This window comes from Triticum urartu, chromosome 5A, assembly GCF_056163025.1.
Source record: "Triticum urartu cultivar PI428250 chromosome 5A, HENAU_Tu73, whole genome shotgun sequence".
In the NCBI taxonomy this organism is placed as follows: domain Eukaryota; kingdom Viridiplantae; phylum Streptophyta; class Magnoliopsida; order Poales; family Poaceae; genus Triticum; species Triticum urartu.
In genome coordinates this window covers 101,311,032-101,381,600 of record NC_141877.1, presented here as the reverse complement: position 1 = coordinate 101,381,600, position 70,569 = coordinate 101,311,032, and the positions used below count along the sequence as shown (strand labels likewise).

The window sequence follows — 70,569 nt, the reverse complement described above, 5'->3', positions numbered from 1 at the left end:
CGGTCAAACCAATATGGTTCAAAATGTGAACATTAGAGTTTTCGGTGGGACCGATATGATCAACTTGGTGGGACCAATGTGCTAGGGTTAGGGTAAAACCTCAACTCGGTTTGACCGATTACACAAACTCGGTGAGACCGATTTTGGTAATAAGCAAAACAGAGATTTGGTCAAGCAAACTTGGTGGGACCGATTGCATATCTTGATGAGGCCGAAATAGTTGCAACAGGCAACAAAGAGTTTGCAAGCCCATCTTTCCCCTCTTTCCCCTCTTAAAGACATGTGACTTCTCTCCTCTTTAATACCAAGCATCTGGGGTCTCTCTCCCTTTGATGTGATCTCTCTCCCCCTTTGACATCAATTTTCAAGAAGGGTTTTATAGAATGTGAGTCGAAAGGGTTTGGTCCTTGAGTCACATGACAAAGAAACATGTAGAATGTGATGCAGGTGGAGGACAAGAATCATCGAGTGGAGCTGGAACAAAAATGCAGGATGCAAATGGCAAAGTGTTTTCTCAGCATTGAAATCGGTAACACCGAGTTGTTCTCTTCGGTGGCACTGAAATGGTTCGCTTGGACCGAAAGAAACAAACTGGTGAGGCCGAGTTCAATACAGAGAGAAAATAGTTGTCATCTCAGCTCACTAGGCAAATAAGATCTCACAAAGATGTGCAAGGAATTAACTGAAATATTTGCAATGAATTGGATGCAAGGAATGCAGAAACAGAGAAAAGAAATGAAGTCTAGATGGGAAACAAACATGCAAGAGACAAATGCAGAAACTCAAAAAAACACTAGATAACTTCATCTAGAATTGGTCGGTGACAGAGTCACCTATGTTAGAGTATATTGACTGAGGATTCAAGTGAGAAGACTTGATCGTAGGTCATACTCATTGTTTAAGCCCAAAATGGGTTACCATTTTTCGTTTAAGCATTTTGATGTATTCCCATCTTGTTGAGCTACCTTGACCCATGACTTGGGGTAAAGCTTCTCTAAGATTGAATAACATACCTTGGGTGGTGGTGTTAAACTTGATCATGTAGTTGAACTTGTGTACGATGCTCAAAGTTGATGTAGCTCATCAAGAGTTGGGAGCACCGCTTGTAGTTTTGAGTTCGTCTACCTACATGGGTTAGTCTTGCAAGGAAGGGCACTTGTGTATCCAAAATGACAATCATGAAATTTGATATCAAGTGAAATTTGATATCCTTATCTTCAACCACCATATTTTAGAGTCTTGGCGATGTAGAGATTGCTCAAGATGTGAGTGTTTTGCAATCTCATAGATTTAGATTCATCCAAGTACCTACAAGGGTTAGATATCATGCAAGGGTGCAAGTATATCCAAGACATATGATGAAAGGACATGCGGTACCCCCATGTGTGGTTTTGGTAATTGATGACATTCTCTATGGACTAATGGTTGCATTGAGTTATATTTGAAGGATTTTTCCATAGGCATTTCCTGAAGTCCATGTGTTGGTTTCATGGAGTTTATGAGTTGACCAAGGTGCTATTAAGGAATTATCCAAAGATTGGTCATGTGAGTGTTGAGCTTATTGCAAGTATGTCTTGAAGAAGAATATTGTGTGATCATTCATGTTTACCTTCAAGACATCATCCTAATGAAGAGGGTTGGAAAGATTCAAGGTTGATCAAGACTAAGTACAGAGAGTGATTCAAGTTGATCAACACACAAAGCGCACAAGTTATACCGAGAGGGATCAAGTGATCATGTGGTATGGTAAGCATTGTTCATTACGCTTTCTTTATTAACCCATGGTCTATGTGGGGTTAGGTAAGTTTTCATGGGCTTGCGTCAATAGGAAGATATCACTCACCCCATGGAGAGGATGACATCAAGTGGTGATCGTCATCAAGATTGTTGTGTGCAAGTTCAAGTGGAGCATCACGAAGAGATCAAGTGCTTGAAGCATGTCGTCCATTGTGGTGTCAATAGACTTGTGAAGATGTCTTGAAGAGTGGCTCACCCATAGTGGAGTATGGGGGAGCAATCAACTAGTCTTCATCGAGCCAACACAATCAAGAAAGATGGTCCAACTTGAGGAAGTCATGATCCTCATCATCTAGCTCAAGTGCACTATGTGCAAGGCAAAGGTTTTCCCTTGATAGGTTTTCTATTTTACCAGTCTCGTGGTGGTAGTTGGGAGACCGAATTGTAGGATCGATTGCCGTACTATCAAGGGGGGCTCTCCAGTGAGTAGCTTGATCGTATCGTTCATCGAGAGCTCAAACCATTGCATCCTTTCATCATCTTTATTGGTTCTTGTTTGTTTCTTCTCCTTGTGAGATTCAGAGCTGATGGTCATCTTCATGACAAGCTTGAGTTCATCGAAAACCGATTTCATTTGCATCTTCTTTTGTGTTTTTGGTGTTGGAGTTTTTACCAGTCTTATTTGAGAAAGGGTTCTCACCATTTTATTTTGGGTTTTTTCTCAATTGCTATTTCTTGATATTTCTACCAAGATAGTGTTTGCTCTTGTCTTTAGCTTTCCAACAAACTTGATTTCGTCGAATTCGGAGCTCGTATGCAAAAGATGTGGTTGTTTTGATCTTACCTGTTTTACATAGAGAGGTTGTACTGGCCCTTAGAGAGGTTGTACCGGTTGACCGGTACAACCGGTGTTTGGAGCGGTTGTAACGCTCCAGAATTGGTCCGAAGATTGTACCGGCCCTGTACCGCTCTACCACCGGTCTGGGTTCTGTTGTGGAGCGGTTCTTGGGCGGTTGTGGAGCGGTTGTACCGGTTAGTTCAGTTTAACCGGTACTATCTCTTCCCCAGGCTGTTGTACCGCTTAGGGTTTTTTCCTACAGGTTAGTTTTTCCTCTGCTTTGACCAGTTGTACCGGTTCATGCACCGGTTCTACAGCTTTCTGCACATAACGGGCAGATTCGTGGGGACCTATAAAAGGGGGTCTTCTTCCCCTTTGGACCCCATCTCTTGAGCTCGTGTTCTTCCCCCATTGTTGACCTTCTTCGAGCTTGCAATCTCTCAATCCCTCCATGGATTCTTGCTTGTTTTGGGGGGAAAAGAGAGAGGAGATCTAGATCGACATTTCCACCAATCACTTTCTCCTCTATGTGAGGGGAACCCCTTAAATCTAGATCTTGGAGTTCTTGGTGTTCTCCTTCTTGTTCTTCCTCTCATTTTTCTCCCTAGCATTAGTTTCTTTGGTGGGATTTGGGAGAGAAGGACTTGGGCCCTTCGTGTGCCCTTGCCATTGCATTTGGTGCATCGGTTTGAGTTCTCCATGGTGATACGTGGAAGTTACAAGTTGATAAGCTTATTACTCTTGGGTGCTTGATTCCCTTGAGCTTGTTCCTCTTGGGTGCTTGGGCGCCCTAGACGGTTGGTGGTGTTCGGAGCTCAATCATTGTGGTGTAAAGCTCCGGGCAAGAGTCAGGGTCTCCAATTAGGTTGTGGATATCGCCCCGAGCAATTTGACGGGTACCGGTGACCGCCCCCAAGGGTTGCCAAAGTGTACGGGTTCGATGACCACCCCAAGGGTTGTCATTTGTACGGGTTCAGTGACCGCCCTCAAGGGTCCCCTGGTGGAATCACGGCATCTTGCATTATGCGAGGGCGTGAGGAGATTACGGTGGCCCTAGTGGCTTCCTGGGGAGCATTGTGCCTCCACAACGCTCCAAACGGAGATTAGCATCCGCAAGGGTGTGAACTTCGGGATACATCATCGTCTCCGCGTGCCTCGGTTATCTCTTACCCGAGCCCTTTACTTATGCACTTTACTTTGTGATAGCCATATTGTTTCTTATCATATATCTTGCTATCACCTAGTAGTTTATCTTGCTTAGCATAAGTTGTTGGTGCACATAGGTGAGCCTAGTTGTTGTAGGTTTTGTGTTTGACAAATTAACCGCTAGGCTTATTCCGCATTTGTTCAAGCCTAAACCGTAATTATTTTAAAGCGCCTATTCACCCCCCTCTAGGCGACATCCTCGATCTTTCATATGATCATCATCATAAGAGAAATATCAAGGATTAGTCAAAGGCTCATTCCTTGCATGTATCCAAGTGGGGTTTCTACTCCAAGTTTGAAGCATTAATGATGTTCAATACACCTCTCAGATGGCAAAATACTTTCTCATCAAGCGGTTTGGTGAAAATATCCACCAATTGCTTGTCGGTACGAACATGCTTAAGATCAATGTCCCCTTTAGCAACATGATCTCGAATGAAATGATGACGAACTTCAATATGCTTAGTTTGAGAATGTTGCACGGGATTGTGAGCAATCGTAATAGCACTTTCATTGTCGCAAAGCAATGGAACATGTTTACAGATCCCATAATCTTTAAGAGTTTGGGTCATCCAAAGTAATTGAGCACAACATGAACCAACGATAATGTATTCCGCTTTGGCGATTGATACGTCTCCAACGTATCTATAATTTTTGATTGTTCCATGCTATATTATATCCTGTTTTGGACATTATTGGGCTTTATTATACACTTTTATATTATTTTTGGGACTAACCTATTAACCGGAGGCCCAGCCCAGAATTGCTGTTTTTTGCCTATTTCAGAGTTTCACAGAAAAAGAATATCAAATGGAGTCCAAACGGAATGAAACCTTTGGGAACGTGATTTTCGGAACGAACGTGATCCACAGGACTTGGACCCTACATCAAGACATCAACCAGGAAGGCACGAGGTAGGGGGCGCGCCTACCCCCCCCCCCCCAAGCGCACCCTCCACCCTCGTGGGGCCCATGTTGCTCCACCGATGTACTCCTTCCTCCTATATACACCTACGTATCCCCAAACTACTAGATACGGAGCCAAAACCCTAATTCCACCCCCGTAACTTTCTGTATCCATGAGATCCCATCTTGGGGCCTTTTTCGGAGCTCCGCCGGAGGGGGCATCGATCACGGAGGGCTTCTACATCAACACCATAGCCTCTCCGATGAAGTGTGAGTAGTTTACTTCAGACCTTCGGGTCCATAGTTATTAGCTAGATGGCTTCTTCTCTCTTTTTGGATCTCAATACAAAGTTCTCCCCCTCTCTTGTAGAGATCTATTGGATGTAATCTTCTTTTGCGGTGTGTTTGTTGAGACCGATGAATTGTGGGTTTATGATCAAGTTTATCAATGAACAATATTTGAATCTTCTCTAAATTCTTTTATGTATGATTGGTTATCTTTGCAAGTCTCTTTGAATTATCAGTTTGGTTTAGCCTACTAGATTGATCTTTCTTGCAATGGGAGACGTGCTTAGCTTTGGGTTCAATCTTGCGGTGTCCTTTCCCAGTGACAATAGGGGCAGTAAGGCACATATTGTATTGTTGCCATCGAGGATAACAAGCTGGGGTTTACATCATATTGCATGAGTTTATCCCTCTACATCATGTCATCTTGCTTAAAGCGTTTTTTGAGAACTGATGACAGTGAGATTCTCTCACTGCCTTTTATATTAATAAGATAAAATTAGGGGGGTTAGAGTGTCCAGCACTGTACAAGTTACATAGAGAGGGGGGTTAGGTAAGTATCCTAACACAGACAGAAGGTAAAATCAAAGCAAGCTAAGTATGGATAGAATGTAAGGGCCCTGCTCTTGCTTTGATCTATGAACCAGCATGACAAAGTCCTGCTTGAATCTGCTCCTCCAAGAATCAAATGAAGGTTGAATTCCTCTGAAATGTTTATCATTCCTCTCCTTCCAGATCCCCCAAGCTGCCACTGCAAAAACTTCCAAGAACATCGGCCTAGCCCATTTGGCCTTGCCCTCATGCAGCATTCTGACCCAGTCAGTGTCATTTGGCCATTATATCCCCAAAGCATCCCAACATCTCTGACTGAAGGGGCAGGCGAAGAAGAGGTGAACAATATCTTCCTCGGCGGATGGTGGCAGAGTAGGCAGTTGTAGTCATCGTTTTGGACTCTGAAATGCCTTCTCCGGAGCATATTACTTGCTTAAAGCGTTACTCTGTTCTCTTGAACTTAATATTCTAGATGCATGCTGGATCGCGGTCGATGTGTGGAGTAATAGTAGTAGATGCAGGCAGGAGTCGGTCTACTTATCTCGTACGTGATGCCTATATACATGATCATACCTAGATATTCTCATAACTATGCTCAATTCTGTCAATTGCTCAACGGTAATTTGTTTACCCACCGTAATACTTATGCTCTCGAGAGAAGCCACTAGTGAAACCTATGGCCTCGGGTCTATTTTCCATCATATTAATCTTCCGTCAACAAGCTATTTCCCTTTCCGTTTATTTTGCTTTCTTTACTTTGCATCTTTATCATAAAAATACCAAAAAAATTATCTTATCATATCTATCAGATCTCACTCTCGTAAGTGACCCTGAAGGGATTGACAACCCCTTTATTGCGTTGGTTGCGAGGAGTTTATTTGTTTGTGTAGGTGCGAGAGACTCGTGCGTGGCCTCCTACTGGATTGATACCTTGGTTCTAAAAACTGAGGGAAATACTTACGCTACTTTGCTGCATCACCCTTTCCTCTTGAAGGGAAAACCAACGCAGTGATCAAGAGGTAGCAAGAAGGATTTCTGGCGCCGTTGCCGGGGAGGTTCGCGCAAAGTCAAGTCAAGATTTGACTCCCGACAACGAGCCATTTCTGGCGCCGTTGCCGGGGAGTCTACGCAAAAGTCCACATACCAAGTACCCATCACAAACCCTTATCTCCCGCATTACATTATTTGCCATTTGACTCTCATTTTCCTCTCCCCCACTTCATCCTTGCCGCTTTATTCGCCCCCTCTTTCCGTTCGCCTTCCTCCTTCTTTTTGCCCCTTGCACCTTCTGCTGTTATGTCTGAAATTGGGGAAATTATTGTCGATTTGGACAATAATAATATCATAGAAAATTCGGATGCTCCTGCTGAAGAACCCCCTATCTTACATACAAAAAAAATTCCAAATTGGTAGTGGTAATATTATTGGAAAAGGAGTTATCCAAGATTTCTTTACTTGTGCCGGTGCTTTGCCTACTATGGGTAGTTCTATTCTTCACAGCACTACTAATCTTGCGGACGCTATCGCCATGCTTGTAGTTGAACTTGAAAGACAATTTATGCACATGCATCCTTGCATACAAAGGATTTTCCTAGATTTTTCTAATATTGAGCATTCTTCTGTTAAGCGTGCCACTACTATATTTTTGGCTCATGAGTTTAGATTTATAATAAAAGAGGCCAAAGAAATCTTTGCGCATTATAGGATGGACGCTGGCCGTCCTCCCATAGAGGCTATCCTTTTTGATCAAGAAGAAATAATGCGTTTTCAATCTCTAGACATTGTTTCTTTCAATGAAAATCCTAGAAAAAGGGTTCCTACCAATGTTCTAGTTGATAGAATTTCTGAACTTAATAATGATTTGGCTATTCGAAATAATGAGCTAGGATATTCTCTCGAATATAGGCTCACAAAGTTCTGTCAAAAGAATGCTTATAATGATGAATTGGTTGTGCAATACGAAGGGCCAAAGGAGGAACCTATTCCTCCTAAAGTTGATCTTGGGGACTTTGGTCCCATTAAATTTAGCCCTTTTGATTACTTTTGCTTGCCTCAAAGAAAACTTGCTGCCAAACGTAGAGAACATAAAATGAGTTTTAGTGATCTATCCTATTATTATGGCAACACCTAGATCTATCCTTGCTTTTATACCTAGCTAGGGGTGTTAAACGATAGCGCTTGTTGGGAGGCAACCCAATTTTATTTTCATTCCTTGATTTTTGATCCTGTTTAGTAATAAATAATTTATCTAGCCTCTGTTTGGGTTGTGTTTTTTGTGTTTAATTAGTGTTTGTGCCAAGTAGAACCGTTGGGAAGACTTGGGGAAAGTCTTTTTAATCTTGCTGTAAAAAACAGAAACTTTAGCGCTCATGAGAATTGCTGCCATTTTTATTTGGAAAGTGCTATTTAGTTAATTATTTTGCAGATGATTAATAGATAAATTACTCACGTCCAGCAATTTATTTTAGAATTTTTGGGGTTCCAGAACTTGCATTAGCTACAGATTACTACAGACTGTTCTGTTTTTGACAGATTCTGTTTTTCGTGTGTTGTTTGCTTATGTTGATGAATCTATGGCTAGTAAAATAGTTTATAAACCATAGAAAAGTTGGAATAAATTAGGTTTAACACCAATATAAATAAATAATGAGTTCATTACAGTACCTTGAAGTGGTGTTTTGTTTTCTTTCGCTAACGGAGCTCACGAGATTTTCTACTTTAAGTTTTTTGTTGTGAAGTTTTCAAGTTTTGGGCGAAAGATTTGATGGATTATGGAACAAGGAGTGGCAAGAGCCTAAGCTTGGGATGCCCATGGCACCCCAAGATAATCTAAGGACACCTAAAAGCCAAAGCTTGGGGATGCCCCGGAAGGCATCCCCTCTTTCGTCTACTTCCATCGGTAACTTTACTTGGAGCTATATTTTTATTTACCACATGATATGTGTTTTGCTTGGAGCGTCTTGTATTATTTGAGTCTTTATTTGTTAGTTTTCCACAATCATCCTTGCTGTACACACCTTTTGAGAGAGACACACATGATTCGGAAATTGTTAGAATACTCTATGTGCTTCACTTATATCTTTTGAGTTATATAGTTTTGCTCTAGTGCTTCACTTATATCTTTTAGGGCACGGTGGTGGATTTGTTTAATAGAAACTATTGTTCTCTCATGCTTCACTTAGATTATTTTGAGAGTCCTACAAAACAGCATGGTAATTTGCTTTAATTATGTTAGGCATTCAAGATTAATATTTTTTTCTTATGAGTGTGTTTAATACTATGAGAAGTTTGATACTTGATAATTGTTTTGAGATATGGAGATGGTGCTATTTGAGTCATTCTAGTTGAGTAGTTGTGAATTTGAGAAATGCTTGTGTTGAAGTTTGTGATTTCCGTAGCATGCACGTATGGTGAACCGTTATGTGATGAAGGCAGAGCATGATTTATTTATTGATTGTCTTCCTTATGAGTGGCGGTCGGGGACGAGCGATGGTCTTTTCCTACCAATCTATCCCCCTAGGAGCATGCACGTAATACTTTGTTTAGATAACTAATATATTTTTGCAATAAGTATGTGAGTTCTTTATGACTAATGTTGAGTCCATGGATTATACACACTCTCACCCTTCCACCATTGCTAGCCTCTCTAATACCGCACACCTTTCACCGGTATCATACATCCACCATATACCTTCCTCAAAACAGCCACCATACCTACCTAATCATGGCATTTCCATAGCCATTCCGAGATATATTGCCATGCAACTTTCCACCGTTCCGTTTATTATGACACGCCTCATCATTGTCATATTGCTTTGCATGATCATGTAGTTGACATTGTATTTGTGGCAAAGCCACCGTTCATAATTCTTTCATACATGTCACTCATGCATCATTGCATATCCTGGTACACCGCCGGAGGCATTCACATAGAGTCATATTTTGTTCTAAGTATTGAGTTGTAAGTAAATAAAGTGTGATGATCATCATTATTAGAGCATTGTCCCAAGTGAGGAAAGGATGATGGAGACTATGATTTCCCCACAAGTCGGGATGAGACTCCGGACTAAATAAAAAAAAGGCCCAAATAAATAAATAAATGAAAAATATAGAAAAAGAGAGAAGGGACAATGCTATTATCCTTTTACCACACTTGTGCTTCAAAGTAGCACCATGATCTTCATGATAGGGAGTCTCCTATGTTATCACTTTCATATACTAGTGGGAATTTTTCATTATAGAACTTGGCTTGTATATTCGAATGACGGGCTTCCTCAAAATGCCCTAGGTCTTCGTGAGCAAGCGAGTTGGACGCACACCCACTTAGTTCTTTTTGTTGAGCTTTCATATACTTATAGCTCTAGTGCATCTGTTGCATGGCAATCCCTACTCACTCACATTGATATCTATTAATGGGCATCTCCATAGCCCGTTGATACGCCTAGTTGATGTGAGACTATCTTCTCCCTTTTTGTCTCCTCCACAACCACATTTCTATTCCACATATAGTGCTATGTCCATGGCTCACGCTCATGTATTGCATGAAGATTGAAAAAGTTTGGGAACACCAAAAGTATGAAACAATTGCTTGGCTTGTCATCGGGGTTGTGCATGATTTAAATACTTTGTGTGGTGAAGATGGAGCATAGCCAGACTATATGATTTTGTAGGGATAACTTTCTTTGGCCATGTTATTTTGAGAAGACATAATTTCTTAGTTAGTATGCTTGAAGTATTATTATTTCTATGTCAATATTGAACTTTTGTCTTGAATCTTTCGGATCTGAATATTCATACCAAAATTAAGAGAATTACATTGAAATTACGCCAAGTAGCATTCCACATCAAAAATTTTGTTTTTATCATTTACCTACTTGAGGACAAGCAGGAATTAAGCTTGGGGATGCTTGATACGTCTCCAATGTATCTATAATTTTTTATTGTTCCATGCTATATTATATCCTGTTTTGGACATTATTAGGCTTTATTATACACTTTTATATTATTTTTGGGACTAACCTATTAACCGGAGGCCCAGCCCAGAATTGCTATTTTTTTGCCTATTTCAGAGTTTCGCAGAAAAAGAATATCAAACGGAGCCCAAACGGAATGAAACCTTCGGGAACGTGATTTTAGGAACGAACGTGATCCAGAGGACTTGGACCCTACATCAAGACATCAACCAGGAAGGCACGAGGTAGGGGGCGCGCCTACCCCCCAGGCGCGCCCTCCACCCTCGTGGGGCCCACGTTGCTCCACTGACGTACTCCTTCCTCCTATATATACCTACGTACCCCCAAACTACCAGATACAGAGCCAAAACCCTAATTCCACCCCCGTAACTTTCTGTATCCACGAGATCCCATCTTGGGGCCTTTTTCGGAGCTCCGCCGGAGGGGGTATCGATCACGGAGGGCTTCTACATCAACACCATAGCCTCTTCGATGAAGTGTGAGTAGTTTACTTCAGACCTTCGGGTCCATAGTTATTAGCTAGATGGCTTCTTCTCTCTTTTTGGATCTCAATACAAAGTTCTCCCCCTCTCTTGTGGAGATCTATTCGATGTAATCTTCTTTTGCGGTGTGTTTGTTGAGACCGATGAATTGTGGGTTTATGATCAAGTTTATCTTTAAAAAATATTTGAATCTTCTCTGAATTCTTTTATGTATGATTGTTTATCTTTGCAAGTCTCTTCGAATTATCAGTTTGGTTTGGCCTACTAGATTGATCTTTTTTGACAATGGGAGAAGTGCTTAGCTTTGGGTTCAATCTTAAGGTGTCCTTTCCCAGTGACAGTAGGGGCGGCAAGGCACGTATTGTATTGTTGCAATCGAGGATAACAAGATGGGGTTTACATCATATTTCATGAGTTTATCCCTCTACATCATGTCATCTTGCTTAAAGCATTTTTTGAGAACTGATGACAGTGAGATTCTCTCACTGCCTTTTATATTAATAAGACAAAATTAGGGGGGGGTTAGAGTGTCCAGCACTGTACAAGTTACATAGAGAGGGGGAGGGGTTAGGTTAGTATCCTAACACAGACATAAGGTAAAATCAAAGCAAGCTAACTATGGATAGAATGCAAGGGCCCTGCTCTTGCTTTGATCTATGAACCAGCATGGCAAAGTCCTGCTTGAATCTGCTCCTCCAAGAATCAAATGAAGGTTGAATTCCTCTGAAATGTTTATCATTCCTCTCCTTCCAGATCCCCCAGGCTGCCACTGCAAAAACTTCCAAGAACATCGGCCTAGCCCATCTGGCCTTGCCCTCATGCAGCATTCTGACCCAGTCAGTGTCATTTGGCCATTGTATCCCCAAAGCATCCCAACATCTCTGACTGAAGGGGCAGGCGAAGAAGAGGTGAACAATATCTTCCTCAGGCGGATGGTGGCAGAGTAGGCAGTTGTAGTCATCGTTTTGGACTCTGAAATGCCTTCTCCGGAGCATATTCCTTGCTTAAAGCGTTACTCTGTTCTCTTGAACTAAATATTCTAGATGCATGCTGGATCACGGTCGATGTGTGGAGTAATAGTAGTAGATGCAGGCAGGAGTCGGTCTACTTATCTCGTACGTGATGCCTATATACATGATCATACCTAGATATTCTCATAACTATGCTCAATTCTGTCAATTGCTCAATAGTAATTTGTTTCTGTCAATTGCTCAATAGTAATTTGTTTACCCACCATAATACTTATGCTCCCGAGAGAAGCCACTAGTGAAACCTATGGCCCCGGGTCTATTTTCCATCATTTTAATCTTCCATCAACAAGCTATTTCCTTTTTCATTTATTTTGCTTTCTTTAATTTGCATCTTTATCATAAAAATACCAAAAATATTATCTTATCATATCTATCAGATCTCACTCTCGTAAGTGACCATGAAGGGATTGACAACCCCTTTATTGCGTTGGTTGCGTGGAGTTTATTTGTTTGTGTAGGTGCGAGGGACTCGTGCATGGCCTCCTACTGGATTGATACCTTCGTTCTCAAAAACTGAGGGAAATACTTACGCTACTTTGCTGCATCACCATTTCCTCTTCAACGGAAAACCAACACAGTGCTCAAGAGGTAGCAACGGTGGATAAGGATACCGAGTTTTGTTTCTTGGAAGACCAAGACACAAGAGATCTACCAAGAAATTGACAAGTACCCGAAGTGGATTTTCTATCAACCTTTTCACTGGCATAGTCCGAATCGGAGTAGCCAACAAGATCAAAAGAAGACCTCTTAGGATACCAAATGCCAAAATTTAGTGTATGTATTAAGTATCTCACTATCCTTTTCACAGCCTTAAGATGACATTCTTTGAGGGCCACTTGATAACATGCACACATGCACACACTTAGCATAATATTAGGATGGGAGGCACATAGATATAACAATGAACCAATCATAGAGTGATAAAACTTTTGGTCAACTGGTTTACCATCCTTAGTCAGGTCAAGATGTCCACTAGTAGGCATGGGTGTATTCATACATTTTCATTCTTGCATGTTGAACTTCTTGAATAAGTCCTTGGAATACGTTGTTTGGGAAACAAAGGTACCCTCCTTAGTTTGCTTGATTTGCAACCCGAGAAAGAACTTGAGTTCACTCATCATAGACATCTCAAACTTCTCCGACATTAGCTTTCCAAACTTTTCACTAAAATGAGGGTTAGTTGAACCAAATATGATATCATCAACATAAATTTGGCACGCAAATAATTCACCATTAACCCTTTTAGTAAAAAGAGTAGAATCTATCTTTTTAATCTCAAAGCCTTTTTCAATAAGGAACTTGGTCAAGCATTTATACCACACTCTAGCAGCTTGTTTAAGACCATAAAGAGCTTTGTGAAGTTTGTAAACATGGTCGGGTTTCTTAGGATTAACAAAGCCGGGAGGTTGTTTAACATAAACTTCCTCCTCAATTTCACCATTTAGAAGGTAATATCATGGTGATTAGCATAGGCAAGTAAGATGTGGATGGACTCAAGTCTAGCAACGCGGGCATATGTCTCACCATAGTCCATACCTTTGACTTGAGTGTAACCTTGGGCAACGAGACGTGCTTTGTTGCGAATGACTTGTCCATCTTTGTCTTGCTTGTTGCAAAACACCCATTTGGTACCGATGACGTTGTGGTTGTTGTCGGGTTTCTCAACCAATGTCCACACTTGGTTCCTCTCAAAGTTGTGTAGTTCTTCATGCATGGCATTTATCCAATCCGGATCTTCCAATGATTCTTCAACCTTCATAGGTTCAATTCTAGAGATGAATGAATAATGTTCACAAAAATTTGCCAAATGAGTTTTAGAGCGAGTGATTCTCCTGGTTTGGATAACATTGAAGATTTGTTCGATGGGATGGTCTCTTGTGACTCTTACTCTAACTCGTGAGACTTTTGTTTGGGTCAGGGTGGAACATCTTCTTCATCATATTGTTCTTCCTCTTGGCCTTCTTCATTGTTGACGTTGTCATTCTCTTGTCGAGGTGGAGAAGGAGGTTGATGATGTTAATCTTGGTGTACTTCCTCGTTCTCTTCATCTTGGCGTGTCCCACTTGTGGATGCCTCCGTGTCAACTCTTGGTTCACATTGTCGTGAGGTAGAAGCTCCCACTTGGATGGACGAGGTACTCTCCTTCACCTCCACTGGGTGTATCTTGCCAATAGACAAGTCTTGGATTGCTTCCGAAAGATCTTTGTCTCCTACATCAATTGGCAATTGCTCTACTTGCGAGCCGTTATTTTCATCAAACTTCACATCTACCGTCTCTTCAACCTTTCAGGTGAAATTATTGTAGACATGGTAGGTGTGAGAGTTTGAGCCATAACCGAGTAGGAAACCCTCATGAGATTTAGGAGCAAATTTAGAACGACGATGCTTATCAAGAATGTAACACTTTGAGCCGAATACTCGAAAGTATCCAACTTGGGGTTTGTTACCGGTGAGAAGCTCGTATGTTGTCTTGCCGAGTAGCTTGTGAAGATATAAGCGATTTGTTGCATGACAAGCTGTCTCAAACGCTTCTGCCCAAAAGTGTTTTGGCATCTTGTACTCATCAAGCATCATTCTCTCCATCTCAACAAGGGTCCGGTTCTTCCTCTCAACAACTCCATTTTGTTGAGGCGTGTACGTAGCCGAGAACTCATGTGAAATCCCTTCTTCGTCAAGAAAGGTATCCACATTAGTGTTCTTGAACTCCGTTCCGTTGTCGCTACGATTCTTCTTGATCTTCACTTAAAATTGATTTTGGGCCTTCCTAGCAAAGTTCTTGAAGATATTTTGGACCTGTGATTTATCATCAAGAAAGAACACCCACCCACGTAAATCTCGAAAAATCATCAACTATGACTAGACCAAATGAGTTTCCATCGAGACTTTTATAGGCATTGGGACCAAAAAGATCCATATGAAGTAGCTCGAGCGGTCTTCTCATGGTCATGATGTTCTTCACGGGGTGACTTCCTCCAACTTGTTTTCCTGCTTGACAAGCACTGCACAATCTATCCTTGTCAAATATAACATCTTTCACTCCAAGGATATTGTTGGGGATATTACTACTGGGCGTAAACCGGCCTATTTGGGCCGGGTTAACTTCATCAGCAGTTAAGTATGTTAAAGCCCATGAAGGTAGATGAGGGCTCAAGACCCATAATCGGTTGAGAGCCTGTAGCCGTAAACCGGCGGGAATATGTAACTTGTATTGTAAGTTAGGAATAAGTAGAGACCAAACCGGACACATCTATGAGCCGGTGTTGGGACTCTGTAAACCGACGGGCGTCACCCATGTATATAAGGGGACGACCCGGCGACGGTTCAAGGACAACAGACAACAACTCGAGACATAGGCGAAGCTTGTTTGCTCCCTAGTCATCGAAACACCCATCAATTCCATCACAACTAGGAGTAGGCTTTTACCTTCATCGAAGGGGCCGAACTAGTATAAACTCACTTGTGTCCTTGTGTCCGCTTTAACCCCTTCAAGCTAACCCATCGCGATGGCTCCACGACTAAGTCCTTTCTCTAGGACATCTGCCGTGACAAAACCACGACAGTTGGCGCCCACCGTGGGGCTATCACACGATGGTTTCCGGTTCTTGGAGGGCCGCTTTGAAGGACTCGAGGGTTACGCTGTAGGCCGGATGACTAAGAGTCGTTGTGGCAAGCTCTACATCGACGACGCAGGCTGGGGCCCCGAGGCTGGCTCAATTGAGTACGGGTACCGGGTCCCCTTTGGTAGCATTCACGTTTTCATTGGCAAGATCGGAGAACCGGGCCCTGAGCCAGACATCTGCACCGATCTCGTCGAGACGGCTCAGCGTGCGCAATCCGCCCGGGTTAAACCGGCCATGAAGCGTACCTTCATGGGAGTGATCCATGGAGGAAGTCATGAGGACAGATCGGAGCTTCGCGGGGCGACTGTCGTTTGTTCCGGTGACGAATCTTCGGCCGGAGAAACCAAATCTCTTTATCAGCTACAAGATGGCCGGATTGAGAGCTGTTCCGATGGCGACAATATTCCGGACCCCTCCGATCTGCCTAACCGGGTTGGAATATTCATGACCGGAACACAAGCAGCGTTTCATTCTTCGACAGCCGTGGCAACGGTCTCCGGTTCAGCAGCGACGACGGCTGCCGGGGCAGGAGGCCCTGTGCGCCCGCCGGCTCAGGTTCTATCAGAACTATTTGATGTGTTGGCTGTGCTTATGGCAGAAGTTAATCCGCCAGATCAGGACGTTCACAACATGGAGATTTCAAAGGTAAAGGAACAAATCACCCAGGCCAAGACGGATCTGGCAGCTGAGGATACCAGGATGGCCGCAGAGCGGGCCGCTTTAGACGCACAGGCCTACATGCTTATGTTGGACCAGAGCGCGTCGCATGAAGTCATGAGGAGGAAGCACCGATCCCGCTTACCTCCGATTTTCGAGGCTAGAGACCTTTTTAACACTCCAGGGCCAAGAGCCGGCAATCCGCTGGAGGGGAACCGGGCAGAAGCCCCTGGGACCGATGCACCGGTTCAGCCCCGTCAGATGGACCCACCTCGTCAAAACACCGTTATACCTCAGGATGCTTTAACACCTCCGGGTCACTACTCCAACCCAATGGACAATCCTGTTGCCGCTGCTGCATGACTGGAGGCCATTCCAATTGAAGGTGACTCGCCGCAGGCAGTAGAGACGTGACGGGTCAAGGAACTTCTGAGGACAGCTTTGGCCCAACAGGAAGCATACTCGTACAGCCGCGACCGGATCCACTCGACCCCCCGTCCAAGCCGGAGCTATAGCAGACATATGGATGAGCCAGCAGTGTCGAGTAATGAACGACGTGGAGCACCCCGTGGCAACAACCCGACGGGTGGTGCTGATGACGCTCAGGAAGTAGTAAACCGGGCCCGAGCGCGCAGGGAGGCCGAGTTAGCCACACATCATCAGGCTCGGCAGCTCATGCCGGTTCGTCCAACCATCTCGATCGAACCTGGTGTTACTTCTAGTTCTTTGGGGGTGCCTTGCCTTATTTCCGCTTTACGCAATGTGCGCCTGCCCAAGGATTTCAAAGGCCCGCGCAAGGTTCCAAATTACACGGCAGATCAACCTCCACAGACATGGGTGGAGAGCTATGAGATGGCCATGGAGATGTTGGATGTGGATGACACGGCGTGTGCGAAATGCTTCACCATGATGCTTGAAGGAACGGCCCGTACTTGGTTAAAAAGCCTGCCAGCTAATTCTATCAGTTCATGGGCCCAATTGCGAGCCCGATTTATCAACAATTTCAAGGATACCTGTAAATAGCCTATGTCGACAGTGGACTTAGCTGCATGCGTCCAGGAGGAAGGAGAATCAACGACTCATTGGGTGCGCCGGGTTTCACAAGTGTTGCACTCCTCGGACCGCATCAACGCTGACACTGCAGTATTAACCCTAGAAGGCAACTGCCGGTTTGGGCCCCTGAAGTTGAAATTAGGACGGATGAAGCATCATTGCACTGACATGGGGACTCTCATGGCCGCTTTGGTAAAATATGCTGATTCTGATAGTACCAAGGATCCCGAATCTGATGATGACAAGACAGGGAAGGGGAAGAAGAATAGCAGCTCCAAAGGTCAGCAGCATCACTGGGTAGGCAATGGCGGAGGAGGCAAGCGTAAAGCGGATGGTAACATGGATTTTGTGGCTAATACCAACGCACAGGACAATGGCCAGCGGCGCAAGGGTAGGCCAAAAAATCATAGTGGAACACCCAACCCTAACCCAAACCACCTGAACTATCTGCTAAGCCAGCCCTGTCCAAGACATGGGACGAAGGAGGAGCCAGCAAACCACCTTTGGAAGGATTGCTTTATTATGCAGGAGTTCAAGAATTCTAATAATTTCCGGTATGATCACGGATCTGGTGGTGGCTCAGGGTCCGGGCCGGGTTACGGTGGAGGAAGTTCCGGTTCAGGATTTAATGGTAATCCGGGCGGACATAATGGTCAAAATAATCAGAACAACCAGGGTGGTTACAACCAACAGCAGCAACAGTCAGGTTACCAGAGCAACCCAAAGCAGTTGAGTAGTGGGCAGTACCATGTCTTTACCACTAGCTTGGACAAGCGAGACCGGAAGGTTCAGAGACGGGCAGTCAACTCTGTTGAACCGGCCACACCCCGTTATCTACGTTGGTCTGAACAGCCAATCATATGGAGCAGAGAGGATTACCCACCCCAGGTCGATAATCCGGGTCAGTTAGCTCTGGTGGTGGCGCCTCAGGTGGGAGGTTATAAGTTCACCAAGGTGCTCATGGATGGAGGGAGCAGCATTAACATCCTATACTATGAAACCTTCCATCGTATGGGACTAACAGATAAGAATCTCAAACCGTCTAATACAGTATTCCACGGTGTAGTGCCTGGCAGATCAGCATATCCCATTGGTAAGATAGCTCTGGAAGTGGCCTTTGGGGATGATCATGATTCCAGATCAGAGACATTGACGTTTGAAGTGGTGAAAATCCAAAGTCCATATCATGCCCTGTTTGGGCGACCGGCATACGCCAAGTTTATGGCTCGGCCCTGTTATGTGTATTTGCAGCTCAAGATGTCGGGTCACAAGGGGACAATAACGGTTCACGGAAGCCGCAAAATTGCTTTGGAATGCGAGGAAGGAGATGCGGCTTATGCAGAGTCGGTTTGTGCCACCGAGGAGTTGAAGTACTATAAAGATAATGTTGATCCGGCGGACATGACTCCGTTGAAGAAGCCAACTACGGAGCATCATCCGGCCCTGAAGTTCAAATCGGCAGCAGAAACTAAGCTTGTTGACTTTGTACCTGGCGATTCGTCCAAGCAGTTCAGCATCAGTGCCAACTTGGATCCAAAATAGGAAAGCGCGCTCATCGAGTTCATCCGTGAGAATCGGGACATTTTTGCATGGAAGCCCTCTGACGTGCCAAATGTACCGAGGCAACTCGCTGAGCACACCCTTAATGTGGATCCTAAATATAAACCGGTGAAACAGTTCCTCCGCCGGTTTAATGAAGAAAGACGCAAGGTGATTGGAGAAGAGGTAGCCAGGCTCTTAGCAACTGGCTTTATTATTGAAGTTTTCCACCCTGAGTGGCTTGCCAATCCGGTGCTGGTCCTTAAGAAAGACGGCACCTGGCGCATGTGTGTGGATTACACAGATCTTAATAAGGCTTGTCCAGCAGATCCTTTTGCCCTCCCCCGTATTGATCAAATTATTGATGCTACGGCGGGTTGTGAGCGTTTAAGTTTTTTGGATGCATATTCTGGCTACCATCAGATCAAAATGGCAGTTCAGGACCAGGAGAAGACAGCATTTATAACTCCCTTTGGAGCCTTCTGCTATGTGTCTATGCCCTTCGGGCTCAAGAGTGCCCAGGCAACTTACCAACGGTGTGTACAAAATTGTCTTCACAAGCAGATTGGCCGTAATGTACATGCTTACGTGGATGATATCGTGGTTAAATCCAGGGAAAAGGAGACTCTGATTGATAATTTGAGAGAAACCTTTGATAACCTGAGAACATACAAGATGATGCTTAATCCAGACAAATGTGTCTTTGGTGTACCAGCGGGCAAGCTATTGGGTTTTCTAGTGTCCAACAGGGGAATTGAGGCTAATCCGGAGAAGATCACGGCTATCACCTCCCTGCCTAAACCGAAGTGTATCAATGATGTTCAATGCTTGGCAGGCCGGATTGCTGTGCTAAGCCGGTTTATCAGTCGCCTGGGTGAGAAGGCAATCCCTTTGTATCAGATGTTGAAAAAGACGGATCAGTTTGTCTGGAGTTCTGCTGCTGATGAAGCATTTGAAGACTTAAAGCGGCAATTGGCCAATCCGCCTGTGCTCGCCGCTCCCATTGACAAGGAGCTGTTACTGCTGTATGTTGCTGCTAATGTTCGAGCGGTCAGCGTAGCTATTGTGGTGGAGCGAAAAGAGGCAGGTAAGGAGCACCCGGTTCAACGTTCGGTCTATTATATCAGCGAGGTGCTCATTGAGTCCAAACAAAGGTATCCGCATTGGCAGAAGCTGGTGTATGGAGTTTTTATGGCAAGCCGGAAGCTTAAGCAATATTTCCAAGGGCACTCAATTACGGTAGTCAGTTCTGCTCCTTTGGGAGATATCATCCAGAACCGGGAAGCAACTGGCCGGATTGCAAAGTGGGCCATAGAGTTGGGGCCGTACGGTTTGAAGTATGTGCCTCGGACAGCAGTTAAGTCTCAAGCACTTGTTGATTTCATCAATGACTGGACGGAAATGCAAGCACCTGAAGAAAAGCCGGATCATACGTATTGGACCATCCATTTTGACGGATCCAGGCAGTTGGAAGGCTCGGGGGCTGGAGTCGTATTAACTTCCCCACGAGGTGATAAGTTTTGTTATGTTCTCCGTTTAATGTTCCCTTGTACTAACAATGCAGCTGAGTATGAAGCCTTGCTCCATGGTCTCTGGATGGCTAAGGAGATGAATCTAAGTCGAGTTAAGTGCTTCGGTGACTCGGACCTTGTGGCTCAGCAAGTGTCTAGCACTTGGGACTCCAAGGACCCACTCATGGCAGCATATCATCGTGAGGTAGATATTGTTGCAGGTTATTTCAGAGGCTATCAGGTGGACCACGTGGACCGGCGGAAAAATGAAGCGGCGGACGCTTTAAGCCGGCTGGGCTCTCAGCGCAAACCGGTCCCGCCCAATGTTTTTCTGGATGTGCTGCACAACCCATCAGTGAAGATCCCTGGTGAAGAGGATTTGGCTATTCCTGATCCGGAGGCTCAATGGGTAGCAGTTCTTCATGTTATTCCGGATTGGACGCTTCCTTACCTGGCGTACAAGAACCGGGGCGAGTTGCCAGAAGATGAGATTCTGGCCCGGCAGATAATCCGGCGATCCAAGTCCATGGCTATCATCAACGGTGAGTTGCATCATTGCAGTGTATCAGGAGCTTTTCAACGTTGCGTGTCTCCTGAAGAAGGCCGTGAAATTTTGCGTGAGATCCACGAAGGAGATTGTGGTCACCACGTCGGTTCAAAGTCTCTGGTGGCTAAAGCGTTCCGCCATGGTTTCTATTGGTTAACTGCTCATGCTGATGCGGAGGATCTGGTCAGACGATGTGATGGTTGTCAAAGGTTTTCAAGACGTGCTCATGTACCGGCTCAAGAATTGAGAATGATTCCAATTACTTGGCCGTTTGCGACTTGGGGGCTGGATATGGTTGGGCCTTTCAAAAGGTCCAAAGATAAGAAGACCCACCTCCTGGTGGCGGTTGAGAAGTTTACAAAGTGGGTGGAGGCAGAACCTGTTAGCAAGTGTGATGCGGCCACGGCGGTTTAGTTCATCAAAAAGGTGATTTTCCGGTTTGGTTTTCCGCACAATATTATCACAGATAATGGTACCAATTTGTCCAAAGGTGCTGTAAAGGAGTTCTGCGAACGGGAGCACATCCGGCTCGACGTTTCATTAGTGGCACATCCACAGTCCAATGGTCAAGCAGAAAGAGCTAATCAAGAGATCTTGAGAGGCATCAAGCCCCGGCTCATGGTTCCTTTGCAGAGAAGCCGGGTTGTTGGGTAGAAGAATTACCATCTGTGTTATGGAGCATCAATACAACACCCAACAGATCAACAGGATACACACCGTTCTTCATGGTTTATGGAGCGGAGGCGGTTCTCCCCAGTGATATCTGTCATGATTCACCTTGTGTCACGGCTTATATTGAAGCGGACAACGAGACAGCACGGCAAGATGCTTTGGACCGGTTGGATGAAGAGCGTGACATCGCAGCCGCCCGATCGGCGATTTACCAGCAGGATCTTCGTCGTTATCACAGTCGCCGAGTCAGAACCAGAGCCTTTCAGGAAGGAGATTTGGTGCTTCGGCTCATCCAAGATCAGACTGGTATGCATAAGCTATCCCCACCTTGGGAGGGGCCTTTCGTGGTCAGCAAGAATCTGCACAATGGGTCGTACTATCTGATCGATATTCGAGAGCATAAGGACTCACGTACATCAGAGGAGGAGACTAGCAGGCCATGGAATATAGCTCATCTTCGACCTTACTATACCTGAGCCATGGGCTATACTTATGTACATATTACGACAATGTATATATTATGATAATAAACCGGAACCTCAGCTAAAGTGGGGTATCTGTTCTTTTACATCATGTGAGGTTACACGGAGTTGCTCTAAAGCGGCCTCCGGTTTACCCCTTGAGTTCGCTTTGCTAAAAGCATCGTGTTATATCACTTGGAGGATTGATCGTGTCCGAACCAATACCATGCCTCTTGATAGGCGAAAGCCACCAGATCACTTGGGGACTTGGTCATGTCTAAACCAGTCATGCCTCTTGATTGGCCTAAGGCCACAGAATCACTTGGGGGATTGGTCGAACCCGAACCATGACCACGCCATTTGGTCGGCATAAATGCCACAAGAATCACTTGGGGACCTGGCTAACTAGAACCATAGTTACACCTAACGGGAGCTTGGTCGTGTTTGGCCATGGTTACGCCATTTGATCAGCTTAAATAAATCTTTTTTGGCAAACCTTTTTGTCGTTGCTTTTGCTTCATACTTTTCTTTGAAGGGGGTTTTTTGCTTTTTATTGTGTTCTTTAAACCGACAAAGTTTTTTAACCAATCAATTGACGAAACACAGTTCACGTCAATCCGGAGACTATTTGTCCGGTTTGATCCTTGTTGTTAACATCCTCTTATGGAGTAACACGATGTTTATTATAACCCGACACGGTTTACATGGTAACCAGCGTCATATACATATACAGGAGTTGTTATTTCCTCCAACAGTGTGGGTTTGCAAAACTCCGCTTCAAGGTTGGCCAAGCCAACTTCACACTCAACGGTGGCAGGTATTATGTATCTCAAAATTTTGATCATATACTTAAAATTTTGTTTTGGATGTTTTGACTTTATATATACAGACATCATATTCCGCCTGACGGTACAACCGCGGTGGCACTTAACGAATTTCTTATTTCAGAAAGTATTTTGGAAAGTTCATTACCACAGGAAGAACAAGTTATGCACGAAGGCATATCAACAACAAAGGTATCAGCTAGCCTATTACAAGGCAACATGGTGCCCATAATAACATAATTGTTTTTCACAAAGGAGAGGCAGTTTTAAAACCGGCTTCCGGTTTAAGCTTGGCCACCAGCCTGGCCTGATGGTTGTGGGTCATCCTGCGCCGCTTCAGCTTCCGTTTCTCTACCCGGTGGCTGGAAATCCACAGTTGTCCAGTTGATTCCCATTAATGCTTGAAAAACAGCTTCGTCATGGATTAGCGAAGACGGGTCAATATCGGGAGCGTAAGTATGCTTACGGATTGGAGGGATCAGATTTTCCGATTCATGGATTGGTGCAGCTATTCGCTTGTTCTGGTTGTCATATTGGGCTTGATAATGAGACAAATCTACTTCCTCAGCCAGTTGACAAGCTAGCGGACGTACCTCCCGGTTTATGGCTCGCAAATCCGCTTCACCAAATTCTGACCCGTCTTCCTTCAAGCTGGGATAACCCTGAGCCGCTTCAATAGGATCAAAATCCAGCACCCAGGCTTTTGCCCGGATTAAAGCATTGATTGCACCGGTTTGAGCAGCAGATTTCTTCAGCTCTTCAACACGGGTAGGAAGCACTGACAGTTTCATCAGAGTATCTTGAATCAAACTGGGCGCCGGTTTGTTATGAGATGCGGTACAAATGATCCGTTGGGCACCAGTATACAATTGTTCAACCAATGTATAGGCGGCTTTCAATTTCTTCCGCACGTCTGACCCCAAATGACCAATGCGTGTCCCTGAAATACCATAAAGGGTTAATAAATCGGCGACTCTGTAAGAAGGCAGAGCCAATTCAGAAGGCAAGCTGGCTTACAAAAGATAGCAGTGGTCATGGCATGAACGTGCCGCTTTATGCTGGTCAGTTCATCCGTCACTGCTTTTAGTGCAGCCTCGGCATCCTCTGCTTGTTTGATCAAAGCGGACTTTTCAGTGGCCCAATCCGCCCGTTTCTTCTTGAAGTTCTCCTTAAGTTGTTCCATGGCGCTTAAAGCACTGGCCAATTCCTCTTTTGCTTTGGAGGTTTCAGCTTGTTGGGTTTTCAGGTTTTCTTGAAGATCGATGACTTGGTTTTCTTTCACCTTCAGCTCCGCCTGCAGGCATACAGATATATGTTTCAACGAATCGGTAGAAGGATTCAAGTACCAACCACATAACAAGTTATGCGCTTAACACTTGGGGGCTAATGCATATTCGATCCTCATCTTTCAAAATTGTTTACAAAGTCCCAAGATCAATACAAGCATTCAACTTGGCACTTGGGGGCTAATGGCTATTTGATCATATGTATTCTGATACGGCAGTTTCAGTTACTTAAAGTACCGGTTTAACTACGCTAAGTTGAACCGGCCCTTGGAGGCTACATCAGCAAATTTCAAAGTATCGAGATTTATATTATTAAGTCCCGGTTTGAAAGGATAGTTCAAACCGGCCCTTGGGGGCTAGGAGAGTCAGCAAGAATCAAAGCATACAAGCAGGAAGGAGTATATGGAAGTTACCTCATATTTATCTTTCATCATATTAACCAGAACGGCTTCGTAGTCACGGCTGGTATACAGCCGGTTCAGATAGCTGGAATGGATATCTTGGGCGTTCAGAGCAGCGTAAGCCGTCAGATCAGTGTTCCACGTGCCTTTGCCAAAAGCAGCAAATTCTCCCTTGGCAGAATGTTTGGATAAAGCGACAGGATTGCTTGGCTCAGTATGACCAGTGCCAGTAATGACAACCTCATCATCCTTGGTACCACCGGTTTGCACTGGAGCTGTTGGCTTGTCAGTAGGTTTTGCTGGACCGGTGGAGCTTTCAATCCGGATGGAACCTATGGGCTGATGGATAGGACCTGAGGTATCAGTAGGTCTCTCTTCAGCAATAAGATCATCATCTGGCTGCGGTGGATTGTTGGGAATATCCTCAGAGATAGCCGCTTCAAGAATGACATCTTCTTCGGCCGCTTTGTCCAGGCGGGCCTTCTTGCTTGGCCTAGGTTTGGCCCTGAGAAGAATAATCAAATTAAATATAGCATGTGTTCTAAGGCAATGTACTGCAAACATCACAATAAATATAGCTTACCCAAGCATCGTTTTGAGCGGCGGGAGCTGACTAGTTGATGACTCGCCAGAAGATGAGTGGGAAATAACCTGGTAATCGGAGTCAGACGGATTAAGAGATTGATGAAAGCAGCCCGCTTTAGGACAAGCACTGACAAGCGAATTAGAGACCTCAGAATGACGTTTCTGAACCGGACTGTTCGGTAAATCGGCGGAGGTAACTATCTGGCCGCTGTGTCGGGTGGTGCGGCGAGCTTCGTGTTGTTGAGTCTTCATAAGAAGTTTATGATCCAAATAAGCAAGAGGATGAGAAAATTTAACTTTCCGGTTTGCCTAACGGATTTTTTGTGAAGGCAAAGTTTCTGAATCGGAAGAGAGAATAATTACCTCTGCAACATCCGCGTGGCTGGCTTCGGCATCATCCTGACAAATATCATCATCAATAAGACGCATGGAAAATAAACCAAATTCAGCAAAGAAAAAAATCAAAGTCTTACAGCTGGCGGTTTGTTGGTAGTACAGAAGGAAAGCAGGCCGGTTCTAGCGCAGACGTGTTCCGGTTCATTCAGTATTTTACGCACAGCCTCTGTGATTTCTTCACCGGAGAGCTGGAGTTTTGAGTGTCGCAGTGGGTCATCAACACTATCAGTATACTCGCACATCAAACCGGAGCGCTGACTAAGGGGCAGTATGCTCCATGATATCCAACAGCGAGCGAGATCAACCCCTGTCAAACCGTTGGCCATAAAGGCTCTGAGCTTTGACAGCTGGGGAGCATATTTGCTTCTCTCCTGGGCAGTCAATCTTTGAGGAAAAGGGTGTGTATTGCTGAGCCGCTCTGGACGAAAGCCAGGCAAGGGATTCTCACCAGCAGGGGAGGTGTCTTTGCAGTAGAACCATGTCTGATTCCACTCCTTGGGGTGACTGTGCAGCTTGGCGTGAGGGTATGTGACCTCTTTCCTTTTTTGAATCGCCATGCCACCCAACTCCGTATTGGAGCCATCAGTAAACTCAGTACGGCGGTTTAGATGGAAAAGATCTCTGAATAATTCCACTGTGGGTTCCTCTTGAAAGAACACCTCACAGAGCACTTGGAAGTGGCACATATTTGTAACAGAGTTGGGGCCAGTGTCTTGCGGATGGAGTTGGAAATCAGCTAAAACATCCCGGTAAAATTTAGAACCGGGCGGTTTAAAGCCCCGGGCTAGGTGATCTACGAAAACAACAACCTCTCCTTCACGAGGTGTGGGGGGGCATTCTTTGCCAAGAGCCCTCCAATGGATGGTATCTTTGCTGCCCAAGGCGCCAATCAGGACTAAATCGTCCAGTTGATCCTCTGTGACGCGAGAAGGGACCCAATTGCACTCATACACTTGCTTGGCCATGGTGGAATCTACAAGGTAGAAGATCCCGGTTCAAAAATGCACTTGATCAAGGTACGTTGGTATGGGCACTGTTAAACCGGAGACAGAACTATCTGAACCGAAGTTTCATGAAGCAACCAACATCTGGCGGTTCAACAAGGGGACTAATGGTATATACCGGTTTGTCAAATTTTTCTACAAAGTTAAACCGCCTGATCTAAGCATTGAACAGTCAAGACTGCAGATGAGTAAGTACGCAAAAACAGATTTCACAAGATTATACTACAGCTTTGGATCTGGAACATGTTTATAAAGGAGATAAATATTCAAAGCCCAAAAGGAGCAGTGCCGAATCAATAAGCAAAGGTACGGATAAGATCTATGGTCTTAATATGCGAAAGTGAAAACGAAGGATAAAAACTACTGCTACACAGAGTGAAGATTCACAGACTCGTCTAAGGATCTATCACATGAACAAGAAACAAGCGACGAACGTTAGAGAACATGGAAACCCTAGAACAGATCTATGATGAAAAGGATAGAAGACTTACCAGAGCTGAGGAAGGAGCGGAAGGTCGCCGTGGTGCTCTAGTACGCTCAGGTCGATGCAGCGGCCAAAGCTGGTGCAGAGGTCGACGGCGGCGGCGGAGCTCTGAAGCTGGGCGACGCGAGGAAGAAGAAGCAGAAGGGCACGAAGGGGAAAAAGAAATGACCCTTCGGTCCTATTTATAAAGCAAGGGACATGGGTCAGGCGCAAAAATCAAGGGGCCACAAGTTTGGAAACAGAGCTATCGCCTCGATTATCGCAGATATATTAAACAAGAAGGTATCATGGATAGTTTCTTGATGACAGATGACGTCACACCGGTTTACAGCAATCAGAGAAGATGACATCATGGCGGTTCACCAAACTACAAGAAGATGTTGAAGCTGAAGTTTTTGCTAAGGATTGACATGAACCTGTTCAAATCAATCCGGGGCCTAATGTTGGGGATATTACTACTGGGCGTAAACCGGCCTATCTGGGCCGGGTTAACTTCATCAGCAGTTAAGTATGTTAAAGCCCATGAAGGTAGATGAGGGCTCAAGACCCATAATCGGTTGAGAGCCTGTAGCCGTAAACCGGCGGGAATATGTAACTTGTATTGTAAGTTAGGAATAAGTAGAGACCAAACCGGACACATCTATGAGCCGGTGTTGGGACTCTGTAAACCGACGGGCGTCACCCATGTATATAAGGGGATGACCCGGCGGCGGTTCAAGGACAACAGACAACAACTCGAGACATAGGCGAAGCTTGTTTGCTCCCTAGTCATCGAAACACCCATCAATTCCATCACAACTAGACGTAGGCTTTTACCTTCATCGAAGGGGCCGAACTAGTATAAACTCACTTGCGTCCTTGTGTCCGCTTTAACCCCTTCAAGCTAACCCGTCGCGATGGCTCCACGACTAAGTCCTTTCTCTAGGACATCTGCCGTGACAAAACCATGACAGATATGATCACCTTTAATAAGCTTATCAAGATTTCGCATGCCCACATGGCCTAACCTTCTATGCCACAACCAACCTTTAGAAGATTTAGCAATTAAGAAAGTTCTAGGTTGAGCCTTTTTAGTGAAATCAACAATGTATAGATCACCTCTACGTATACCGGTAAAGACCATTTTATGATTATCTCTACGAAACACTTGGCAATCTACTTCAGTAAATAGGACATTGATGACCCACAAGTATAGGGGATCTATCCTAGTCCTTTCGATAAGTAAGAGTGTCCAACCCAATAAGGAGCAGAAGGAAATGATAAGCAGTTTTCAGTAAGGTATTCTCTTCAAGCACTGAAATTATCGGTAACAGATAGTTTTATGATAAGGTAATTTATAACGGGTAACAAGTAATAAAAGTAAATAAGGTGCAGCAAGATGGCCCAATCCTTTTTGTAGCAAAGGACAAGCCTGGACAAACTCTTATATAAAGGAAAGCGCTCCCGAGGAACATGGGAATTATCGTCAAGCTAGTTTTCATCACGTTCATATGATTCACGTTCGGTACTTTGATAATTTGATATGTGGGTGGACCTGTGCTTGGGTACTTTCCTTCCTTGGACAAGCATCCCACTTACAATTAACCCCTATTGCAAGCATCCACAACTACAAAATAAGTATTAAGGTAAACCTAACCATAGCATGAAACATATGGATCCAAATCAGCCCGTTACGGAGCAACGCATAAACTAGGGTTTAAGCTTCTGTCACTCTAGCAACCCATCATCTACTTATTACTTCCCAATGCCTTCCCCTTGGCCCAAACAATGGTGAAGTGTCATGTAGTCGACGTTCACATGACACCACTAGAGGAAAGACAACATACATCTCATCAAAATATCGAACGTGAATCATATGATGGGTGGGTGGGTGGCCCCCCTCTGGTACTTCTTTCGCCCAATATTTTTTATATATTCTGAAACGTGCTCCCGTGAAGTTTCAGGACTTTTGGAGTTGTGCAGAATAGGTCTCTAATATTTGCTCATTTTCCAGTCCAGAATTCTAGCTGCGGGCATTCTCTCTCTTCATGTAAACCTTGTGAAATAAGAGAGAATAGGCATAAGTATTGCGACATATTGTGTAGTAACAACCCATAATGCAATAAATATCGATATAAAAGCATGATGAAAAATGGACGTATCAACTCCCCCAAGTTTAGACCTCGCTTGTCCAAAAGAAAAAGCCGATATCGAAACATATGTCCACATGTTTAGAGATAGAGGTGTCGATAATATAAAATACGAACATGATGGCATCATGATCATTTTTATAATAGCAACATATATATATATATATATATATATATATATATATATATATATGATGGGTCTATTCTAATAACATCTCTTAAGACCTTATTCTAATAACATTTTCGTCTTATTCTGATAACACCCCGACTAACCCACGCAAAAAAAAGAAACCCACCCCACCTCCACCCACTCCTCCCCTATCCCCTCCACCTTCTTCCTCCCATGCCCCAGCCCCCGATCCACCAACCCACCGTCGCGTCCCCAGGCTGGCGACCTCTCACCGCCACGCCACCTCCCTCCCCTACACCTTCGCGCCACCTCCACCCCCCTGCGCCACCGCACCACCTCGAACCACCTACCCTCCACGCCGACCTGCCCCCGCGCAGGCCAGCCACCGGATCCGCCCATCGCAGTCCTCCCACGCGTGGTCGGCGTCGAATCCGCGCGTCGCCGTCCCTGCCAACCACTTGGCCGAGAGCAGCTGGATCCGCCCTGTCGTTATCCTCCCGCGGCTGCTCGACGACGGATCCACGCCAAGACATCCTGGGGGCGTCCTCTCCGTCCCCATATGAAGGGTAACTTGGCTTCGCAGATCGGATGGTCAGCCGGTGAGCTCGACGGTCGCCGGTGACTCTCCCCTCCCAGTTCCTCCACCTCCTGCCTACCACCATAGAGCGCATCCAGAGGGGCGTGGGGGTGTCCGACGGCCTTCCCTTCCTTGCCATGTCAAACCCCGACCTCCACTCTCGGCGCGAGGAGTGCAAAATCACCCCGGCGAGGTCCACGACGCGTCCATCCCGGTGGCTCGCGTGCAAGGTCTCGGGCACCATGGCTTGTTCAGACGTGGGCGCCATGGTCTCCTGCTACAGACGTGGGAGCCATGGTCTCCTGCTACAGACATGGCGTGCAAGGTCTCGGGCGCCATGGTCTCCTGCTACAGACGTTCGCTACCCCGACGGTGGCAGTTGGCTGTGACGCCTGCTGCAGTCCATACCCAGCGTGGTGGTTCGTTCCCCAGCGGCGACCTTCTGCCCTCCTCCCGATCGTGCTTGGGATCCCACGCGGTGAAGGTCAAACAGCAGTGACGAACCCGTTCAGTTCAGAAAGTTTTTCTTCCTTTTTTCTGAACTTTGGATGTGCAGTGCAGTCGGATGCCGCGAGCAGTGCGCCGCACCTTGATTTTAATTTTGTTTGTGTGTTGAACAGATTCTAGGTTGGCCTTGCAGTTCACTGGCAAGAATCTGCCTCTCCCCTGCATAGATGTAGTTTGGCCAGAAGGGCTCTGTAGACCGGCGGTTCAGCTCGCGAATGCTTTCAGTTTGCCGACACCCACATGGTCGTGCAGCTCGCTGGCACACGCAGTCCTCCCCCCAGCGGCATGCAGTACGACACTCTCACTGGTCCAGCCCACTGGCTGCACCTACGCGCGACGACGATGAAGAGCGTGGCGTGCAGCTCGTCGCGGCTCGGCTTGCAGCTCGGCTTGTCGCGGCATGCAGTCCGCTTGGTATGTTGGAGAGGTTCATTTTTCATGAAAAAAAGGTTGATGCAGACCACTTTGAGGAGTACTGTGGTCCACTTCAGTCAAATGCATTTATTTTTTGTAAAAGTATATGCAGTCCGTTTGGGAACTGCTTGCGGTTTGCACGGCTGGTGTGTGAAGTGTGCGATGTGCTCGTGTGTTTCAAAACTCGGTCGATACTATGAAGTGCACGATGTGCTTGTGTGTTTCAAAACTCGGTCGATTCCGTCAAACACATGCAGTGCACTTGGTCCTCGGATGTGGTTCATTTTTGAGAGCGACGATGTTCACTTGTTCCCAAGATGAAAGTGCGAAAAATTTAGCGAAACAACAAGATAGTAGTGCCGTTCACTTGGATATATGTTGAGGTTCACTTGCCCTCGTCTCTGCGGTCCACTCTCATTCATAGAAAATATTGAAAAAAGACAACAAAAACTCGTCTGAGAAAAATTTACGTCCGACAAAAGAATTCATGAAGTTCATTTGACTCTTTGATGCAGTGCGGTTTTCTGTCTGATGCGGTACGCACGTCGAATAGTTCGGATGAGACTAACAGAAATTCAACAGAAACAAAAACATCTCGAAGAAGTTCTCTTCTTATCGGATGTAGGTCACTCGCTTAGTCCCTACGGTCCACTCGTTAGAAAAAAAGAGAAAAAAGTAAACTTAACTTTTAATAAAATGATGAAACAAACCATGAAGTTCACTTGACTGTCTGATGCAGTGCATTTTCAGTCTAAAAGCAGTGTGGTTTTCTGTCGGATGAAGTTCACTCGTCGATTTGAGTGTCGCGAAAAATAGAGTGTCCGCATTTCGCTAATTTTAAAACTGCTCTTACACGGTAAGAAATTAGAGAGAGTGTTCTACATGAAAAATTTGCGCCTCGTCGATATCTTTCCAACGGCGTATCATTTGAATCATTTCGACAAGCGGTTTGTAAAAAAATTGCGAAAAATGACCGCTGCCACTTGTCATCCGCCGCACCATTTTCAAAATTAACTTAAAACCGTAAGGAATCTCAAAACCATTTCTATATATGAATGTTGCGCCTTGTCCATAGCTTTCCAACGATGTATTACACGCCTGGTTTTGACAAATGGTTCAAAAAATAGAGCGAAAACAGTACCGAAAATTTCAAAAAAAAAACGTAATTTCGCGATTTAGTAAATTCGAAACTGCTCTTAAACCGTAACGAATTAGAGAAAATAATAGATACGAAAAATATGCGCCTCGACAATATCTTTCCAACGACATATCATTTGCCTTATTCCGATGAGCGGTTTAGAAAAAATCACGAAAATACGCTTGCTGCCACTCGTCATCCGCCGTACCATTTTTGAAACTGCTCTTAAACCGAGAGGAATCTCGAAAAGTGTTCAACATGGCGAAGTTGCGCCTAATCAATAGCTTTTCAACGATATGTTATACGCCTCGTTCCGATAAACGGTTAAAAAATTAGAGCGAAAACAGTACCAGAAAAACACTGCGTGCAGTTTTTTTCGACACGAAGTTCACTTGTGTGAGTACTGCAACACACTTGGTTCAAACAATGACGTGCACTTGCATTGAGCGTGCAGTGCGGAAGTGTTATAAAAATAACTATTCTGATAATATTACCAGAATAGACCGACTATGTATATATATATATATATATATTGTTATATGATCTCTTATGATAAAGTAACAATTCATTCAAAGTTTTAAGTATGAATCATAAACTTCATTGAAAACTAATAAACTATAATCTCAGTCATTGAAGCAATTGCAATTTATCATAACATCAGAAAGAGTCAATATAAGAGCTTTTCAGCAAGTCCACATACTCAACTATCATTTAGTCTTTCATAATTGCTAACACTCACGCAATATTCACTACAAAAAAAAGACACATCCGTGATATTTTGGGCCGAACAATTTTTTTTCTGTCATACATATGACACTTCTATGACGATAATTGTGACAAAACCCGGTATTATCATAGATGTGGTGGGCTCCTACATCTGTGACAAAAAATCATGATAGAAAATGGGCTTTTCGTCCTGGGCGGGCCGGAGACGCAGCTGCATGACATTCTTTGGACTGTCCATGACGGAAAAAACCGTGCTAGAAGCGAGGGCGAGGAAAATTTCAGGGAGTTCCCAGTTATGATGGGAGGTCGGGGGCCGAGCGATGCGCGTTTCTCTCGTACACGTACGCGCGTGTGTGCAAGGCGTTGGCTCTAACTGAACCCGAGCGAGGCGTTGGGCTCTAACTGAACCCGAGCGATTGCACTGCAGGCTACGCGTTACTGAACCCGAGCGATCGATCGATGCCTGTTAACTGAACCCGATCGAGCGATTCCTTCGCTACTGCTGCTAACTGAAGCCGATCGATTGGATGAACAGTGAGCGTTGGAGGGGGGGGGGGGTTGGATGAACAGTGAGCGGTGGCGTTGCCTCTGAATGAACAGGACCCCGTAGTGTGGAGGGCTGGATGAATAGTAGACGGTGGAGGGGTGCCCGTGGACGGGTGGTTGAACAGGACCCCGTGGTGTGGAGGGATGGATGAACAGTAGACGGTGGAGGGGTGGTTGAACAGTAGCCGGTGGAGTAGCGCGCGGTGGAGGCTGGATGAACAGGAGCCCGTGGAGGCTAGAGGAGGTCGACGGTAGCCCGTGGAGGCTGGAGGAGGTCGACGGTGGAGATGAACAATATCCCGTGGAGTCCCGTTTTGCGGTACGCCACACCCCTCCCGATGAACAGGACCCCCGTTTCGACCGTAGGAGGTCCGTTTCGTCCGTTTTGCGGTATGCCACAGCCCTCCCGATCAACAGGACCCCCGTTTCGACCGTAGGAGGTCCGTTTCCTCCGTTTTGCGGTACGCCACACCCCTCCCGATCAACAGGACCCCCATTTCGACCGTAGGAGGTCTGTTTCCTCCGTTCTGCGGTACGCTAGGCCTAATTTCCATCGCCTGTTTCGTCCAAGCCCTCCCTATGAACACGACCACGCATTCCGTTTCGACCCAGCCGGTTGGCTCCCACGCGTTCCGTTGCCTCCCGATGAACACGACGCATTCCGTTGCCTCCCGATGAACACGACGCATTCCGTTGCCTCCCCATGAACACGACGCATTCCGCTTCCTCCCCATGAACACGACGCATTCCGTTGCCTCCCCATGAACACAGTGACGACGTCGTTTCTCCGTTCCGACCCAGCCATGTACACGAGCCATGGCCGTACGTATGCGCGAGTAGGCGTTCGAGACCCTGCCCGTATGTACACATACGTGGCCGTATTTTCTTTCTTGCACCCTGGCCGCTGTACGTATGTGTACATGCTACATGCGCGCCCCTACTACGACACGTGCGCGCCCCTACTACGACACGTGCACGCCTCTACATCGACCAGTATGTACGTACACGTTTGCGACCAGAATGACAACGCTACGTACGCTTCGACCAGGTGGGTCCCGAGTCCCGACTGTCAGGCACTTCCTTGCCTGCGAAGATGTAGCTGGTGGGTCCCAGCAGTTAGGGGGGCGAATCGTTTTGTTTGGTTTTTTTCCTGGACGCACTTCCTTGCGTGCGAAGGTGTAGCTGCTGGGTCCCAGCAGTCAGGGGGCGAATCTTTTTTTTGCCCGGACGCACTTCCTTGCGTGCGAAGGTGTAGCTGGTGGGTCCCAGCAGTCGGGGGGCGAATCATTTTTTTCGGACGCACTTCCTTGTGTGCGAAGATGTAGCTGGTGGGTCCCATCAGTCAGGGGGGCGAATCGTTTTTTTTTCCGGACGCACTTCCTTGCGTGTGAAGATGTAGCTCGTGGGTCCCAGCAGTCAGGGGGTGAATCATTTTTTGTGAAATACGGTGGCCCATCCGGTGGGTCCCCGCTGTCAGGTGGAGGAATAATTATTTTGCGCGTAATAAGGAGGCACTTCCTTGCGGCTGCCATGGACCCAGCTGTCAGCCTCTCCACGTACAGTCCACGTCCGATGGAAGTCGTTCCTTGACCACGTTGACCACGCCGGGCCGAGAGCACCAGAGCGGTGGACAACGGCGAGGCCTAGGAAGGGGACGACGCGGAGCCGGGGAAGACGCGGCAGTGGATGCACACGCGGAGAGGAGTACGATGGTTCACTGGTTCGGCTGCGCTGCCGTCGCCGTAGAATAACAGGGGGTGTGGGTGAGTGGAGGGATGGCCTGGCCAACGGTGGGAGTAGTAGGGGGCGGTGAGGCCTCTGCGGCAGCACAGCCGGCCACGAGAGGCAGGAGCAGGCGACACGACCGGTGCTGCTTTGGGCGGCTGGAGCAAGAAGATCAGAGGTTTAAGAAGCACGACGGCCGTTGGATGGACATCGTACGGCCACTGCAGATAGAATCATTTATATTGATTAAGTTGACAAAGCCCTTGGTACGTCAACTTAGTAGGCCCATAGGCCAGCTTCCGAAACGGTGCACCCCAGATGTCAGGGGGAGGAATCATTTTTTGGGCGGGTGAAGCTAGAATATCCGAGATTGAAGAAGAAGCATGGCATCCGTTGGATGGACATCCAACGACCACTGCCGCTAGAACCGTGTGTTGACTATAAGTTGACAAAGCCTTGCATATGCGTCAACTCTGTTTTTTTAAGGGACGCGTCAACTTAGTAAGGCCAGAAGTGTGTGGCAGAGAACTTATAGCCCATTTGAGATTTGTAAGAATGTGTAGCCCATTTTTGAATTCTAATGGAATTTACTACAGCCCATTTACAATTTGTTAAAAGTACAACCCATTTCAACCAACCGTTCAAAACAGAATTCAATAAAATTTCCCACATTTTGATGGGATCCGAAATATTTTTATCCCAAAATTTCTAGTCAGATTAAATACAATTTCAATATAAATTTATATTACGTACAAATCCAACGAAACATTGCGTTCGCAACAATTAATGAAATTAAAATTTTCAGTATCCAAAAATAATATTTTGTAAAGTAATCACGTGTTTGGTGCATTTTTTATAGTTACTCCCTAGTTTTTATAATTACATCCCATTTATTATTACTTAAAGCCCATTTTCTTGTTACTCCTAATGCATCCCTTTTAGGAAAGATTTGCAGCCCAGCGGGGCGAAGAATAACAACTTGACCTTGCTTGGGTATTCCTAAAAAAAGTATAGCTGGGCTAGCCATTTTCAGCTTGAAAAAAATTAATATCTGGGCTGGATATCTGGCCTGGGCTAGACGGGCCACAGCCCGCCCAGTTAATACCTGCAGTGATGTTTTCGTTGTTGTTCAGAGGAGAAAAATTAATATCTGGGCTAAACATCGAAAAACTCTGTAGTGCTCACACCTCAAAAACACAAATACTGCTTGAGCTGCTTGGTCCCAGCTGTCGGCCGCTTCTTGTGCAATTCTCTCGTTTATTGACTACTCCCTCTTTTCCGGTTTATAAGGCTTAATTCAAAAATCTCACCAACCAAGGTAGATTATGAGTGGTGGAATATTTTTTGTAGTTTGCAAAAGCACCCAATTAATACTCTTGTTTTTCTCAAAAAATTATGTTTACTAATGCATTAATTGCAATGCATGCATGCATAAAGTGCATGCATTGGTCAGTTTTCTCTTAATACTTGCATGCAATGATTTAATGCACCTTGAAGTCTGAACATGTGATGGGGAACAACCAAATTGAGACTTATAAAATGGAAAAACTAAAATTTTGAGATAAGCCCTATAAACCGGAAAGGAGGGAGTACTACATAGGTTGACAATGGTGTGAGACCATGATGTCAAGAAACCAGGAGGAAGCAAAATAAATTATATATATATATATATATATAATAAGGAGGCACTTGCGTACGTGAGGCTATGGACCTGGTGGGTCCCCATTGTCATCCTCTCCAAGTAAAGTCATCTCCTCGCCCGCGCGCGCTTTCCGCCCGAAACAGTCAGCGCCGCCCGCCCCGCTTCCCGGTGCAGGCGATTGCTCCGCCTTCAAACGACACAAGTGCCGTCCGTCCATATGCCGCCCACATTAATGATACGCGGTTGCAGAGGCGGCTACTCTGGCGCCACACGTCCGTCCCTCCGCCCGCCCACCATTGCTATATAAACTGCTGCGCCGGCCATAGCCGCAGTCATCCGCATCCATTCCATTCCTCCTATCCACACCACTACTACCCACCATGGCTTCCTCACGCTCCAGCGCTCTTCGGGACGGGCGGACGACGGACCACAAGGAGATGGCAGCCATTGCTGCCGACCGGCTGGCCGACAGGCAGCTGGAGGAAAACGATGTCCTAATGGAGAACATGGTAGTCGACGATCCGGCGCCAACCCCCTCCTCCGCGCCATCCTCGCTGGTGCATTGCACCATGACCATCAACGAGGCCCGTGCCCAATATATGGACAGGATGAGGCAGATGCGTGAGGAGCAGTTCCGGGAGGCGCATGCCGACGCCGCCTACAACCACCATCTCCTCCAGGAGCACCTGCAGGCGGAGGAGCAGATCGCCGCGGAGCGGGAGGAGCAGGAGGCACTGCTCGACTCGTACCGCTCCGCCCGCAAGGGCCGCCTCGAGTGCTGACGGTACCGCATGCAGGTGGCGGAGGCTGCGGCCGCCTACAAAGAGGCTAGCAACGAGGGCGATGAAGCGGGCGAGGTGCTATTTGGCGAGACTGAGGACGAGGCAGAGGACAATGCAGGCTCCGACGAGTCCCCACTCCGCTGGCGTCGACGAGGCCCTGCTCCGCCGAGGCCCCGCGACGCCAACAACGAGGCATAGGACACCCCCGGCTCCGTTGAGGCCCCGCCCCGCCAACAATGAGGCAGAGGACATTGCCGGCTCAGCCAAGGCCCCACCCTGCCGGCAACGAGACAGAGGACATCGCCGGCTCCACCGAGGCCCCGCCCCGCTGGCAACGAGGCCACGCCACACAGAAAACGAGGAAGAGTAGAACACGGTAGGTCGCTGCCGCTTAGGTCCAAGTAAGGCCACCGCTGCTACCCTCCGGTTGAAGCCAAGCTAGGCGGGTTGACCATTGACGACCGGTTAGCTTCTTGGCGGCGACGTGGAGTCGGAGAGCTGCACTGGAGAAGAACGCTGCTTCTACTTAACTGCTGGTGCAGTTGGCTGACTGACATGTGGGCCCAACAGGCCACATGTTAGTTACGCAACTGCACCTGCAGTTAAGTCACTGAAGGTTCTGTTCGGCTCAGCGGGACACAGGTGGGTAGCTTCGGTTAATTAATTATACCTCCAACGCACCCCTTTTTAGTTGAAAAATGTATGAAATGTAATGAAATCCGACATGTTTATATGAAATCCGACAGTGTATGAATGAATTTATGTCAATTAGTTCGAATTCCTGTATCACTGGCATTGGATGAAGATGCAAAACAATACGTACTAGCATTATTCCCAGGGTGATCACCTCGTTTACAGCAGTTTCACATGTACTCCCTCCGATCCTTTCTAGTCTGCATACAAGTTTTGTCTGCAGTCAAAGTATCTCTACTTTGACCAATCTTATACAAAAAAGTATGCACTTTCACAATGTGCAAAGTAAAAAGGAACAGAAGGAGTAGAAAGAGTTTGAGCAGCTTTTTAGCGTTTCTGTACATTGCAATCAAACACACAGGCCTGGCAATTCATAGAGAACATTAAAAACAATCGATGATAATGCATCTCAGCGACTCACATGTCACAGGCAATATTTACTTCACAACTAAAGAAAAAAGAAAAAAATTGATCGACGCTGCTGACAGCAAAGGGTGTCCCATTCAAAAATATCAAACGCATGTCTTGCTAAAATCAATGAGCAAAATTTGACAAGGTTGTCCCATTCCAAAATATCAAATGCCTACGATTTTGGAATGGGCAGGGTTTGCCATCAGTTCAGACATTGACATGGCACCTCGTGCTAAATAAACCAGCTATTCTTTTTGTGCAATTCCACCAAAACCAACCAAATTCGCGTGTAGCTTGTAAGTTTTCGCCCTTATATGTTGCAACGCCTTGAACTTATCGGCACCTCCTTTCTTGTGGTGGAAATGAATGATTCGATGTATTCATGAACATTTTGTGCAGTTCCCATTGAAATCAAGCTGAGCACCCCTGTTTGCAAAAATACAAAAAAGTGATTAGTATAAAGCAAACTATACTATGAATTGACAGTTTCAACAGGCACATACCATGTAGAGCACACTTTTAGAAAAATGGAACTCACCAGAAAGAATCCTAGAACAACATTGTACTCGTGCATCACAGCAAAAAAATTGATATTTGTCAGTCCTTCTGAGCTGAAGTTAGTTTGGTCTTGTGGGGAGTAATGTAACCATCCTTCAACTGCTCCTTCTAATGAGAAGATAGACATGGCTTCTTCATCCTGGCATAATCGGAACTAGTCACTTCATGTACTCCATATTCTTCTTGAGAGGAAGATGATCCTGTTGTGCAAAGACAAGAGGACTACTAAATGCTAGCATCCCTGTTTGCTCGAAAAAAAGGAAAGGAAATATTTAAAACAACACAGATGAAGCACTTCTCAAGGACAATACCACTTTTTCATGACAATATCTAAACAGTAGCACAACACCAATAGAGATGACAAAGCTCAATCATATGGATGAAATCAGTGGGCGAGTACCAACCTTTGTCAGGAGGCTTATTGTGTAGAGCATACAGATGAAGCACTTCTTCGGAACCATCTGTTGCTATCTACGGTGGTGGCCATGCTTACTATATACTCCTCGATTAGTTTAATGTTTCCAACATCTTCTTGTGCAGTTCCACTAAAATATATGGTATCTTCAAAGAAGATCCCTGTTTGCACAAGTTGAGATAATTACATATTACATTAAGAGTGGCATCAAATCAGTGGCAAAACAATTGCTCGTTCCAGCCATAGCAATAAATTAAGATGCAAAACTATATCATTACTTGTGTCATCACAGTTCCAGTGCTTCATTACAGCACCGGGAGTTGATTTTTGTTTTTCTTCCGCTTGTTCTTCCCCTTCATCACTTGGTTCAATAACAGACAAGCTTCGCCTTCAATGTAAGATTTGGCATGTCAATTAGGGAGCACAAGTATAGTACTAAACTTAATTTTCTGATGAAAGTGGCAAAATACAGGCCAGCAGTTGTGAAATATCCTTATCTTACCTCAATGGGATATTACGGTGCACATACAGATTGGAAGTCTTGTCTCCATTTGTGCAGTTCACTAAAATCAAGCAACATTATCGTACAAGTAGCACAACATATGAAAGCACACTGCAAAATCATGTGAAAGAAGGCTAGTACTGATCTCTCATGATGCGGAATTCAAACAACTCACAAGAAGAAGATCTGAACCAAATTCGCCTTAACGGATAGGAAGTAAGATCTCCTCTTGTGCAGCTCCACTAAGATCAAGCAATCAAGCAACGTGTCGGTGTGACATTTTGGTTGAACTGCATAAAACACTCTTAAAACAAAAGTGTTTTGTGCAGTGCAACAAAAGGTCACAATGGCGACGAGGTGAAGTAGATAACCCTGTTTACACAGAGGTGCAAAGGAAACAATTAGTGGTCAATAACGGTGGATGACACAGAAGCCAACAAAAAGAAGCATCTACCTTATCTAAATGGGAAAGAAAGCAAGACCGTAGCATTTCTCAAACGGTGGCATTGATTAATATTAACATAGAGATTATATTAACAATAAAATTCGTTAAACATGTAATTTTCTTTTAACTGTGGCATTTCATCAATTTTCCAGCGGCATTATTAGAGGGTGTTTGTTCACAGGGACATTTTGGTGTAGGGATTAAAAAAACTCCGTGTCAGTCCCATCTAAACCAAATAGGAGGGACTTTTAGGGACTAAAAGTGGGCATTTGGGACTAAAGAAAGAAGACCTCGAGGGAGTCTTTTTGGGACTTTTTCCAACAGTTGCCCCTACCACGCATCGCACCTTGTCTCTATTAGTTCATTACTAGGGGTAACATGGTCTTTTAGCATGTCATTTAATAACCTCTAGTCCATGTTTAGTCCCTGGAACCAAGCAGGTAGGGACTAGGGAGTTTTTAACCAAACAGGGCCTTAGATTAACAACAGCTAATGAGTTGCACAGGACAGTGGACGCACCAGCACCATGTGCATCTACCGATGTACTGTGGTCATGCATAGTCTGTTGCAACAAAGAAGAAACAACCAAGGAGCATATTTGTGTTGGTCCCAGTTTTGTTATCTTTAGACACCTTTCCCTATGCGAGCGCAACAAATCTAGTCCTGCTCAAACTCTACAGCCTTGTCCCTTCCTTTCCTTTTTGAACTAGTACTTCCGCCCCTTCCTTTCCTCTTTGAACCACGTCCTAGATTTATGCGATACAACTTTCCCCACTACTTTCCCCCATTCCTTTCCTATTTGAACCACATCCTAGATTCACGCTATACAACTTTCCCCCTTCATTTCCTCTTTGAACCACGTCCTAGATTCATGCTATATACAACTTTTCCCACTACTTTCCCCCACTCCTTTCCTCTTTGAACCACGTCCTAGATTCATGGTATACATGCAGCTAGAGAAATGCATGTGGAGTAAGTAAATTATACCTTAAGGTTCTTGGGGCGTGATTCGGTGGGCGACGGGACGGCGGCGAAGAAGAAGGGGTCGGAGGCCCTCCCGCGGCGCCGCTGGGTGGAAAGTGAATAGCTACGCCGGTAGTCCCTCGCCGATGGTGACAGCGTTAAGCCTCCTTCCCTTCCCGGCGGACGGATCCTGCCGGCTCTTTGAGCAGCAGTGAGGGGAGAGAGAGGCCAATGAAGTCTTGTTTAGATCTAGAGAGGGCGAGAGAGTGTGAAGAGAACAACTACAAGCGCTGAGGCTCTAGCGGGAGAGGGCGAGAGAGTGTGAAGAGAGCAACTACAAGCGCTGAGGCTCCAACGTGTATATATATGATGGAGAGAGAGTGTGAAGCGTGCAAACCCTAGAAAACATTTTGTCCAGTCAAAGAATCCTCCTGGCACAAATTATGCTCAAGTGTAGTTATCGAACCCGAGACCTCAAGTTTGATGAGCGAACATGCTAACCAGCTACACAACCCTCCCATTATGTTCAACGAGAGGGAAATAACCTTTTTATACATTCCTGCATTCGTGCGACAAGCATGCCGTGTTTTTTGTGTGCGTGTGTGGGAGTCATTGGGATTTCAATCATAATCGTGTCATGTGGCTTTGGTGGTAAGACTATCCACAGTGGTGCAGAAATAATGCAGCCTTAGTCACCTTACCTCTCTCCACGTAGTACGTTGGGTCCCACCAGTCAGAGGGTGAAACAAACAAATTAATAAGAAAAATTAAAAGCGCCAGCGGTATTTCTTACCTCACACATCTTGCTACTGCTCGGGAACACTGTCCAATTGATCCCTCTGTTCGCTCACGTACTATTTTAAGTGAATCCTTATTATAACATGCACACAAATTTTGGGCACTTGTATTCGTCTTAAGTCAGTGTGCCACCGTATCTCGTATACTTACTACTCCCTCCGTATAGGTGTAATAAGTCACGTTAGAAGGTGCAACGGGACCAAGGTGCGTGCGTGCGTGTGTGTGTGTGTTTAACATCATGTGTGTGTTAGAGAGAGCGACAGATCGACCTACTCCTACAGAGAGATGTTGTGTAGTGTACGATTTTAGCCGCGAGAGTCGGTGCATCCTCTCGTTTCCGAGCGTGTCCGGTAGGGACATGCGGACAGCTACCACTCCCGCTCCTGACCAGCCTGGCCCACCCAAAGCCCCTCCATCGCCCGCGCGCGCTTCCCGCCCAAAACGGTCAGCGCCACTCCAAAGAATCGATGCCGCATTCATGCCCGGGTAGAGCGGACGCGACCTCTCACTGGTGCAAGAGTGATGGTTGCTTCGTCCATCCAACTTACTGCTGGGTCTATGTGATTTGATGGCTCATTGGTCTTTATTACTGAGGTGGTAGGACTGCTGGATGTCCCACGCTTTCGGCGAAAGGAGGTACTACTACTAGATTACAATTTTCTCCATTCTTACAGCGGAGGCGTGCAAGAGCAGTGAAAACACGCAGGCTCGGTGATTACATGGCCCACCTCACACTATCACAGTGCGACACCTAACTCTTTACATAGTACTCCCTCCGTTCCTAAATATTACTAGATGAGTCCCCGTGCGTTGCCGCGGAACAGCGGTATATCTCTCTGCGCAAAATTATCGATTTCATAGAACTAAAAAAACTCTATAACCGCATGACAAATGTGGTAGCCAAACTAAATAAACTCCCATCATCATGATCATCCCACGTAAGGAAAAAAGATCAGCCAACTCCTACTGCATAATGGGATTATATTTTTCTTTTTGACATGTTAATGGGACTTAAAAGCTCTTACATGCATGCTACCGGTGCATGACTGCATGCATACATGTTGATGTGATTTAAAACCCACTCACATGCATGTGCCATGGTATTTCTGCATGCTTGCATGTGGCTTAGTGCGGAGCCTCTCAACGTCTAGTTCAGACGGCTATTATGGACTGATTTACTTCATCTATTGGCTACATCAATTTTGATGATGTGGCTCAAGGAGAGGATAGAGAATTCCTAGTAGTGGGGGCTAGCTATTACTAGTAGATAAGTCTTTGTAGAGATTCCACTACATACGGAACAAAATGAATGAATCTACACTTAAAATGCATCTATATACATCCGCATGTGGTTCATGGTGAAATCTCTACAAAGACTTATATTTACGAACGGGGGAGACAGCGTACTAAGCAAGCTTCTCCTCATTCTGCGAGTTGACAGGACACATCAAAAGTACTCCAGTGTATAGAGCCTTGCCTCTAAGGTAGGCCCCACATGGTTTGCCTCTTTTTTTAACATAAAACGTCAAGTCACAATTTGTTTGTTCACCTGTGGTAGACGATCCTCCCTCCACCAAGTGGACAACCAGTACACGTGCCAAATTACCACGTGGGCTGCCTTTTTCGTACAGAAATGAGCTCCACCGTGTACCCGCGCGGGTGTGGTTGGGAAAGAGACGGGAGTACGTGCGCCGTGCATGCACCTCTTCTCTTCGTGCACGTCCCCCACCTACGTGGGTGTGTGTGAGAGATACAAACCACGTTCGTGAGTGTTTTTTGTTTTGGGGTGGGGGTGGGGTGGGGGGTTGATTTCGTGAATTATTTGTGGGAATATGTGTCGATGACATCTCAAACAAAATTTTGCATGCAATGTGTGTGAAATGGAGGCCTATCCATATCATACATAGAGGGTCGGGCAATCCACGAGAAGAGAGGGAGGGGTCATAGCTATCGATAGAGTCGAAGAGAGGATCAAGTGGGTGGGTGCGAGGTTGATGAAGAGAGCCATCGAAATTGTGTGTGTGCAAGTCAAAGATATAGGGCGACTGGCCTACCAAAACGTTAGAGGGCACATGTCAAGTTTGTGTGTGGCAGGGAGACATGACTAGAGCGCTCGATGTATCGGTGTGTGTGTGTGGGGGGTGGGAGGGGGGTGGGGGGAGGGGTAGGCAGAGGCCTAACTATAGAGGTAGAACGACTCGTATATGTGTTGAGAAGGAGAGACCCAGCTATGTCTTGAGGGAGATCGGTCGACATCCATACATAACTGAAGGACGGGAAATATGATGGGACAGAGAGAGAGAGAGAGGAGAGAGAGAGGGAGGGAGGGAGAGAGAGGGAGAGGGGTAGAGTGCTGGATGGGTGATGGAGTTGCTTCTCGAAGATGGTGGGAGAGGCCTACTAGACAAACTGAGGGTGGAACTGAAATGTTATCAATAAGAGTGGGGATGTGTTTCTGTGTGTGCCTGTGCGTGATAGATCTGTCGGGACGCATCCATGGATGATGAAGGGGAACCATGTGTTTGGTAAGCAAACCTAACTAGATTGGTAGATCAATTGTTGTTTGTCGGAGGAAGGGAGAGACACAACTAATGAGGTAGATCGATTAACGTGTGGATAAAAACGAGTTATAAGGACCTAGCTAGCTATATGTATAGCGAGAGATCGGTCGGTGTACATCCATTTGTTAGAGGCAAATAAGGCCCAGCGAGACGGATAGACAGAGAGAATGGAGCTAGGAGGTGGTGCGAGAGGCCCAACTACTAGCTAGATAGGGGGAGGAGTGTGCGGTTGTGAGATCGATGAAAAGAGGGGCGAGAGTTTACACGTGTGTCTGACCGTATGAGAGACACGAGGCAAGGACACGTAAAGGAGGAGATTGAAGGTGTGCGTGTATGTTGTAGGCAGGCATCGCTGGAGAGGTTTATCGATCGGCGTGTGTCAGAAAGGTGTTGTGGAGACTCTGGGAGAACGACCTAAAGGAAAAAATGAATGTGCCCGGTGTATAGAATGCTGAGGGAGGGGGAGGGCGAGGAGGGCGGGTGCATGCACGAGAGAAAGTTAGTGGTAGCTATAAAGGTTAGAGGATTGTGTGGGTGTATGATACGTCTCCGTCGTATCTACTTTTCCAAACACTTTTGCCCTTGTTTTGGACTCTAACTTGTATGATTTGAATGGAACTAACCCGGACTGACGCTGTTTTCAGCAGAATTGCCATGATGTTGTTTTATGTGCAGAAAACAAAAGTTCTCGGAATGACCTGAAACTCCACGGAATACCTTACAATAAATAATAAAAAATCCTCGCCAAAGATGAAGACCAGGAGGCCCACACCCTACTCACGAGGGTGGGGGGCGCGCCCCCTACCTCGTGGGCCCCCTGTTGCATCTCTGACTCCAACTCCACCTCCATATATTGAGTTTCTGGGAGAAAAAAAATAGGAGAGAAGATTTCATCACGTTTTACGATACGGAGCCGCCGCCAAGCCCTAAAACCTCTCGGGAGGGCTGATCTGGAGTCCGTTCGGGGCTCCGGAGAGGGGGATTCATCGCCGTCGTCATCATCAACCATCCTCCATCACCAATTTCATGATTCTCACCGTCGTGCGTGAGTAATATAATTCCATCGTAGGCTTGCTGGATGATGATGGGTTGGATGAGATTTATCATGTAATCGAGTTAGTTTTGTTAGGGTTTGATCCCTAGTATCCATTATGTTCTGAGATTGGTGTTGTTATGACTTTGCTATGCTTAATGCTTGTCACTAGGGCCCGAGTGTCATGATTTCAGATCTGAACCTATTATGTTTTCATCAATATATGAGTGTTCTTGATCCTATCTTGCAAGTCTATAGTCACCTATTATGTGTTATGATCCGTTAACCCCGAAGTGACAATAATCAGAATACTTAGCGGCGATGACCGTAGTTTGAGGAGTTCATGTATTCACTATGTGTTAATGCTTTGTTCCGGTTCTCTATTAAAAGGAGGCCTTAATATCCCTTAGTTCCCGTAAGGACCCCACTGCCACGGGAGGGTAGGACAAAAGATGTCATGCAAGTTCTTTTCCATAAGCACGTATGACTATATTCGGAATACATGCCTACATTACATTGATGAACTGGAGCTAGTTCTACGTCACCCTATGTTATGACTGTTACATGATGAACCACATCCGGCATAATTATCCATCATTGATCCGATGCCTATGAGCTTTCCATATACTTGTTTACACTTATTTACTTTTCCGTTGCTATTGTTACAATCACTACAAAATACCAAAAACATTACTTTGCTTTCATTACTCTTTTGTTACCATTACCATCACTATCATATTACTTTGCTACTAAACACTTTGCTGCAGATACTAAGTTTCCAGGTGTGGTTGAATTGACAACTCAGCTGCTAATACTTGTGAATATTCTTTGGCTCCCCTTGTGTCGAATCAATAAATTTGGGTTGAATACTCTACCCTCGAAAGCTGTTGCGATCCCCTATACTTGTGGGTTATGAAGACTAATTTCTGGCGCCGTTGCCGGGGAGCATAGCTCTATTCTTTGAGTCACTTGGGATTTATATCTGCTAGACACTATGAAGAACTTGAGAGATCCAAAAACCAAGATCTATCCCTCAACTACGAGGGGAGGTAAGGAACTGCCATCTAGCCCTGCACTTGATTCACCTTCTGTTTTGAGTAAGCTTGCGACACCTACACCTGCTTCTGCTATTCGTTCTGATATGTCACATGTTATTGATGATGCCACTTCTGCTATGCATGATACTTATGATGAAACTACCTCTATGCCTAATACTACTATGCCACTTAGTGATTTTCTCGATGAACAACTTGCTAGGGCTAGAGAAATTGAAAATATGGAATCTGATTATGATGATGAAGAATCACTTGTATTCCTGAGAGTTATTTATTTGATCAAGAAGCTTCTTTTGCCATTTTAGCTTGCAAAAATAGAACTGAACTCAAAAGGTTATTAGCTAAATGGAATAAGCAATCTCTAAACGCTAGGATGAAACCTAACCCTGCTTTTGCTACTTCACCTATCTTTGTTACTGATAAGGATTATGAATTCTCTGTCGATCCTGATATAATTACTTTGGTTGAATCTGATCCTTTTCATGGCTATGAATCTGAAACTGTTGTGGCACATTTTACTAAATTAAATGATATAGCCACCCTGTTCACTAATGATGAGAGATCTCGCTACTTTTATATCCTCAAAATATTTCTGTTCTCATTAAAGGGTGATGCTAAGATATGGTTCAATTCTCTTGATCCTGGTAGTGTGCGTAGTCCCCAGGATATGATTTATTACTTCTCTGCTAAATATTTCCCTGCTCATAAGAAACAAGCTGCTTTAAAGGAAATATACAACTTTGTGCAAATTAAAGAAGAGAGTCTCCCACAAGCTTGGGGGAGGCTTCTCAAGTTACTTAATGCTTTGCCTGATCATCCTCTTAAGAAAAATGAAATACTTGATATCTTTAATAATGGACTAACCGATGCTTCCAGAGATTACCTAGATAGCTGTGCTGGTTCTCTTTTCAGGGAAAGAACACCAAATGAAGCTGAAATCTTATTGAACAATATGCTGACAAATGAAAATAATTGGGCACCTCCTGAGCCAGCTCCTGAGCTAGCTCCTGCTCCAATTAATGAGCCTATTCCTAAACCAACTCTGAAGAAGAGAGGTATTCTATTTCTCAGTCCCGAAGATATGCAAGAGGCAAAGAAATCTATGAAAGAAAAAGGTATTAAAGCTGACGATGTTAAGAATTTACCTCCTATTGAAGAAATACATGGTCTTAATTTACCGCCTGTCGAAGAAACATATGATCTTAATCCTTTATTTATTGAAGAACCTCCAGACCTCGATAACCCGACATAGGTAGTAAAGGTAAATTCTCTCTATAGATATGATAAAGTTGAAATCCCTCTTACTAAGATTGCTAGCCCATGCTTAGATGAGTTTGATAGATTTATGGCTAAGCAAGAAGACTTTAATGCTTATTTTGGTAGACAATTGAAATACAATTCAAATATGCTTGGACACTTGGGTGATTATATGGCTAATGTCAAAGGTGAACTTAAACTTGTTAGCAAACATGCTTCTATGGTTACCACTCAAGTAGAACAAGTACTTAAAGCTCAAAAAGAATTGCTCAATGAAATGAATAGTAAGGAAAATGATTATGCTGTCAGAGTGGCTACTAGAAATGGTAGAATGACTCAGGAACCTTTGTATCTTGAAGGCCACCCTAAGATAATTGAGCAAGATTCTCAGAGAAATAAAATTGATGCACCTAGTTCTTCTAAAAGGAAGAAAAAGAAGAATGATAGAACTGTGCAAACTTCTAGTGAACCTATTGCTGAACCACCTGATAATCCAAATGATATTTCTATTTCTGATGCCGAAACACAATCTGGCAATGAACATGAACCTAATGAAAATGTTAATGATGATGCTCAACCTAGTAATGATAATGTTGTAGAAATTGAACCTGCTGTTGATCTTGATAACTCACAATCAAAGAATCAATGTTATGATAAGAAAGACTTTGTTGCTAGGAAACATGGTAAAGAAAGAGAACCGTGGGTTCAGAAACCCATGCCTTTTCCTCCCAAACCATCCAAGAAAAAGGATGATGAGGAGTTTGAGCGCTTTGCTGAAATGATTAGACCTATCTTTTTGCGTATGCGATTGACTAATATGCTGAAAATGAATCCTTATGCTAATTACATGAAAGATATTGTTACAAATAAAAGAAAGATACCGGAAGCTAAAATTTCCACCATGCTTGCTAATTGTACTTTTAAGGGTGGAATACCAAAGAAACTTGGAGATCCCAGAGTACCCACTATACCATGCTCTATTAAAAGAAACTATGTTAAAACCGCTTTATGTGATCTTGGAGCCGGTGTTGGTGTTATGCCTCTCTCTTTATATCGTAGACTTGACTTGAATAAGTTTACACCTACTGAAATATCTTTGCAAATGGCTGATAAATCAACTACTATACCTGTCGGTATTTGTGAGGATGTGCATGTTGTGGTTGCAAACGTTACTATTTTAACGGACTTTGTTATTCTTGATATTCCCGAGGACGATAGTATGTCTATTATTCTTGGAAGACCTTTTCTTAATACTGCAGGGGATGTTATTGATTGCACTAAAGGCAATGTCACTTTTCATGTTAATGGTAATGAGCATACGGTACACTTTCCGAGGAAACAACCTCAAGCTCATAGAATCAACTCTATTGGAAAATTTTCATCGATTATATTTGGAGGTTTTGAATTTCCTCTTCCTACTGTCAAGAAGAAATATGATATACTTATTATTGGGGATGTGCATATCCCCGTTAAGGTAACCTAGTGTTATTCGAAATTTCTCCGGTTTCATGTTAATCGGAATGAGTTTGTTAACAAGACTTGATCAACCTTGTTAGTGGATTCCTTTTGATGAGCATGAGATGGATGAAACTAGAAGCACAACTTTCTGTACCCTCTCTATACTTTCTGTTATTTAGTTGAAATAAAATAAAATAAATAATTTTCTATCTATTATCTGATCATCCGTGCAATATAAAAATACCTCAAAAATAAAAGTTCTCCAAATGCCCTGAAAATTAAATATGATTTTTCTAGAATATTTGAGGATTTATGGAACAAAGAACACACCAGGGGGCCAGCCACCTTGCCACGAGGGTGGAGGGCGCGCCCCCTGCCCCATGGGCCCACGGTGGCCCCCCTCCACTTATTCCTGCACCCATCCTCTTCTTCTTCTTCCTCCCACAAACATGAAAAACCAACTCAAGCACGAGTTCCAGCCCTCTTTGCTGCCATTTTCGATCTCCTTGCTCAAAGCACCTCTCACAAAACTGCTTGGGGAGATTGTTCCTTGGTATGTGACTCCTCCATTGGTCCAATTAGTTTTTGTTCTAGTGCTTTATTCATTGCAAATTTTTGCTGCTTAAGTGACCCTATTCTTGAGCTTGCATGTCAAATTTATATGGTCAAAAGTAGTTTTGACGCATGATATAGGCTCTAGGCACTTGTAGGAGTAGTTTCTATCAATATTATTGAGTTCGTTTTAATTTTATTTTGAAGTTACTAAAAATTTTCAGAATTTTTCAGAGGAAAAAATGTTTAGGAAAATGTTCCAAGGTGGTTCTTCAAAGAAGCAAGGACCCAGGCTTGCAATGCGTGATGCTGACGAAGAGCCACCAAGAGACGCTCCAGTGCGTCCTTGTGAGTGGCCTACTGAAAATTTTATGGATCAAGTGGGAATAAAAGAAGAATTCAACGCATATTTGCGTAACGCTGATCTTGTGAGCTTCGAGGAAGAGAAGTGCAGTCAGTATCATAACCTCACTAGTTCCTTTGTGAGGAGGTTTGAATTTTCCACTTCACGTAACTCTCCAACTGTCCTGTTTGATCTTTATGATAAATCTTATACCATGGAATTAGAGGATTTTGCCACTGCATGCAAACTTCCACAATGGGGTAGTGTTAGGGATCCTCCTAAATCTGAATTTACAAACTTTCTTGCTAGTATAACTGTGGGAGAATCTAGAGATATTACACAAGCTACCATAGGGAGCATTCACTTTCCTGCTATACATTATTTTGCTCTCTTCATAGGTAGATGCATAAATGCTAAGGATGAAGCATGTCACATGTGTGTCCCTGACCTTAGCATTCTCAGGAGTGCTGTGTCAGGAGACCAATATTATCATATGGGAGCCATAGTAGCTCGTAGGTTGCATCATAATAGACGTAATGGAGATTTCTTTGGTGGAATTTATGCAACCCGCGTAGCTAATTTTCTTGGTATAGATGTACGCGAAGATGATATTGAATTACCTCCTGCCTATCTAGATTTTAATGCTATGGTTCACCACCATTTTGTCGAGAGGAACGAATCACCTCTCCAGTACCGACTAATCTTTGAGAAACGCCATGCTGTCCATATTACTCTCCCTACTCCTGCTTTCTTTGATTATCAGGCAAGAGGAGGATATACTATTACCAGAGAGGAGGCAGATGAGTACGAGAGGAGACCGGAGGCCGCTCGTCGCCACACTGCAGCTCAGGAGGCGATAGCCGCTGCATCACAGTACGACCCCAACAACTATTATTATGGATATCAGCCAGGCCAGCCGTGGCCATATACCAACTTAGGCCAAAAGCCTAAGCTTGGGGGAGTACGTATTTCCCGCCGACATTACATTTATGTTCACACACACTCATTGCTAGATGTTGGTGCTCATACTTTTTCATTGTATCATCCATGCTAGTTTTATTTACTTTTATGCTTTCTTGTTGTGTGTTTAATAAACCTTAAGAAAAACAAAAAAATTAGTAGTAATTTACCTTCCATGCTTGTAGTAGTAGCTAAAAAGAAAACCCAAAAAGATTTCCTATTCTTCTTTTTATTTATTTCCTTTTCTTTGGGGGTCGATAGGAGAAGACCATAATTAAATTGTTGAAGTGGCTCTTAATGCATTATTGTTTATCTGACAAAAGAGCCCATATTGCTTTGTCTTCTCCTGTTTATTGAATGCTCATAGATTCCAGCTTAGTCCAATGCACGTGCACTCTTATTATTATTCACATCGTTCGGTCGTGCAAGTGAAAGGCAATTATGATGATATATGATGGACTGACTAAGATAAGAAAGCTGGTATGAACTCGACCTCTTTTGTTTTTGTAAATATGATGAGTTCATTGTTCTTGATTCAGCTTGTTATGAATAAACATGTTTGCAATGACAATTAGAGATCATAGTTTCTTGTGCCATGTGTGATAGCCTGGCTTATTAGGGATGATAGACTACTCATATCAATAAGGAATTCCTTCTTTTCCGGGAGCCCATTCGGACAGAACTCCAAAGTTAAGCGTGCTCAGCTTGGAGTAGTGTCAAGATGGGTAACCGACCGGGAAGTTGCTCCTGGGTGCGCACGAGTGAGGACAAAGTGCGCAGAAAAGACTAGTATTGATCTGTGGGGCCAGTCTAGATCCTACCAGGAGTAACGACCACCAGCGGGTGTGTCCGGGGCGTTACAAGTTGGTATCAGAACCGACCCTCGCGGTTACACGGATGTTTGCGGATAGATGCGCAGTCATGTTGTTCATGACGTTTGTGACCCGTCATGGCACCCGTCATGGCACATGTACCGGACTGGATGCACAGACGTATGTGCCAAGAGGGAACGTTCCTGTGGACCGACGAGGACGTCGGTTCCTCTGAGTGGTGGTGTATGTGATAGCCTGACTTATTAGGGATGATAGACTACTCATATCAATAAGGAATTCCTTCTTTTCCGGGAGCCCATTCGGACAGAACTCCAAAGTTAAGCGTGCTCAGCTTGGAGTAGTGTCAGGATGGGTGACCGACCGGGAAGTTGCTCCCGGGTGCGCACGAGTGAGGACAAAGTGCGCAGAAAAGACTAGTATTGATCTGTGGGGCCAGTCTAGATCCTACCAGGAGTAACGACCATCGGCGGGTGTGTCCGGGGCGTTACACTATGAGTTATAATGGTTTACCTTGCATGCCAACATGCTATTAAAATGGTTATGATGTGGTATGATAGGGTGGTATCTTCCTCTGAATGATTTAAGTGACTTGACTTGGCACATGTTCACGCATGTAGTTGAAACAAATCAACATAGCCTTCACGATATTTATGTTCATGGTGGATTATATCCTACTCATGCTTGCATCCAATGTTTATTAATTTTAATGCATGTACACGGCTGTTGTCGCTCTCTAGTTGGTCGCTTCCCAGTCTTTTGCTAGCCTTCACCTGTACTAAGCGGGAATACTGCTTGTGCATCCAGTCCCTTAAACCCCAAAGTTATTCCAGATGAGTCCACTATACCTTCCTATATGCGATATCTACCTGCCATTCCAAGTAAATTTGTATGTGCCAAACTCTAAACCTTCAAATAAATATCATGTTTTGTATGCTTGAATAGCTCATGTATCAACTAGGGCTGTCTGTATCTTCCATGTTAGGCGGGTTATTCTCAAGAGGAGTGGACTCCGCTCCTCACTCACGAGATAAATGGCTGGTCACCGGGATGCCCAGTCCCATGCTTTATGCAAACTAAATCAAAATAATTGCAAACAAAACTCTCCCTGGGACCTGATGTATATTGGAGGCACTCGTTGTTTCGAGCAAGCCATGGATTGATGTTTGCTGGTGGAGGGGGAGTATAAACTTTACCATTCTGTTTGGGAACCGCCTATAATGTGTGTAGCATGGAAGATATCGACATCTCTTGGTTGTTATGTTGACAATGAAAGTATACCGCTCAAAATATTAATTATCTCTATTTAAAAACCGAGCTCTGGCACCTCTACAAATCCCTGCTTCTCTCTGCGAAGGGCCTATCCATTTACTTTTATGTCGAGTCATCATCCTCTTATTAAAAAGCACCAGTTGGAGAGCACCGCTGTCATTTGCATTCATTACTGTTAATTTATATTGGGTGTGACTATGATTGGATCTCTTTTACCATGAATTACAATGTCTAGTCAGTCCTTGATCTTTAAAGGTGCTCTGCATTTATGTTTTGCGGTCTCAGAAAGGGCTAGCGAGATACCATCTTGTTATATCATATTATGATTGTTTTGAGAAAGTGTTGTGATCCGAGATTTATTATTATGGCTTGCTAGTTGATTATGCTACTGATATGAGTAATTATGAGATATGAGAATTACTGCAAATGTGGTTAGTTATAATCTTTGCTAAAAACTTAAATGCTAGCTTGACATATTTACAACAACAAGAGCAAACCGAGTTTGTAAAAGTTTTTCTTTATTTCTTTCAGTTTGTCAACTGAATTGCTTGAGGACAAGCAAGGGTTTAAGCTTGGGGGAGTTGATACGTCTTCGTGGTATCTACTTTTCCAAACACTTTTGCCCTTGTTTTGGACTCTAACTTGTATGATTTGAATGGAACTAACCCGGACTGACGCTGTTTTCAGCAGAATTGCCATGATGTTGTTTTATGTGCAGAAAATAAAAGTTCTCGGAATAACCTGAAACTCCACGGAATACCTTACAATAAATAATAAAAAATCCTCGCCAAAGATGAAGACCAGGGGGCCCACACCCTGCTCACGAGGGTGGGGGGCACGCCTGCCCCCTAGGGCGCGCCCCCTACCTCGTGGGCCCCCTGTTACGTCTCCGACTCCAACTCCACCTCCATATATTGAGTTTCGGGGAGAAAAAATAGGAGAGAAGATTTCATCGCGTTTTACGATACGGAGCCGCCGCCAAGCCCTAAAACCTCTCGGGAGGGTTGATCTGGAGTCCGTTCGGGGCTCCGAGAGGGGGATTCGTCGCCGTCGTCATCATCAACCATCCTCCATCACCAATTTCATGATGCTCACCGCCGTGCGTGAGTAATTCCATCGTAGACTTGCTGGACGGTGATGGGTTGGATGAGATTTATCATGTAATCGAGTTAGTTTTGTTAGGGTTTGATCCCTAGTATCCATTATGTTATGAGATTGATGTTGCTATGACTTTGCTATGCTTAATGCTTGTCACTAGGGCCCGAGTGCCATGATTTCAGATATGAACCTATTATGTTTTCATCAATATATGAGTGTTCTTGATCCTATCTTGCAAGTCTATAGTCACCTATTATGTGTTCTGATCCGTTAACCCCGAAGTGACAATAATCGGGATACTTACCGGCGATGACCGTAGTTTGAGGAGTTCATGTATTCACTATGTGTTAATGCTTTGTTCCGGTTCTCTATTAAAAGGAGGCCTTAATATCCCTTAGTTTCCGTAAGGACCCCACTGCCACGGGAGGGTAGGACAAAAGATGTCATGCAAGTTCTTTTCCATAAGCACGTATGACTATATTCGGAATACATGCCTACATTACATTGATGAACTGGAGCTAGTTCCGCGTCACCCTATGTTATGGCTGTTACATGATGAACCACATCCGGCATAATTATCCATCATTGATCTGATGCCTACGAGCTTTCCATATACTAGTTTACGCTTATTTACTTTTCCGTTGCTATTGTTACAATCACTACAAAATACCAAAAACATTACTTTGCTTTCATTACTCTTTTGTTACCATTACCATCACTATCATATTACTTTGCTACTAAACACTTTGCTGCAGATACTAAGTTTCCAGGTGTGGTTGAATTGACAACTCAGCTGCTAATACTTGAGAGTATTCTTTGGCTCCCCTTGTGTTGAATCAATAAATTTGGGTTGAATACTCTACCCTCAAAAGTTGTTGCGATCCCCTATACTTGTGGGTTATCAGTGTAAGAGACTAACAAAGATCATAATTTGATATGAAAGCGGATTCATATATTTGAATAGGAGATCATAGTGTTTTAAACATTGCATGCATGAATATAGCGGTGATACACGTGCTGTGCACATGTTATACCATAATGTGATAAAGCATGGCGTTTGCAACTCACAGCTAAATGCCGAACAATCTAAACCATACTATACATCAAACAATCTCACATTTTATTTGAATTTGTGATAATGTGTGGCATTTGCAGCTTACAACTAAATATTGAACAATCTAAACAATACTATATATCGAACATTCTCACATTTTATTTGAATTTGTGGTAATGTGTGGTGTTTGCAACTCACATCTAAATACTTGTAGGCGTAGGGGGCGGGGCACCATACATAATGTGATAAACACATTATACATATGAGACATGGTTTAGATTATGAAGATCTAGATAGAGCTAGAAATGTAATGTGATTTGAAATCAAAATAAAGTGGATTCAAAAAATCTAGTTCGAGTTCATATAGTACACATAGTTCATATGTAACTCGAGACTAATCATGTGGTGTGCTGTGAAGATAATACACAAACGATCGTTTAACTTGACAATAATGATGATTGTAGATCTTATTAAAACAGAGAAATGAATTCAAATGCTTTGACTTCACAACAATCATTACTGTAGATCTTATTCAAATAGAGAAACAAATTCAAATTTAGTTCATATTGAAGCGGTAGTATATACGTTTGGAATGCACTAAAACATTCATTTGAGTAGTAGGTTGCATGCATTATACACGTAGCGAAATATTTTAATTGAACATAACATGAATTCAAAGTTTTGAATGACATTTGTAGTGTGCATTGATTTGGTACAGTACACGTTAGGCTTGTCCGGAAATTTCAACCCGCGCCTTGTTAGCCCGAAATATTTAAGATATATCTTTGTCTCGTTGTGCTCCGACAACTCCCTCCATCTCAACCCGCGCCTTGCTATTCTGAAATTACAACACGCGCGAAAACTCCCACCTCCTGTGAAATCCCGACACGTGAAATGCCCGTGGTACCCCTGAACCGAAAGAACCGCCTCAAATCAGTGGGGGTACTTTCGTAACTTACCCCACATTTCGGACAAGCGTGTCTCTAAGCCATGGTTCCCCACTGCCATCCCATCCGCCCACCCATTCGTACACTGAGGCCGCGAAAACCCACGACGAAACCCCACACCCTGCTCCGTCCGCCACCCAGCCGGAGCCTCTTCCCCGACGATGTCGTCCACAGCAACACCTTGACGTCCCTCATCCACCGTACCAGATGAGGATCTGTCGTCGATCTCATCGTCTCGCCGGTTCAGCCACCCCGTCCTCCACCTCCAAGGAGCTGCCCCGACGTTCCCCTCGTCTTTCGCGCCACCTCCATTCCCACACCGCCGTCTTCACCTGCACCATCGGAAGAGTATCATCATCACCGTTTCCTCGGATGAAGCTGTGGCCTAATCGGCGCCACCAAAGAGGTTGTACACCAATCACCGCATTTTCTTCTTGATTCGATCTCATGGTGCTGCCGGCGCTCGGTCCCGAGCCGACACGGCGCGGCTCCATCCACGGCGGCGTTGCCGGCCACTTCCTCCCCGGCGTCGCTCCCTCGGCGGCGACGTCCACATCAATAGGAGCTGCTGCTGCTTTAGCTCTCACTCGTGTTGCTGCTCTGCTCTTGCTCTCGATCCCCTGCATGGTCTGCTCTTGCTATTGCTCTTGCTCACGCCTCTGCTCTCGCTCTTGCCCTTGCTTGTGATGCTGCTCCGATTTAGCTACACTTCAGTCGACTGATTCGACTTTTGGGTCAGTCGATTTTCAGGGGGTGGGGGGCTCGCCGGGGTGAAGGAAGAACTAGCCGCAGCAGGGAGGGGGCTCGCCGGAGAGGTACCCCACTATCTATCTTAGGGTTCAGGATGGGGGCGGTGGTCGCCGGCGGTGACGGTGCATTGGCGGGGTGGTGGCGTGGGGATCGCCGGAGAAAAAGCTCGGCACGGGGGGGCCTAGAGGGATGGCCGGGGCGGCGGTGGACCGTCGGTGGGGAGTGTTTTCGGGATGGGCAGGGCGGCGCACCGCCGGCCGCGAGCGGCGGGGGGCTGCTGTTTAGCCGGTGGTGGCTGGCGGCTCAGGGGGGTGGAGGTTGAAGATGAACCGCAGGCCCTTGATTTCGTATCCAATGGCTGCAAAATCAACTGACCAAAGATGAAAAAGTCAGTCGACCGACGTGTAGCCTCACCTTGCTAGTGCGTTCAGTTTCGACAGCAAAATTCAGTTTCGACAGCAAAATTCAGTTTCGACGGTTAAGTTTAGTTTCGACAGTTAAGTTCAGTTTCGATAGTTAAGTTCAGTTTCGACAGTTAAGTTCAGAGATGAGCGGCTGATGTATTTTACATCTAGCACTTTGTGGTTATGTATTTTACGTCATGTATTGGAGATGCTATTAGAATTCCACTCAGGTTAACGTTGTTCGTTGTCTCTCTTGTCCTGCTTCAGCCTCGGCGTCGTACAACTCATCAGAGCTGCTCCAACGACGAAACCCTCCATCACAGCGGAGTAGTACCTCGGGCTCCATCTCCAGATGCCTAAGATCTTCTTCCCCTTCTCTGACAGCAAAGTCAGCTGGAGCATCCTCACCGGCCAACCCAATCATGCTGAGATCGACATGGCTTCACCAAAGAGGTTGTACACTTGTTGCATCTCTTTTTTACTCTACATGTTATATATATTGTCCACTGAGCACACAGATTTGTTCCTTTAGTGTCTCCTTGAAAGAAAAAACGTAGGAATTTTAATTTTCACTTGTCCTCCTTTTCAAATTCCTATTCATGAAGCACAAGACTAAGAGATAGTAGCATAATAGCATTATAACCGTACATTTTCTTGTGGTTTGACTTAATCTCACCATGCTTCTTTGCATCCTGTGATCTTCCAATTGTTGTGAATCAAACACCCAGATTGGCAGAAATCTTGTGTTTTTAAATTCTCTGTTTTGCACATGCATTCCTATCCTATTCTTGTCTATTTCCTATCCCTGCATTGTTGGAATCCTCCAATTCAAACGAGCCCTTACAGAATTACTTCTCTTATAGATAGTTGTCAAAGAAAACCTTGTGTGGTTTGTCCCGCTCCTGCTGCGCCGTCGTCCACCCCAGCTCAGCTGCTCCAACGACAGAAGGGTCCAGCACAGCAGGGATCCGGCCTCCAGACTGTCTTTTGCCGCCTCAGATCTTCTTCCCCGCCGCTGGCAGCCATAAAAATTGCATTACCATCATCAACCGAGCAGATGACCTCGAGGACTACACGGGTCCGCAAGAGAGGTCGCACTCTTTCGTGTCTGCTTACGTTATGCATCGCTTAATATTACATGCTACTTTATCATCCTGTCCACCGATTAGACTCTGAGTCAGCTCCAAACTAATGGTCAAACTTGAGTTTTTAAATGGTTGTGGGGTACATATCGGGGCCGCTATCAATAGTATCTATCTACTATCTGGTTAATCTCCGGTGTCTACTATGAGTTTCATGTTGGGTGGGAAACAAATAGTAAAGAAGCCATTATCTGTATTTTTTAACTGAAGCCATTATCTGCCTGCTATTATTGGTTTTGGGTCTATACACAGGTTGCTACCATCACTCTGGATTTCTGCATGCACTCCTTACATAATCTCACTATGTTTTATTCCTATGCATGACAGTTATTGTAAACAATGGAACTGAACATGTAGAGCAAAAGAGACGAGCCTTGCGTGGCAATAAAATTTTGTGCAGACGTCGCTCCATGGTAGGCGCAAAGGCAGCCCCCCTCCACGCATTTCGGATTGTAATCAAGAGGAAGATATCTGTTCTGAGGGGGATTCAGAAGGAGAAGACAAGAACAACTCCTATTTACCCCCTGAGGTCTTCGCTCTAACTTGGCATGCTGATGTTGGTTATATCATGCATATGGTGTCTTGCATTGCTTACTTTATACATCAAATATGTCATCTGCTTAGTTTAGACATCCTTTGTGCGAATTCCATCTGTTTAGTTTATTCATCATTTATGTGAATTATGCAACGCCATCTTGTTTAGCCAGGCATCATATATGTGAATTTTGCAATGCCATCCTGCTTAGCCAGTCATCTTATATGTAAATTATATCAGGCCATCCTTTTTTTCGTTACATATTACATTTGTCAACAATGTTAGTACATTCAACTGCTCTTCATGTGCATCAGCCATTTGACATGGTGATGGCAAATTCTGGAGTGAAAACAAGGTCTTCAGAGCAGACTATGCTATCTGACGAAGCGCATATCTCGTTGGTTACGGATAGCTCCTCAGAGGAGGATTCAGAGACAGATGACCAGTCCTATCCCCCCCGAGGTGTATGCTCTAACTTGGCAGGGTTATGTTGCTCATATCATGCGTATGGTGTCTCGCATTGCTATGTCATTTGATTAGTTTAGACATGCTTTGTGTGAATGCCACCTGTTCAGTGTCTAATTACCATATATGTGAATTATGCATTGCCATCTTGTTGCAAGACATTATATATGTGAATTATACAATGCTATCTTGTTGCAAAGGCATTATATATGTGAATTATGCAATGCCATGCTGTTTAGCCAATCATCATGTATGTGAATTATATCATGCTATCATTTTTTTGTATTACGTGTTCCATTTGTCGACAACGTTTGTATATTCAACTACTCTTCCTGTGCATCAGCCATTTGAAGCGGTGATGGAAGTATCTGGAGTGAAAACAAGGTATTTAGAGCAGACAATGCTACCTGCTGAAGCAGACATCTTGCTGGTTACAGAGAGCTCCTCAGAGGAGGATTCAGAGACTGATGGCCAGTCCTATTTCCCCCCTGAGGTCTATGCTCAAACTTGGCAGGGTTATATTACCCATGTCATGCATGTTGCCTTGCATTGCTTAGTTTTTACATCATATATGGATTGCCATCTGCTTACTTGCTTACTATATAAATCATATATTTGAATTATATCATGCCATCATGTTTACATAGTACATACACATCATCTATCTGAATTATGGCATGGCAACCCATTAATAAAGACATCATATAGTTATATCATCTCATCCTGTTTAGTGTTTACAGTCATCATATTTTGAATTATGGCATTCTATCCGTGAATGTATGTGAATTATGGCACGCCAACCTATTTAATAAACACATTATATAGTTATGTCATGTCAGCCTGTTTACATAGTCTCATATTTTGAACTATGTCTTTCCATATTTTTTAGTTAGCCATCATAATGTGAAATTGTGTCATGCTATCCTGTTTAGTTAGCCATCATATATGTGAAATTGTGTCATGCTATCATGTTTGGTTAGACAACATAAATATGAATTATTTCATGCCCTCTTTTATTCCCCACTATCCATTGCACCTGTCTATCATACAATTTCTATACTTTCAATTAATTTTCTTGTTTATCAGCCATTTGAATTGGAGAGCGTGATGGCAGTATCTAAGGGAGTAACAACACGGTCTTCAGAAAAGATAGTGCTACTAGTTGATGCAGATAGAACCACGGTTGTACTTGCCCAAGGACCAGATCCACCACACATAACCCAGACTCTCACAGATTGTACCCCTACCCAGTTGGACAGAGAACCAGCTACACCCCTTCTAACCCCAACCCCGGCAAATAGTAACCCAATTCCAGTTGACATAGCACCGTCTCCACCACAGAGCACCCAAACATGAGCAGTTAGTAAGGGAACTGCAGTGCCCAAAGCACGAGGACCACCACTCCGAATCCCAACTCAACGCTTAAAGGAGAAGAAGATTTGTTCTCAGGCCAGGTTCTGTAGCTATGGTTCATAGTCCTTTGCTCTTGCATTACTGTATTTACTCATACCAACTATTTTCAAATTTGAAGGATGGAATTGAAACTCCAATGGCGCAACAGGTATGTTTTAAACCTGTTTCTTTAACTGGTTTGCTTTTGTAACCTGCTCTATGTTGATTTCAGTTTCAATTGAATAAACAGTTATGTTCTCATGTCATGCACATTACAAGTGTTGTTATTGCTCTATAGTTACCCACACTTATATTATATCTATTCTGCTTTGTCTTGAACAAATATTATTTGAACTGTGTCTCTATCTTGATTTGGCAACAAAAACTAGAATGATATAGACCATAAAGTGACCATGGTACATAGATATATGTTTGTTTCATGCTGTTATCCTGTCCACTTTACTACTGAACTCATTTAACAAAATGACCATGGTACATAGGTAAACATGTGATGTGTCTGCTTGTTTCTCTTTTAGAATGCGGACAAAATATTGGAGAACAGTACCGTGTTATCCAATGGTAAAGGAAGTAATGCAGATAAGGTTCAAGATAGTGAGACATCCATGTTGGTCTCCAAGAAAGCTGATAAAAACTATCTTGACGACAGTGAGGGAACCCAAAAGTCCTGTCTTGATGTAGTGTTCGAGTTACTGGCCACTACTGCTGGCACAAGCTCTTCGAACTCGCTGCCTGAATCAGTTCGTCTTCTTGAGTCTCAACTTCAAGTTGAAAGACATCGATCAGATGTGCTACGACAGGAAGCTGAAGGACTAAGGAAGTCCCTGCAGAATTCAGATGCATATTTTCTGGTGCAACAGCAAGCGCTGGAGGATTTAAGCGCCAAACAAGAGAAAGTTAATAGGCTTGCTAAGCATCTTGCCAGCATTATGGTTACCCAGTATATTGTTTCTTGAGATCTTCTGAAGTGGTTTTGGTTCCGGATTTGTTTTGCTATGGCGTTTATTTGCGCTGGTCGCCAACTTTGACAACCAGTGTATATGATATGCTGCTTTGTTCCCTATATTTGCACTGGTGGCGAACTTTGATGCCCAGTGGATGTAATATGTGTAATAGTCGTGATAGCCTAGCGTTAGTTGCTTGCTTATTTATTTCCTTGTTGTCTTGTTTATTTGTTTGCTTGTAGTCATTGAAGTTCTTTTTCCGCGGTTAGCTTATGGCTGCAATAACCTATTTTTTTAAAACTAGGCCACAATAACCATGGGCTAATATTTACTGTAGTGACACTGGGCCTCCTACTGGCCGTAGAAACAGTGGGCCTTCTACGGGCCGTAGAACAATGGGCCTTCTACGGGCCGTAGAAACAACGGGCCTTCTGCGGGCCGTATCATCAATGGGCCTTATATGTGCCGTATGATCGATTGGCTAAACATGGGCCAAACAGACTGCATTATGGCCGTAAACGGGCTAGAGTTGGAATCGTCCGTTCATGGGCCGACCATAACGGGCCATCGTTAATAGGCCATATTTGATGATGCTATGAAAACGGCCCAACGTATTAACGGACCACAAACGGGCCGACTGTAACCACTGGCTGAATTTGGCCCACAAGCAGAAAATGACAGTAACGGGCCGTAAGTAAACGAATGCTGGAAATGAGCCCAAGAATAAATGGGCTCTGAGAAGGCCGAAAGATAACATGGGCTGGAAACGGCCCAACGGAATAACGGGCCGTTAATGGGTATAAAGTGATACACTGTTCATTACGGGCCAGTTTCACCACGGGCCGTTAATGGGTGTAAAGTGATACACTGTTCATTACGGGCCAGTTTCACCACGGGCCATTAATAGGCCAAGAGTTACATAGGGCCTCATATGGGCCAAAAGACGTCATGGGCCATACATGGGCCAGAAGTGAAAACAGGCTGGAATCATATTGGGTGGCCCAGATGACGCTACTGGGCCTAATTCGGATAGGGCGTAATGGGCCTTGGGTTAGCAGGCTGTAAATGGGCTATATGCGAACATGCTATTAACAGGCTTTACATGGGCCGACCCGCCACCTTTTGACCAAGTCAAACTGGCCGGCCTTTTCATAGGACTGGGCCTCTATTGGTCCGTGCCATGTGTCGACGTATCATAGGCGCCTTCTGTCCAATGAGTGGATGACATCTGTCCCAACGATGAGCCGACACGTGTTTCCTCCAGCCAATGATGATTTTACACGTGGAAAATCCCCATTGGTCGGGGCTGTTAATAGGTTATCGGATCCAAAACCCGACCCGATAGCTTAACGGCGTTCCGTTATGATGGATGCCATGTGTCGGTCACCCTTGATGAAAGCACTTCTGTGACGCGGGATTTATCGTCATGGAAGTGGACACTTCCATGATGATAATTTTGGTAATGTCATGGAACATTTCTATGACAGCATAGGTATGACTATCTTGATTCTGTCATAAAATCGTCATGAATGTACATGCATGACAGAAAATGCGACTTACTGTGACAAACATGTATCATCATGGAAGTGTATTTTTTTGTAGTGATTTATGGGTATGAAGTTTTAATCGGACACAGAGAAAGATAGGGGCTTATAGTTTTGCCTCCCAACCTTTTACCTCAAGGGTAATGTCAACAATAATAGTTCATGAAAACTCACATCCAATTAGCTATATATATTAGGATCTTTCTAATAGATTGTGCTTGCCAAAGGATAAAATGTAAAAAGGAAAGGTGAAGATCACCATGACTCTTGTATGAAGTATAAGACAAGAATAAAAGATAGGCCCTTTGCAGAGGGAAGCAGAGGTTGTCATGTGCTTTTATGGTTGGATGCACGAAATCTTAATGCGAAAGAACGTCACTTTATATTGCCATTTGTGATATGGATCTTTATTATGCAGTCCATCGCTTTTATTTCTTCCACATGATAAGATCGTATAAAGCTTATTTTCTCCACACTAATAAATCATACATATTTAGATAGAAATTTTTATTGCTTGCAATGATGACAACTTACTTGAAGGATCTTACTCAATCCATAGGTGGATATGGTGGACTCTCATGGCAAAACTAGGTTTAAGGATATTTGGAAGCACAAGTAGTATCTCTACTTGGTGCAAAAGATTTGGCTAGCATGAGAGGGAAAGGCAAGCTCAACATGTTGGATGATCCATGACAATATAATTTATTTTAGGTGTAAGAAAACATAACCCATTACGTTGTCTTCCTTGTCCAACCTCAACCTTTTAGCATGTCATATTTTAATTAGTGCTCACAATCATAAAAGATGTCCAAGATAGTATATTTATATGTGAAAACCTCTCTTTCTCTTTTATTTTATTCCCTCAAGATCATAGCAAGATAATCAAGCCCTTGACTCAGCACTAATCTTTATTATATATAGCTCACAGACTCGATTAGATAGAAGGATCATAAAGCAAAAACTCAAAACTAGATCATACTAAAACTTTATTCTACTAGATCAAGATATTACCAAAAGGATCGAACTAAGAAAATGGTAAAGATAAAAGTGTGATGGTGATACGATACCGGGGCACTCCCCCAAGCTTGGCAGTTGCCAAGGGGAGTGCCCATACCCATGTGTTTATGTCTCCTTCCTCGGAGGTAGTGATGAGGGAGTTGTTGATGATGTAGGCTTGTCGTCCATATTCCAAGGCATAGGCTCACCATCATAGAAGGATGACCGAGCCTCCGGGATCCTGGAATCTGCAACCAAACTCATCCTCTTGAATCTATATTCATACTCATAGTTTTGGTTTTACAGGTCATAGATCTGGGCTTGGAGATGCTCAATTTTCTCGTGAAGCTTGAAGATGGTCTCCCCGATGTTTCTGGCATCTAGCTTGGCGGTGTTGGTGAACTCCGTGATCATTATGTGGTTGGTGTCGAGTCCATGTTCCACCATCTCCTGGCACTTGAAAACTTGTTTCTCCATTGCTTCGAGTCTTGTCTCCACGCTTCCGGTCCTCCTTGGTCCCTCGACATCGCGGATGTGCAGCAACCCCTCACGCATCTCAATGGTTTGAGGGTGTTGCAGCACCTCCGCGAGGTAGGGGTTAATAACCTTATCGAAGAACTTGTCCTTGGGGCACTTGGAGACGTCATGGTGATCTAGATCTGTTAGAAAAACAGCTCGAAACAAAGACAGAGGATATTTGCGTGATACGGTGGTCAAAACCTTTGGGAGATTATATAATGAATTTTTACCGACCAAAAGAAGTATCGTGCAAGAAAACAGAGTCTGAAGAGCACACGAGGTGCCCACGAGGTAGGGGGCGCGTCCTCCACCCTCATGGACACCTCGTGTCCTTCCCGGACTACTTATTATTTTTCCTATTTTCTTAAATATTCCAAAACAAAGAAAAAATGCTATTAGAACTGTTTTGGAGTCGTTTACTTACCGTACCACATACCTATTCCTTTTCGGAGTCTGAAACGTTCTAGAAAGTGTCCCTTATGTACTCCTCCGGGGTTACAGTTTCAATAACATTAGTTTCAACATGTATAGGATTACCCGAGATATAATGTTTGATTGTTTGACCGTTCACCACCCTCGGATTTGTGCCTTCGAAGTTGTTGTTTTTATGGCACCGGAACGATAGACCTCCTCGATGACGTGAGGACCTTCCCATTTAGAGAGAAGTTTGCCTGCAAAAAATCTTAAACGAGAGTTGTATAGCAAAACATAATCACCTACATTAAACTCACTCTTTTGTATCCTTTTGTCATGCCATCTCTTAACTTTTTCTTTAAACAGTTTGGCATTCTCATAGGCCTGGGTTCTCCATTCATCAAGTGAGGTAATGTCAAAAAGCCTCTTCTCACCGGCAAGTTTGAAATCATAATTGAGCTCTTTAATTGCCCAATATGCCTTATGCTCTAGTTCGAGAGGTAAGTGACATGCTTTTCCATAAACCATCTTATATGAAGACATACCCATAGGATTTTTATATGCAGTCCTATATGCCCATAATGCATCATCAAGTTTCTTGGACCAATTCTTTCTAGATCTATTAATAGTATTTTGCAAAATTAATTTAAGCTCTCTATTATTCAATTCTACTTGACCACTAGACTGTGGGTGATACGGAGATGCAATTCTATGGTTAACATCATACTTAGCAAGATTTTACGAAAAGCACCATGAATAAAATGTGAACCACCATAAGTTATTAAGTATCTAGGGACTCCAAACCTCGAAAAAATAACTTCTTTAAGCATCTTAATAGAGGTGTTATGATCAGCACTACTAGTTGGAATAGCTTGTACCCAATTAGTAACATAATCAACAACAACTAAAATATGTGTATACCCATTAGAGGAAGGAAACGGTCCCATATGATCAAAGCCCCAAACATCGAATGGTTCAATAACAAGTGAATAATTCGTAGGCATTTCATGACGTCTACTAATATTACCAATTCTTTGACATTCATCACAAGACAAGACAAACTTACGGGCATCTTTGAAGAGAGTAGGCCAATAAAAACCGGATTGTAATACCTTATGTGCAGTTCTATCTCCAGCATGGTGTCCTCCATAAGCCTCAGAGTGACACTTGTGTAGGATATGTTCCTGTTCATGCTCAGGTACACAACGTCTAATAACACCATCTACTCCTTATTTATAAAGGTGTGGGTCATCCCAGAAGTAATGTCTTAAATCATAGAAGAACTTTTTTCTTTTGCTGGTATGTGATAGGTGGTATAAATTTAGCAACAATATAATTAGCATAATCAGCATACCATGGAGCCGTATGAGAAGCATTTGTGACAGCTAGTTGTTCATCGAGAAAGCTATCATCAATAGGTAGTGGGTCATCAAGAACATTCTCTAACCTGGACAAGTTGTCTGCAATGGGGTTCTCAGCTCCCTTTCTATCAATAATATGCAAATCAAATTCTTGTAGCAAGAGAACCCATCTAATAAGTCTAGGTTTAGCATCTTTCTTTTCCATAAGATATTTAATAGCAGCATGATCAGTGTGAACAGTTACTTTAGAATCAACAATATAAGGTCTGAACTTATCACAAGCAAATACAACCGCTAAAAATTCTTTTTCAGTATTAGCATAATTCCTTTGGGCATTGTCTAGAGTTTTACTAGCATATTGGATAACATTTAATTTCTTATCAACTCTTTGTCCTAGAACATCCCCTACATCATAATCACTAGCATCACACATAATTTCAAATGGTAAATTCCAATCAGGAGGCTGAACAATAGGTGCAGAAATCAAAGCTTTGTTAAGTATTTCAAATGCTTCTACACAATCATCATCAAAGACAAAAGGAACATCTTTTTGTAAGAGATTAGTCATAGGCCTAGAAATTTTAGAGAAGTCCTTAATGAACCTCCTATAAAAACCGGCATGACTAAGGAAACTTCTTATACCTTTAATGTCCTTAGGACATGGCATCTTTTCAATAGCATCAACCTTAGCTTTATCCACTTCAATACCTCTTTTAGAAATTTTATGCCCCAAGACAATACCTTCATTAACCATAAAGTGGCACTTCTCCCAATTCAAGACAAGATTGGTTTCTTCACATCTTTGCAAAACTCGATCAAGGTTGCTTAAGCAATCATCAAAAGTTCCATATACAGAATAATCATCCATGAATACCTCAACAATCTTTTCACAAAAGTCAAAGAATATAGCACTCACACATCTTTGAAAGGTAGCAGGTGCATTGCATAAACCAAAAGGCATACGTCTATAAGCAAAGGTATCGAAAGGGCAAGTAAAAGTGGTCTTTTCTTGATCCTCTTTTGACACAGGTATTTGAGAGAAACCAGAGTAACCATCTAGAAAGCAAAAATGTGTATGTTTGGATAATCTTTCTAGCATTTGATCAATAAAAGGTAAAGGGTAATGATCCTTTTTAGTAGCTTTATTTAATTTGCGGAAATCAATTACCATTCTATAACCTGGAACAATTCTTTGTGGGATCAGTTCATCTTTATCATTAGGAACAATAGTAATACCTCCCTTCTTAGGGACACACTCGACATGACTTACCCACTGACTATCAGCAACGGGATAAATTATACCTGCCTCTAGAAGCTTTAGTATTTCTTTTCTTACCACTTCTTTCATCTTAGGATTTAACCGTCGTTGGTGATCAACAACCGGTTTCACGTCTTTCTCCAATTTTATTTTGTGCTGGCATAGAGTGGGACTAATGCCCTTAAGATCATCAAGAGTATATCCAACAGCAGCATGGTGCTTCTTCAGAATTTTCAATAATTTCTTTTCTTCATGTTCTGAAAGGTTAGCACTAATAATAACAGGATATATCTCATTCTCATCAAGATAAGCATATTTAAGAGTATCAGGTAAAGGTTTAAGCTCAAACACGATGTCACCCTTGGGTGGAGGAGGATCCCCTAGAATTTCAACAGGCAAGTTGTGTTTCAAAATAGGTCTCTGTTTAAAGAATACTTCATCTATTTCCCTTCTTTCATTCATAAACATATCATTTTCATGGTCGAGCAAATATTGTTCTAAAAGATCATTAGGAGGCACGACAATAGAAGCAAGACCAATAATTTCATCTTTACTAGGCAATTCTTTATCATGGGGTTGTCTACAAAATTTAGCAAAATTAAACTCATGAGCCATATCCCCCAAACCAATAGTAACAACATCCTTTTCGCAATCGATCCTAGCATTAACAGTATTCAAGAAGGGTCTACCAAATATAATGGGACAAAAGTTATCTTGTGGGGAACCAAGAACAAGAAAATCAGCAGGATATTTAAATTTCCCACACAAGACTTCAACATCTCTAACAATCCCAACTAGTGAAATAGTGTCTCTATTGGCAAGCTTAATTGTAACATCAATTTCCTCTATCTCAGCAGGTGCAATATCATGCATAATTTCTTTATATAAGGAATGGGGTATTACACTTGCACTAGCACCCATATCACATAAGCCATGATAGCAATGATCTCCTATATTAATAGAAATAACAGGCATGCCTACAACAGGTCTATGTTTATTTTTAGTATTAGGTCTAGCAATTCTAGCAGCTTCATCACATAAGTAAATAACATGCCCATCAATATTATCGGCCAAGAGATATTTAACCATAGCAACACTAGGTTCAACTTTAATTTTCTCAGAGGGAGTAGGTGTTCTAGTATTACTCTTATGAACCACAGTTGAAGCTTTAGCATGATCCTTTATTCTGACTGGGAAAAGTGGTTTCTCAATATAAGTAGTACGAACAATAGGATCATTATAAGTGATAGGTTTTTCTTCAACTTTAATAGGTGCAACTACTTTTACTTCAATGGGAGGATTATATTTAAACCACTTCTCCTTAGGGAGATCAACATGAGTAGCAAAGGATTCACAGAAAGAAGCTACTATCTCAGAGTCAAGTCCATATTTAGTGCTAAATTCATGAAAAGCATCGGTATCCATAAAAGATTTAACAGAATCAAACTTAGGTGTTATACCAGACTCCTTACCTTCGTCGAGATCCCAATCTTCATAGTTGCATTTAATTCTTTCCAATAAATCCCATTTGAATTCAATAGTCTTCATCTTAAAAGAACCAGTACAAGAAGTATCGAGCATGGACCGATTATCGAGAGAAAGCCGAGCATAAATTTTTTGAATAATAATTTCTCTTGAGAGCTCATGATTGGGGCATGAATATAACATTGACTTAAGCCTGCCCCAAGCTTGAGCGATGCTTTCTCCTTTGCGAGGCCAAAAATATTATATATAACTACGATCATGATGAACAAGATGCATAGGATAAAACTTCTGACGAAATTCCAATTTCAATCGGTTGTAGTTCCATGATCCCATATCATCACATAGCCTAAACCATGTCAATGCCTTTCCCTCAAAGATAAAGGGAATACCTTCTTCTTGATAACATCCCCGGGCATACCTGCAAGTTTAAATAATCCACAAACTTCATCCATCTAGATTAAGTGCAAATCAAGATGTAATGTTCCATCTCCTGTAAAAGGATTAGCGAGCAGTTTCTCTATCATACCCGAAGGAATTTCAAAGTAAACATTTTCAGTAGGTTCAGTAGGTTGAGGAGAAACTCTTTGCTCTACTGGTCGGGGTGAAGATACCCCAAACAAGCCCCTCAAAGGATTATGTTCCATAGTAACGAGTGACAGTAAATTTCAGCACACTATATAAATTTTTCCTTACCAAATTCCACCTACCAAAGGCGCTTCACTCCCCGACAACAGTGACAGAAAAGAGTCTTGATGACCCACAAGTATAGGGG

The 70,569-nt window shown here is 44.0% G+C and overlaps 1 long non-coding RNA gene across 1 annotated transcript; it reads left to right on the top strand.

The window, feature by feature from the left end:
* Nucleotides 1-29,481: 29,481 nt before the first annotated feature.
* On the top strand, nucleotides 29,482-31,076 carry LOC125508043 (uncharacterized). The gene is made up of 2 exons (XR_015604033.1): nucleotides 29,482-30,369; nucleotides 30,506-31,076. It is a non-coding gene; the product is annotated as an uncharacterized LOC125508043 (long non-coding RNA).
* Nucleotides 31,077-70,569: the final 39,493 nt, after the last annotated feature.